General features: G+C 41.8%; 1 protein-coding gene across 2 annotated transcripts; it reads right to left on the bottom strand.

The window, feature by feature from the left end:
• Positions 1 to 27,505: 27,505 nt before the first annotated feature.
• On the bottom strand, positions 27,506 to 59,453 carry LOC309978883 (collectrin-like). Of its 2 annotated transcripts, none has more exons than XM_082865545.1 (6): positions 59,324 to 59,453; positions 56,896 to 56,954; positions 52,250 to 52,335; positions 41,569 to 41,682; positions 36,705 to 36,899; positions 27,506 to 27,881 (listed from the first exon to the last, which is right to left on the bottom strand). In XM_082865545.1, the coding sequence occupies exons 1-6, from the start codon at positions 59,325 to 59,327 to the stop codon at positions 27,851 to 27,853; spliced, it is 489 nt and encodes a 162-aa protein (XP_082721671.1). In that variant the 5' UTR covers positions 59,328 to 59,453; the 3' UTR covers positions 27,506 to 27,850. The 2 variants fall into 2 exon arrangements, with proteins under 2 accessions (XP_082721671.1, XP_082721670.1); XM_082865544.1 differs by lacking the exon at positions 59,324 to 59,453 and adding an exon at positions 57,271 to 57,388.
• Positions 59,454 to 72,089: the final 12,636 nt, after the last annotated feature.

Below are 72,089 nucleotides of genomic sequence, written 5' to 3'. Positions count from 1 at the left end.
AGAAAGGAGGGAGGGAGGAAGGAAGGAAGGAGAGAAAACAAGAAAAAAGACAGAAATAAAGAAAATACAGTAAAATAAAATAAAGTATAATAAATTTATTGAATTAAAAAATACTTATTTAGAAAAAAGAAAAAAAAAAGGGACGGATAGAACCTTAGGGCAAATGTTGGAAGCAAAGCTATACAGGAAAAATCTTACACAGAAGCATACACATACACCCTCACTAAAAGAGGTAAAGGAGAAAAAATCATAAATCTTGGTCTCAGAGACCACCTCCTCAATTTGGGATTATTCGTTGTCTAAAGGAGGGAAGGAAGGAAGGAAAGAAAGAAGAAAAGAAAGAAAGAAAGAAAGAGAGAGAAAGAAAGAAAGAGAGAAAGAAAGAAAGAAAGAAAGAAGGTTAAGCATAATAAATTTATTAAAATTAATTATTAAGAAAAAGAAATTTTTAAAAACCATGGACGGATAGAACGCTAGGACAAATGGTGGAAGCAAGACTGTACAGACAAGATCTCACACAGAAGCCTACACATACACATTCACAAAAAGAGGAAAAGGGGAAAAAAATCATGGATCTTGCTCCTAAAGTCCACCTCCTCAATTTCGGATCATTCCTTGTCTATTCAGGTATTCCACAGATGCAGGTACATCAAGTTGATTGTGGCGCTTTAATCCGCTGCTTCTGAGGCTGCTGGGAGAGATTTCCCTTTCTCTTCTTTGTTCTCACAGCTCCCGGGGGCTCAGCTTTGGATTTGGCCCTGCCTCTGCATGTAGGTCGCTGGAGGGCGTCTGTTTTTTGCTCAGACAGGACGGGATTAAAGGAGCCACTGATTGGGGGCTCTGGCGCACTCAGGCCCGGGGGCAGGGAGGGGCACTGCGTGCGGGTGGGCCTGCGGCGGCAGAGGCCGGCGTGAAGTTGCACCAGCCTGAGGCCTGCTGTGCATTCTCCTGGGGAAGTTGTCCCAGGATCCCGGGAACCTGGCAGTGGCGGGCTACACAGGCTCCCTGGAAGAGGGGTGTGGATAATGACCTGTGCTCGCACACAGGCCCCTTGGTGGTGGTAGCAGCAGCCTTAGCGTCTCCCACCCGTCTCTGTGGTCCGTGCTTTTAGCTGCGGCTCACGCCCGTCTCTGGGGTTCGCGCTTTTAGCCGCAGCTCGCGCCCATCTCTGGAGTTCATTTAAGCAGCGCTCTTAAATCCCTCTCCTCGCGCACCAGGAAACAAAGAGAGAAGAAAAGTCTCTTGCCTCTTCGACAGGTGCAGACTTTTCCCTGGACTCCCTCCTGGCTAGCCGTGGTGCACTAACCCCTTCAGGCTATGTTCAAGCTGCCAACCCCAGTCCTTTCCCTGCGCTCCGTCCAAAACCGAAAGCCGAGCCTCAGCTCGCAGCCCTGCCTGCCGCGGCGGGTGAGCAGACAAGCCTCTCGGGCTGGTGAGTGCCGGTCGGCACGGATCCTCTGTGCGGGAATCTGCCCGCTTTGCCCTCCGCACCCGTTGCTGTGCACTCCTCCGCGGCTCCGAACCTCCCCCCTCCGCCTCCCGCAGTCTCCGCCCGCGAAGGGGCTTCTAGTGTGTGGAAACTTTTCCTCCTTCACAGCTCCCTCCCACTGGTGCAGGTGCCGTCCCTATTCTTTTGTCTCTGTCTTTTCTTTTTTTCTTTTGCCCTACCCAGGTACGTGGGGAGTTTCTTGCCTTTTGGGAGGTCTGAGGTCTTCTGCCAGCCTTCAGTAGGTGTTCTGTAGGAGTTGATCTACGTGTAGATAGATGTATTTCTGCTGTATCTGTGGGGAGGAAGGTGATCTCTGCATCTTACTCTTCCGCCATCTTCAAGGTCCCTCCAACATTGTTTTAAGAGTGAAAAAAAAAGTTTCCTCTGATAAGGAACAAGACAGGGTTGACTGCTCTCACCACTATTTTTCAACATAGATTTGGAACTTTTAGACACAGCAATCAGAGAAGAAAAAGAAATTAAAGGAATCCCAATCAGAAAAGAAGAAATTAAAGAGTAACTCTTCGCAGATGATGTGATACTATATGTCGAAAATCCAAAAGGGGCTACTAGAAAACGACTAGAGCTAATCAATGAATTTTCTGAAGTTGCTGGATACATAATGAATGCACAGAAATCTCTTGCATTCCTATATATTAATGACGAATAATCTGACAGAGAAATTAAGGAAACACTCTCATTTACCTTTGCAACAAAATAATTAAATTCCTTAGAAGAAACCTACCTACAAACACCTGTATGCAGAAGACTATAAGACACTGAGGAAAGAAATTAAGGACCATACAGAGAAAGGATATATATATATATATATATATATATATATATATATATATATATATATATATAATGTTCTTGATTGGAAGAATCAACATTGTGAAAAGGACTATAAAACCCAAGGTCATCTATACTTTCAATGCAATCCTTATCAAACTAATAATGCAATTTTTCAGAGAACTAAAACAAATATGTCACAATTGGTATGCAAACGCAAGACCCCATATAGCAAGAACAAATATGAGAAAGAAAAACGGAGCTGGAGGAATCAGGCTCCCTGACTCCAGACTATACTCCAAAGTTACAATAATCAAGACAGTCTGGACTAGCACAAACAAAGAAATATAAGTAAAAGGAGCAGGAGAGAAAGTCCAGTGATAATCCCACACACACATGGTGCCCTTATCTTGGATAAAGGAGGCAAGAATATACAATGGAGAAAAGACTGCCTCTTCAACAAGCAGAGCCGGAAAACTGGACGTCTACATGTTAAAGAGTGACATTAGAACACTTCCTATCACTGTACACAAAAATAGACACAAAATATATTAAAGACATAAATGGAGGGCCAACATTTTAAAACTCTTAGAGGGAAACCTCGTCAGAAAACCCTATGTCAAAAATCACAGTAAGATCCTTTTGACCAACATCCCTGAGAAATGGAAATAAAAATAAAAATAAACAAATGGAACCTAATGAAACTTAAAAGCTTTTACCCATCAAAGGAAACCATAAAGAAGACAAAAAGAAAACCCGCAGAATGGGAGAAACCATTTGCAAAGCAAGCAACTGACAAAGGATTACTCTCCAAAATATACAAGCAGCACATGAAGCTCAGGATTCAGAAAAGCAGACAACCCAATCCAAATATGGGCAGAAGAACTAAATAGACATTTCTCCTAAAAGATATACAGATTGCAGATAAACACAGGAAAGGATACTAAACATCACGAATCATAAGAGAAATGCAAATCAAAAGTAAAATAAGGTATTACTGCACACTGCTCAGATTAACCATCATCAAAATATGTATAAATCATAAATGCTGGAGAGACTCTAAAGAAAAGGGAACCATCTTGCATTGTTGGTGGGAATGTAAATCAATACAACCACTATGGAGAACAGTATGGATTTTCCTTAAAAAAACAAAATTCACTACTACCATATGACCCAGCAGTCCCACTAGTGGGTGCATACCATGAGAAATCCATAATTCAAAAAGAGACAAGATATTGTGGAGGAGGAACAAAGATGGCGCAGTAGAAGGAAGTGCACTTACTCCCTCTTGCAAGAACACCAGAATCACAACTAGCTGCTGGACAACCATCGACAGGAAGACACTGGAACTCACCAAAAAAGATATCCCACATCCAAAGATAAAGGAGAAGCCACAATGAGATAGTAGGAGGGGCACAATCACAGTAAAATCAAATCCCATAACTGGCATGTGGGGGACTCACAGACTGGTGAACACTTATACCACAGAAGTACACCCACTGGAGTGAAGCTTCTGAGCCCCAAGTCAGGCTTCCCAACCTGGGGGGTTGGTAACGGGAGGAGGAATTCCTAGAGAATCAGACTTTGAAGCCTAGTGGGAATTGATTGCAGGACTTCAACAGGACTGGGGAAAACAGAGACTCCACTCTTGGAGGGCACACACAAAGTAGCGTGTGCATCGGGACCCAAGGGAAGGAGCAGATCTACCTGATAGTGTTGGAGGGTCTCCTGAAGATGTGGGGGGTGGCCCTGTTTCACTGTGGGGGCAAGGACACTGGTAGCAGAAGTTCTGGGAAGTACTCCTTGGGGTGGGCCAAACCAGAGTCTGTCATTAGCCCCACCAAAGAGCCCAGGTAGTCTTCAGTGTTGGATTGCCTCAGGCCAAACAACAAACAAGGAGGGAACACAGTTACACCCATCAACAGTCAAGTGGATTAAGGTTTTACTGAGCTCTGCCCACCACAGCAACAGTCAGTTCTACCCCCCACCAGTCCCTCCCATCAAGCCTCTTAGATAGCGTCATCCACCAGAGGGCAGACAGCAGAAGTAAGAACTACAATCCTGCAGCCTGTGGAACAAAAACCACATTCACAGAAAGATAGACAAGATGCAAAGACAGAGGGCTATATACCAGATGAAGGAACAAGATAAAACTCCAGAAAAACAACTAACTGAAGTGGAGATAGGCAACCTTCTGTAAAAAGAATTCAGAATAATGATAGTGAAGATGATCCAGGATTTCGGAAAAAGAATGGAGGCAAAGATTGAGAAGATGCAAGAAATGTTTAATGAAGACATAGAAGAATTAAAGAACAAACGAGATGAACAATACAATAACTGAAATGAAAACTACACTAGAAGGAATCAATAGCAGAATAAATGAGGCAAATTCATTGATTAGCTCTAGGAGTTTTCTGGTAGCATCTTTAGGATTCTCTTTGTATAGTATCATGTCATCTGCAAACAGTGACAGTTTTATTTCTTCTTTTCATATTTGGATTCCATTTATTACCTTTTATTCTCTGATTGCTCTGGCTGAAACTTCCAAAACTATGTTCAATAAGAGTGGTGAGAGTGGGCAACCTTCTCTTGTTACTGATTTTAGTGGAAATGGTTTCAGTTTTTCACCATTGAGGACAATGTTGGCTGTGGATTTGTCATATATGGCTTTTATTATGTTGAGGAAAGTTCCCTCTATGCCTACTTTCTGGAGGGTTTTTATCATAAATGGACGTTGAATTTTGTCAAAAGCTTTCTCTGCATCTATTCAGATGATCATATGGTTTTTCTACTTCAATTTGTTAATATGGTGTATCAAGTTGATTGATATGTATATATTGAAGAATTCTTGCATTCCTGGAAAAAACTCCACTTGATCATGGTGTATGATCCTTTTAATGTGCTGTTGGATTCTGTTTGCTAGTATTTTGTTGAGGATTTTTGTATCTATGCTCATCAGTGATATTGGCCTGTAGTTTTCTTTCTTTGTGACATCCTTGTCTGGTTTTGGTATTAGGGTGATGGTGGGCTCGTAGAATGAGTTTGGGAATGCTCCTCCCTCTGATATATTTTGGAAGAGTTTTAGAAGGATAGGTGTTAGCTTTTCTCTAAAGCTTTGACAGAATTCACCTGTGAAGCCATCTGGTCCTGGGATTTTGTTTGTTGGAAGAGTTTAAATCACAGTTTCAATTTCAGTGCTTGTGATTGGTCTGTTCATATTTTCTATTTCTTCCTGATTCAGTCTTGGCAGGTTGTGCATTTCTAAGAATTTGCCCACTTCCTCCAGATTGTCCATTTTATTGGCATAGAGTTGCTTGTAGCAATCTCTCATGATCTTTTGTATTTCTCCAGTGTCAGTTGTTACTTCTCCTTCTTCATTTCCAATTCTATTGATTTGAGTCTTCTCCCTTTTTTTCTTGATGAGTCTGGCTAATGGTTTATCAATTTTGTTTAACTTCTCAAAGAACCAGCTTTTAGTTTAATTGATCTTTGTTATCATTGCCTTCATTTCTTTCTCATGTATTTCTGATCTGATCTTTATGATTTCTTTCCTTCTGCTAACTTTGGGGTTTTTTTTGTTTTTCTTTCCCTAATTGCTTTAGGTGCAAGGTTAGGTTGTTTATTCGAGATGTTTTCTGTTTCTTAAGGTGGGCTTGTATTGCTATAAAGTTCCCTCTTAGAACAGCTTTTGCTGCTTCCCATAAGTTTTGGTTCGTCGTGTCTCCATTGTCATTTGTTTCTAGGTATCTTTTGATTTCCTCTTTGATTTTTTCAGTGATCACATCGTTATTAAGTAGTGTATTGTTTTGTCTCCATGTGTTTGCAGTTTTTACAGATCTTTACCTGAAATTGATATCTAGTCTCATAGTGTTGTGGTCGAAAAAGATACTTAATACAATTTCAATTTTCTTAAATTAAGCAAGACTTGATTTGTGACCCAATATATGATCTATCCTGGAGAATGTTCCATGATAACTTGAGAAAAATATGTATTCTGTTGCTTTTGGATGGAATGTCCTACAAATATCAATTAAGTCCATCTTCTTTAATGTATCACTTAAAGCATGTGTTTCCTTATTTATTTTCATTTTGGATGATCTGTCCATTGATGAAAGTGCAGTGTTAAAGTCCCATACTGTGAATGTGTTAAAGTAGCAGGACACAAAATTAATGCACTGAAATCTCTGGCATTCCTACACACTAATGATGAAAAATCTGAAAGTAAATTAAGAAAACACTCTCTTTTACCAATGCAACAAAAAGAATAAGATATCTAGGAATAAACTTACCTAAGGAGACAAAAGACATGTATGGAGAAAATTATAAGACATTGATGAAAGAAATTAAAGATGATACAAATAGATGGAGGGATATACCATGTTCTTGGATTGGAAGAATCAATATTGTGAAAATGACTCTGCTACCCAAAGCAACCTACAGATTCAATGCAATCCCTATCAGACTACCACTGACATTTTTCACAGAACTAGAACAAAAATATTCACAATTTGTATGGAAACTCAAAAACTCCGAATAGTCAAAGCAATATTGAGAACGAAAAATGGAGCTGGAGGAATCAGGCTCCCTGATTTCACACTATACCACAAAGCTACAGTAATCAAAACAGTATGGTGCTGGCACAAAAACAGAAATACAGATCGATGGAACAGGATAGAAAGCCCAGAGATAAACCGACGCACATACGGTCAACTTATATTTGATAAAAGAGGCAGGAATGTACAGTGGAGAAAGGACAGCCTCTTCAATAAGTGGTGCTGGGAAAACTGGACAGGTACATGTAAAAGTATGAGATTAGAACACTCCTTAACACCATACACAAAAATAAGCTCAAAATGGATTAAAGACCTAAATGTAAGGCCAGAAACTATCAAAGTCTTAAAGGAAAACATAGGCAGAACATTCTATGACATACACCACAGCAAGAATCTTTTTGACCCACTTCCTAGAGAAATGGAAATAAAACCAAACATAAACAAAAGAGACCTAATGAAACTTAAAAGCATTTGCACAGCAACAGAAACCATAAGCAAGACCAAAAGAAAACCCTCAGAATGTGAGAAAATATTTGCAAATGAAGCAACTGACAAAGGATTAATCCCCAAAATTTACAAGCAGCTCATGCAGCTCAATAACAAAAAAACAAACAAACAAATCTAGAAATGGGCAGAAGACCTAAATAGACATTTCTCCAAAGAAGATATACAGGTTGCCAACAAAGACATGAAAGAATGCTGAACATCGTTAAGCATTAGAGAAATGTAAAGAAAACTATAATGAGATATCATGTCACACCGGTCAGAATGGCCATCATCAAAAAATTTAGAAACAATAAATGCTGGAAAGGGTGTGGAGAAAAGGGAACAATCTTGCACTGCTGGTGGGAATGTGAATTGGTACAGCCACTATGGAGAACTGTATGGAGGTTCCTTAAAAATCTGCAAATAGGACTACCATATGACCCAGCAATCCCACTACTGGGCATATAACCTCATAAAACCATAATTCAAAAAGAGTCATGTACCAAAATGTTCATTGCAGCTCCATTTACAATAGCCAGGAGATAGAAGCAACTACGTGTCCATCGTCGGATGAATGAATAAAGAAGGTGTGGCACATATATACAATGGAATATTACTCAGCCATAAAAATAAACGCAATTGTGTTATTTGTAGTGAGGTGGAGGGACCTAGAGTCTGTCATACAGAGTGAAGTAAGTCAGAAAGAGAAACACAAATATCATATGCTAACATGTGTATATGGAATCTAAAAAAAATTGTCATGAAGAACCTAAGGGTAAGATGGGAATAAAGACACAGACCTCCTAGAGAATGGAGTTGAGGATATGGGGAGGGGGAAGGATAAGCTGTGACAAAGTGAGAGAGTGGCATGGACATATATGCACTATAAAACGTAAAATAGATAGCTAGTGGGAAGCAGCCACATAAAAGAGGGAGATCAGCTCGGTGCTTTGTGACCACCTAGGGGGGTGGGATAGGGAGGGTGGGAGAGAGGGAGATGAAAGAGGGAAGAGATATGGGAACATATGTATCTGAATAACTGATTCACTTTGTATAAAGCAGAAACTAACACACCATTGTAAAGCAATTGTACTCCAAAAAATATGTAAAAAAAATATATATATATATATATAAAAGAATAACAGGCAGAAGATCAGAAAAGTGATCTGGAAGACAGAATGATGGAATTCACTGCTGCAGAACAGACTAAAGAAAGAAGAATGAAAATAAATGAAGACTGCTCTAAAAACCTCTGGGACAACATTAAATGCAACAATATTTGCACTATAGGGGTCCCAGTAGGAGAAGAGAGAGAGAAAGAACCAGAGAAAATATTCGAAGAGATTATAGTTGAAAACTTCCATAACATGGGAAAGGAAATAGCCACCCAAGTCCAGGCAGTGCAGCAAGTCCCATACAGGATAAACCCAAGGAGAAACACAGTGAGACACAGTAAAAAGAATGACAAAAATTAAAGACAAAGAAAAATTATTGAAAGCAGCAAGGGAAAAATGGCAAATAACATACAAGGGAACTCCCAATAAGGTTAACAGCTGATTTCTCAGCAGAGACTCTACCATCGAGAAGGGAATGGCATGACATATTTACAGTGATGAAAGGGAAGATCCTACAACCAAGATTACTCTACCTGTCAAGGATCTAATTCAGATTCAATGGAGATATCAAAAGCTTTACAGACAAGCAAAAGCTAAGAGAATTCAGTATCACCAAAGCAGCTCTACAACAAATGCTAAAGGAACTTCTCTAAGTGGGAAACACAAGAAAAGAAAAGGACCTACAAAAACAAACCCAAAACAATTAAGAAAATGGTCACAGGACATACATATAGATAATTACCTTAAATGTGAATGGATTAAAGTCTCCAACCAAAAGACACAGGCTTGCTGAATAGATATAAAAACAAGACCCATATATGTGCTGTTGACAAGAGACCCATTTCCGACCTAGCGACACATACAGACTGAAAGTGAGGGGATGGAAAAAGATATAACATGCAAATGGAAATCAAAAGAAAGCTATACTCAGATAAAATAGACTTTAAAATAAAAAATGTGGGCTTCCCTGGTGGCGCAGTGGTTTAGAGTCTGCCTGCTAATACAGAGGACATGGGTTCGTGTCCTGGTCAGGGAAGATCCCACATGCCGTGGAGAGGCTGGGCCCATGAGACATGGCCACTGAGCCTGCGCGTCCAGAGACTGTGCTCCACAATGGAGAGGCCACAACAGTGAGAGGCCCACATACCACAAAAAAAAATAAATAAAAAATGTTACAAGAGACAAGGAAGGAAACTACATTATGATAAAGGGATCAATCCAAGAAGAAAATATAGCAATTATAAATATATATGCACCCAACATAGTAGCACCTCAGTACATAAGGCAACTGCTAATGTCTATAAAAGAGGAAATTGACAGTAAAACAATAAGAGTGGGGACTTTAACACCTCACTTACACCAATTGACAGATCATCCAAAATAAAAATGAATAAGGAAACAGAAGCTTTAAATGACACAATAGACCAGATAGATTTAATTAATATTTATAGAACATTCCATCCAAAAATAGCAGATTACACTTTCTTGTCAAGTGTGCATGGAACATTCTCCAGGATAGATCACATCTTGGGTCACAAATCAAGCCTCAGTAAATTTAAGAAAATTGAAATCATATCAAGCATGTTTTCTGACCACAATGCTATGAGATTAGAAATCAATTACAGGGAAACAAACATAAAAAACACAAACACATGGAAGCTCAACAATACATTACTAAATAACGAAGAAATCAAAGAGGAAATCAAAAAATACCTAGAGACAAATGACAATGAAAACACGATGATCCAAAACCTATGGGATGAAGCAAAAGCATCTCTAAGAGGGAAGATTATCGCTATACAAGCCTACCTCAAGAAACAAGAAACATCTCAAATAAACAATCTAACTTTACACTTAAAGGAACCCGAGAAAGAAGAACAAACAAAACGCAAAGTTAGCAGAAGGAAAGAAATCATAAAGATCAGAGCAGAAATAGACAAAATAGAAACAAAGAAAATAATAGCAAAGATCAATAAAACTAAAAGCTGGTTCTCTGAGAAGATAAACAAAATTGATAAACCATTAGCCAGACTTGTTAAGAAAAAGAGGGAGAGGACTCAAATCGAAAAAAAATAAAGGAGTCAAATACCACAATATGCTTTGGAGCAATGATTACCATAGCCAGAACATGGAAACAACTTAACTGTCCATTGACAGAGGAATGGGTATAGAAGATGTGGCACATATATACACTGGAATGTTACTCAGCGATAATAGGAAACGAACTTGAGATATCTGTAGTAAGGTGGATGGACCTCGAGTCTGTCATACACAGTGAGTTAAATTAGAAAAAGAAAAACAAATACCATAGGCTAACACATATATATAGAATCTAAAACAACTACCAGAAAAAAGGTGGCAATGAACCTAGAGCCAGGACCGGAATACAGATGCAGATGTAGGGAATGGACTTGAGGACACTAAGTGAAAGAGTAACATTGACATATGTACAATACCCAATGTAAATATATGGCTTGTGGGAAGCAGCTGCATAGATCAGGAAGATCAGCTAGGTACTTTGTTACCATCCAGAGGGCTGACATAGAGCAAGTGAGAGTGAGAGGAAAAGGGGGGTGGGATATGGGGATATAGTTATACATGTAGCTGATTCCCTTTGTTATACAGCAGAAATTAGCACAGCACTGTAAAGCAACTCCAATAAAGTTGTTCATATAATAATCATGCCAGACAAGAATTAAAGTGAAACTAAGAAAACAATAGCAAAGATCAATGAAAGGAAAACCTGGTTGTTTTAAAATTAGCAAAAACGATAAATGGCCAGACTCATCAAGAAGAAAAGGAAGTGGACTCATATCAGTAAAATTATAAATTAAAAAATGAGAAATTTTAATGGACAATGCAGAATTTTAAAGGATCATAAGAGACTACATGAAACAGCTATATGTCAATACATTGGACAATCTGGAAGAAATGGACAAATTCTCTGGATGATGCCACCTTCTTGGACTGAACCAGAGAGAAATAGGAAAGATAAACCGACCAATTACAGGTAATGAAATTGAAAGCCTGACATAAAATCTTCCAAAATACAAAAGACCAGGTGGATGGTTTCACAGGAAAACGCTGTCCAGAATTAGTTATGAGCTAACACCCATTCTTGTCACTCTTCCCCAAAATTGCAGACTCTCCCTAATTCCGTCTATCAGGTGACCATCACCCTGTTACCAAAACCAGAAAAACATATCACAAAAAACATAATTAGAGACTATTATAACGAAGGAATATAGATGCAAAAATCCACATCAAAAGCTAGCAGAAATAATCCAAAAAAACCTTAGAAGATCATACACCTACATCAGTGAGATTTTTCTCAATGACAAAAGGATTCTCCAATAAACACACATCATTAAATGATACACCCTATTAACAAATTGAAGAATAAAAACCATATGATAATCTCAATAGATGCAGAAAAATATTTCAAAACACTTCAACACCACTTTATGATGAAAAAAATTAAACACTCCAGTAAGCAGACCTAGGGGAAACCTACTCAACATAATAAAGGTGATGTATGACAATCCAATGTCCAACGTTGTTCTCAAGGGTGAAATAATGAAACCACATCCTGTAAGACCAGGATCAAGACAAGGTTGCTCACTCTTACATCATTATTCAAGATAGATATGGAAGTTTTAGCCACAGCAATCACAGAAGGAAAAGAAATCCAAAACAGAAAATAAGTAAAATTATTATTATTTGCAGATGACATGATTCTATATGTAGAAAATCCAAATGGGGTTACCAGAAAACTACGGGAGCTAATTAATGAATTTTCAGAAGTAGAAGGATACAAAATGAATGCACAGATATATCTTGATTTTCTATACACTAACGATGAAAAATCTGACAGAGACATTAAGGAGAGACTCCCATTTACCACTGCAACCAAAAGAATAAAATTCCTTAGAAGAAATCAACCTATGGAGACAAATATGTATGCAGAAAACTATGAGACAGTTGAAAGAAATTAAAAATGATACAAACAGATGGAGTGATATGCCATGTTCTTGGATTGGAGAAATCAATGTGAAATGTGAAAATGACTATACTGGCCAAAGCAATCTACAGATTCAATGCAATCCCTATCAAACTACCAAAGGTATTTTTCACAGAACTGGAACAAAAATTTCACGATTTGTACAGAAACACAAAATACACCAAATAGCAAGACCAAACTTGAGAAAAAAAAAAAAACGGAGCTGGAGGCATTGGGCTCCCTGACTCTACACTATACTCCCAAGTTACAGGAATCAAGAAAGTATGGTACTGTTACAAACACAGAAATATAGACGAATGGAACAGGAGAGAAAACATAGAGATAAGCCCACTTATATATGCTGACCATAATTTCGATAAAGAAGGCAAGAATATATAATGGAGAAAAGACAGCCCTTTCAGTAAGTGGTGCAGGGAACACTGGACAGCCACATGTTAAAGAGTGAAATTAGAATATTTCTGGACACCATATACAAATATAGACTCAAAAGGGATTAAAGACATAAATGGCCGGCCAGACACTTTAAATCTCTTAGAGTAAATCATAGGCAGAACATTATGTGACATAAATCACAGCAAGATACTTATGACCAACCTCGTAGAGAAATGGAAATGAAAACAAAAATAAACAAATGCAACCTAATGAAACTTAAAAGTTTGGGCCCAGCAAAAGAAACCATAAAGAAGACATGAAGAAAGCCCTCAGAATGGGAGAAAATACTTTCAAAAGAAGCAACTGACAAAGGATTATTCTCCAATTATATAAGCAGCTAATGAAGCTCAGTATCGAAAAAAGCAAAATATCCAAACCAAAAAAGGGCAGAAGGGTAACATAGACAATTCTCGAAGAAGATGTAAAGATTACAAAGAAACACAGGAATTGTTGCTCAAAATCATGAATCAAAAGAGAAAGGGAAATTAGAATTGTAATGAGTTATCCCCTCACACCAGTCAATATGGCCATCATCAAAAACTCTGCAAACAAATGCTGGAGAGGGTGTGGAGATAAGGGAACTGTCTTGCACTGTTGGTGGGAATTTAAACTGATACAGTCACTATGGAGAACAGTATGGTGGTTAATTTAAAAACTAAAAATAGAATTACCATATGATCCAGCAATCCCACTACTGGGCATATACCCAGAGAAAACCACAGTTCAAAAAGACACATGCATCCCAATGTTCATTGCAGCACCATTTACAATAGCCAGGTCATGGAAGCAACCTAAATGCCCAGCAACAGATGAATGGATAAAGAAGATGTGGTACATATATACAATGGAATATTACTCAGCCATAAAAAGGAATGAAATTGGGTCATTTGTTGAGATGTGGATGGATCTAGAGACTGTCATACAGAGTGAAGTAAGTCAGAAAGAGAAAAACAAATATCATATATTAACGCAAATATGTGGAACATAGAAAAATGGTACAGATGAACCAGTTTGCAGGGCAGCAATTGAGACACAGATATAGAGAACAAACCTATGGATACCAAGCAGGGAAAGCTGCAGTGTGTTTGGGGGGGGTGAGGGTGGTGGTGTGATGAATTAGGTGATTGAGATTGACATGTATATACTGATGTGTATAAAATTGATGACTAATAAGAACCTGCTGTATAAAAAAAATAGAAAAAACCTATTTATTAAAGAAAAAAGAATTCAAAACCCTAGTAATAGAAATGATAACTGAATTTAGAAAATATAATTGATCTAAACACAGATCATTTTAACAAGAAACTAGACAATATAAATAACCCAATCACAAGTAGATAATTCAAAACTTTAGATAAAAAATGCTCTAGAAGCACTGAAGAACACATAAGTGATCTGGCAGATGAACTAATGGAAATCATACAATCAGGAGAGCAGACAGAAAGACAAATGGAAAAAATAAAAGAAAGAAAGAAAAGAAAGAAAGCAACATACAAGATCTGTACTATAACTTTAAACATGAACATTCTCACTATAGAATTTCCAGAGGAGAAGACAGAGAGAAATGTATCAAATATTTTCTAAAATTATCCCTGAAAATTTCCCAAACCTAATGAAGGAAACAGATATCCAAATACAGGAAGCACAGAGGGTCCAAACAAGATGACCCCAAACATACCCACATCAAAATATGTCATACTTGGGCTTCCCTGGTGGCGCAGTGGTTGAGAATCTGCCTGCTAATGCAGGGGACACGGGTTCGAGCCCTGGTCTGGGAGGATCCCACATGCCACAGAGCAACTAGGTCCGTGAGCCACAACTACTGAGCCTGCGCGTCTGGAGCCTGTGCTCCGCAACAAGAGAGGCCGCCATAGTGAGAGGCCCGTGTGCTGCGATGAAGAGTGGCCCCTGCTTGCCACAACTAGAGAAAGCCCTCGCACAGAGATGAAGACCCAACACAGCCAAAAATAAATTAATTAATTAATAAACTCCTACCCTCAACATCTTCTTTAAAAAAAAAAAAAAGTCATACTTAAGGGCTTCCCTGGTGGCGAAGTGGTTGAGCGTTCGCCTGCCGGTGCAGAGGACGCAGGTTCGTGCCCCAGTCCAGGAGGATCTCGCATGCCACGGAGTGGCTGGGCCTGTGGGCCGTGGCCGGGCCTGTGGGCCATGGCCGCTGGGCCTATGTTTTCAGAGCCTGTGCTCCGTGGCGGGAGAGGCCACAGCAGTGAGAGGCCTGCACACCGCAAAAAAAAAAAAAAAGTCATACTTAAAATGGCAAAAGCTAAAGAGAAAATTCTAAGTGCACCAAGAGAAAAAGACAGTGACACAGAAGGGATTCCCATAAGGCTGTCAGCTGATTTGTCAGCATAAATTTTGCAGGCCAGAAGGAAGTGGCAAGATATATTCAAAGTGCTCAAAGGGAAAACTGCAGCCTAGAATACTCTACCCAGCAAGGTTATCATTTACAGTACAAGGAACTATATTTTATGTAACACATATAATTTTAGATAATATAAACAACTTCTCAAACAAGAAAAAAGCGAGAAGATTTCAGCAATACTAAACCTGCCCTTAAATATTGAAGTGTCATCACTCAATGCAAGAAGGTGAGAATCTACAGGAAAAGGAAAATGCCACTAAAAAGACAAGTATATAGTAGGACTGAGGATCACTTAAATAATACAAGATATAGATTAAAGGAAATAATTGTGGGAAAAAAAGTGATAACTGCAATAAATAGAAAACCGTTAAGCCTGAAGATGTAAAATATGATATCAAAAATACAAAAGGTGGGGAGGGGGATAAAAATGTAGATCTCTAGAACATGTTTGGACTTAAATGACTATTCGTTTAAATCAAGTAGATATAATTGATGATCAACATATATGAACACACGGTAATCACAAATCAATAACATAACTCTGATATGCAAAATAACAAAAAGAAACAGAGGCATACTACTAATGAAAATCATCACATCGAGTACAAGCAAAAAAAGAAAAAGAAAAGAAAAAATGACCATAAAAGAACTCAAAAACCACCATAAAACAGTGACAAAATGATAATACATACATACCTAATCATTAATTACTTTAAAAGTCAGTGGAGGAAATACTATGATTGAAAGACTTAGCATAGCTGATTAGATAAAAAACCCAAGCCCTTTCAATACATTTCCTACAGAGACTCACTTTAGAGCAAAAGACTTATAGATTGAAACTGAGAGTATGGAAAAAAAGTATTTCATGCAAACAGGAATAACAAGAAAGTAGGGGTAGCAGTACTCATATCAGACAAAATAGACTTAAAAGAAGTTATAACAAGAGACAAATAAAAACATTATATAATGATAAAGGGATCAATAAAAGGGGATGTTACATTGGTTAGCATATACACACCCAACAGGGGTGTACCTAAATATATAAAGTAAACTCTAATCCATGTAAAGGGAGAAATTGACAACTATACAATAAAAGTACAAAGTTTAACACCCCACTGACATCAATGGACAGATAATCTAGACAGAAAACTCAGTAAGGCAACAGTGGTCTTCAATAACACAATAGACTAGTTGTATTGTACTTAATACAAATCTACAGGACATTATGTCTGACAGCAGCAGAATACACATTTTTGTCACATGCACATGGAACTGTCTCCAGGATATGCCACATAAAAGCTGACCAAACAAGCCTCAACAAAGTTAAGATAGAAATTATATCAATAATTTTTACGAACCACAGCGGCGTGAAACTAGAATTCAACAACAGAAAAAAAAAAAAAGTGGGAAAATAACAAACGTGGAGACTAGAAACATGCTACTTAAATACCAATGGGTCAATGAGGAATCAAAAATACCTTAAAACAGATGGAAAAAGAAACACAACCTTCAAAAATCTATGGGATGCAGCAAAAACTGTTCTAAAAGGGAAGTTTATAGTGATAGAGAAACAATAATAATCTCAAAAACAACAACAACCACCTAAATTGCAACATAAAGGATTGAGAAAAAGATCAAACAAAATCTAAAGTCAACAGAGGGAATGACATAATAAAGATCAGAAAGCAAATTAATAAAATAGAGAATGAAAGACAACAGAAAATATCAATTAAATTAAAAGGTGGTTTTTTGGAAAAAAAAAATGATAAACTTTAGTTAGATTCAACAACAAGAAGAGAGGACCCAAACAAATAAAATAAGAAATGGAAGAGGACAAATGACAACTGATTCAACAGAGGAAAAAAAGAAGAAAAAAAAAAGGAATACTATGAACAATTATACGCCAACAAACTAAGACAATCTAGAAAAAATGGACAAATTTCTAGAAACGTGCCAAGACTAAACTAAGAAGAAACAATCTGAACAAACCAATCACTAGAAGTAAATATGAATTTGTCATTTAAATGCTCCCAGCAAACAAAAGTCCAGGATCAGATGTCTTCACAGGGGAATTCCACCAGACATAAAAGGAAAACTAATATCTTCTCAAACGATTCCAAAATATTGATGAGGAAGGAACACTCCCAAATTCATTCCATGAAGCCACCACCACCCTGATACCAAAACCAGACAAAGACACCACACAAAAAAAGGAAATTACAGACCAATATCTGTGATCAGCCTCAACAGCATATTAGTAAACTTAATCCAACAATATATAAAAAGCATCATACATCATAACAAAGAGGTTTTATTCCAAGGTCACACAGATGGTTCAACATTCACAAACCAGTAAATGTGATACACCACTTTAACAACAAAGAGAAAGGATAAGAATCACACAATAACCTCAATAAATGAGGAAAAGAATTTCACAAAATTCAACATTCATTCATGATAAAAATATCTCATTAAGGTGGGAACATGTCTCAACATAATAAAGGTATTTAATAAATATATACAGCCAACAACATGCTAAAGGCAAAAAGCTGAAAACCTTCCTGCTAAATTCAGGAGCAAGAAAAGGATGCCCACTCTCACCTTTTCTATTTAACTCAGTAAAGGAAGTCTTAGCCACACCAATCAGAAAAGAAAAATATATAAAATGTATCCAGATTGGAAGGGAAGTGGAAAAACTCACTATTTGCAGATGATGTGACACTTTATAAAGAGAACCTGAAAGTCTTCACCACAAAATTATTAGAACTAATAAATTAAGTTCAGTTAGGTTGTGGCAGAATAGACAATTAAGGTACAGAATTGTGTTGTATATCTATATATTATTAATGAAATATCAGAAAGAGAAAACAATTTTTAAATCCCATTTTAAATCACATCAAAAAGAATAAAATACCTAAGGAAAAAGTCAAACCTTTACCTATACTCTGAAAACTATAAAACACTAACAAAGGAAACTGAAGATGATACAAAAAAATGGAAAGATATTCCATGTTCCTGGATTGAAAGAATTAATATTGTAAACAAGGTCATACTACCCAAAACAATCTACAGATTCAATGCAATCCCTATCAAAACACAAATGACATTTTTCACTAACTAAACCGAATTATCCTAGTATTAATATGGAATCACAAAAGGCTATCAATTCCCATAGCAATCTTGAGAAAAGAGAACAAAGTTGGTGGTATAACCCTCCTGGACTTCAGATTACAGTACAAAGCTATACAATTCAAAACATCATAGTACTGGTGCAGACACAGATGCATAGATCAATGGAATAAAATAGAAAGCCCAGAAGTAAACTCACACACCTATGGTCAATTCATCCACAACAAAGGAGTGAAGAATATACAATGGAGAAAAGATAGTCCCTTCAATAGTGGTGCTGGGAAAACTGGACAGCTACATGTAAAACAATGAGGTTAGAACATTCCCTCACACCACATACAAAAATAAACTCAAAATAGTTTAATGACTAAATGTAAGACCTGACACCATAAAGCTCAAGAACATAAGCATAATGATCCTTGACATAAATCATAGCAATACTTCTTGATTCAGTGTCCTAGAGCAAAAGAAATAAAGCAAATGGGTCCTAATTAAACGTAAATCTTTTGTGCAACAAAGAAAACGACTGACAAAACTAAAAATCTATTGAACGCAAGAAAACATTTGCAAATGATGTGCCCAACAAAGGGTTAATATCCCCAAACACAAAACAGCTCATACAACTCAATATCAAAAAACCACAAAGAACCCAATCAAAAATGGTTAGAAGACCTGAACAGACACCTTTCCAGCGAAGACACACAGATGGCAAACAGGCATATGAAAAATGCTCAACATCACTAATTATTAGCCAAATACAAATCAAAACTACAAAGAGGTAACACTTCACACGTGCTAGAATGCAATCATGGAAAAGTCTAAAATAACAAATTTAGGAGAGTATGTGGAGAAAGGGAACTCTTTTACACAGTTGGTGAGAATGTAAATTGGTGCAGCTATGGTGGAAAAAAGTATTAAGGGTCCTAAAATACTGAAGTAGAACTATTTTGGCGTTCCACACCTGGGTATGTATCCAAAAAAAAATTAAAACACTGATTTAAAAACTACACACACCCCTATGTTATTGCAGCACTATATATCACACACTGATAGCCAAGACATGGAAGCAACCTAAGGGTCCATCAACAGATGACTAGATTAAGACGATTTGATGTGTGTAAATATATGTAATATACACACACACATACACACAGTGAAATATTAGCCATAAAAAGAATGAAATTCTGCCATTTGCAGCCATATGGATGAAACTATGATAGAAACTATCATATATAGTGAATAAGTCAGAGAAAGAAAGACAAATACTGTATGATGTCACGTATATGTAAAATCTAAAAAGTATACAACTTAATGGATATGCAAAGAAGAAACAGACTCACAGACACAGAAAAAAACTTGTGGTTACCCAAGGGGAGGGTGAAGGGAGAGGTACAAATTAGGGGAATGGGATTAACAGATATAAACTACAATGCATAAAAGAGATAAGGAACAAGGATATTCTGTACAGTACAGGTAATTATAGCCATTGTCTCATAGAAATCTATAATGGACTAAAATATGAAAAAATACTGAATCACTATGCTGTACAGCTAAAAGTAATATAACACTGTAAATTGACTCTTCTTCAATAAATAAAGTCAATGAAATACCTAACACCTCACAGCAACTAGGGTAGATATAATTTAGTAAATGGAGAATAATAATAATAACAATAAATGCTTGACAGAATAAGGAAAAACTGGAACCTCAAAAACTTAAAGAGATTACCACATGACCCACAATTCCACTACCAGGTTCCTAAACAACTGAAAAAAGAGAGTCATATATTTCTCAACAATATTCACAGAAGTATTATTCACAATAACTAATAAGTGAAAAAATCAAGTTTCCATTTTCAGACAGATAAAGACACTGTAGTATAAAATACAGTGTAATATTATTTAGTCACTTAATGAATGCTACAACATATATGAATCCTGAAAACATTATGCTTGGTGAAAGAAAACTGACACAAAAGGCAGCATGTTAGTTGGCCAACGGCTGAAGAATGATGGAATGGGGAGCAGGGATTTAACAGATACAATTTGGCTGATAAAAATGCTTGGATCTTGATAGAGATGCTGGTTAAAGAACATAATGAGTTGCACCTTTTTTAATGGTGGTAGAGATGCTGGTTAAAGAACATAATGAATTGCACCTTTTTAATGGTGGGTTTTATTTTATGTGAATAACATTACCTTAATAAAAAGGAGACAAGGGCTCTTTGAGGAAGACACAGTCATGGCTGCAGCAGAGCTCCGGGATTTTGCTGCATCCCATAGGTGTTTGGTCGGTATGTCTCCATTGTCATTTGTTTCTAGGTATTTTTTGATTTCCTCTTTGATTTCTTCTGTGATCACTTTGTTATTAAGTAGCATACTGTTTAGCCTCCATGTGTTTGTATATTTTACAGATATTTTCCTGTAATTGATATCTAGTCTCATAGCATTGTGCTCAGAAAAGATACTTGATACAATTTCAATTTTCTTAAATTTATCAAGGCTTTGTGATCCAAGATATGATCTATCTTGGAGAATGTTCCATGAGCACTTGAGAAAAATGTGTATTCTGTTGTTTCTGGATGGAATGTCCTATAAATATCAATTAAGTCCATCCGGTTTAATGTGTCATTTAAAGCTTGTGTTTCCTTATTTATTTCCAGTTTGGATGACCTGTTCATTGGTAAAAGTGTGGTGTTAAAGTCCCCTACTATTAATATATTACTGTCGATTTCCCCTTTTATGGCTATTAGTATTTGCCTTATGTATTGAGGTGCTCTTATCTTGGGTGCATAAATAGTTACTTGGATCGATCCCTTGATCAATAGTTACTTGGATCGATCCCTTGATCATTATGTAGTGTCCTTTGTCTCGTGTCATAGTCTTTATTTTAAAATCTATTTTGTCTGATATGAGAATTTCTACTACAGCTTTCTTTTGGTTTCCATTTGCATGGAATATCTTTTTCCATTCTCTCACTTTCAGTCTCTATGTGTCTCTAGATCTGAAGTGGGTCTCTCGTAGACAGCATACATATAGGTCTTGTTTTTGTATCCATTCAGCCAGTCTGTGTCTTTTGGTGGGAGCATTTAATCCATTTACATTTAATGTAATTATCGATATGTATGTTCCTATTCCCATTTTCTTAATTGTTTTGGGTTTGTTATTGCAGGTTTTCCCTTCTCTTGTGTTTCTCGCCTAGAGAAGTTCATTTAGATTTGTTGTAAAGGTGGTTGGGTGGTGCTGAAGTCTCTCAGCTTTTGCTTGTCTGTAAAGGTTATATTTCTCCATCAAATCTGAACGAGATCCTTGCTGGGTAGAGTAATCTTGGTTGTAAGTTTTTCTCCTCCATCACTTTAAATATGTCCTGCCACTCCCTTCTGGCTTGCAGATTTCTGCTGAAGGATCAGCTGTTAACCTTATGGGGATTCCCTTGTGTGTTATTTGTTGCTTTTCCTTGCTGCTTTTATTATTTTTCTTTGTACTTAATTTTTGATAGTTTAATATGTGTCTTGGCGTGTTTCTCCTTGGATTTATCCTGTATGGGACTCTCTGTGCTTCCTAGACTTGACTAATTATTTCTTTTCCCATATTAGGGAAGTTTTCAACTATAATCTCTTCAAATATTTTCTCAGTCCCTTTCTTTTTCTCTTCTTCTTCTGGGACCCCTATAATTCGAATATTGGGGCGTTTAATGTTGTCCCAGAAGTCTCTGAGACTGTCCTCAGTTCTTTTCATTCTTTTTTCTTTACTCTGCTCTGCAGTAGTTATTTCCACTATTTTACCTTCCAGGTCACTTATCCGTTCTTCTGCCTCAGTTATTCTGCTATTGATCTCTTCTAGAGTATTATTAATTTCATTTATTGTGTTGTTCATCATTGCTTGTTTCCTCTTTAGTTCTTCTAGGTCCTTGTTAAATGTTTTTGCATTTTCTCTATTCTATTTCCAAGATTTTGGATCATCTTTACTATCATTATTCTGAATTCTTTTTCAGGTAGACTGCCTATTTCCTCTTCATTTGTTAGGTCTGGTGGGTTTTATCTTGCTACTTCATCTTCTGTGTGTTTTTCGGTCTTCTCATTTTGCTTAACTTACTGTGTTTGGGGTCTTCTTTTTGCAGGCTGCAGGTTCGTAGTTCCCGTTGTTTTTGGTGTCTGTCCCCAGTGGTTAAATTTGGTTCAGTGGGTTGCGTAGGCTTCCTGGTGGGGGGAACTAGTGCCTGTGTTCTGGTGGATGAGGCTGGATCTTGTCTTTCTTGTGGGCAGGTCCACATCTGGTGGTGTGTTTTTGGGGTGTGTGTGGTCTTATTATGATTTTACGCAGCCTCTCTGCTAATGAATGGGGTTGTGTTCCTGTTTTGCTAGTTGTGTGGCATAGGGTGTCCAGCACTATAGCTTGCTGGTCGTTGAGTGAAGCTGGGTGTTGGTGTTGAGATGGAGATCTCTAGGAGATTTTTGTTGTTTGATATTACATGGAGCTGGGAGGTCTCTTGTGGACCAGTGTCCTGAAGTTGGCTCTCTCACCTCAGAGGCACAACACTGACTCCTGCCTGCAGCACCAAGAGCCTTTCATTCACATGGTTCAGAATAAAAGGGAGAAAAAGTAGAAAGAAAAACAGAAAGAAAAGAAAGAAAGAAAAGAAAAGAAAGAATGTAAAATAAAATAAAGATAAAATAAAGATATTAAAATAAAAAATAATTATTAAGAAAAAAAATTTTTTTAAGTAAAAACAAAAAACAACGGATGGACAGAACCCTAGGACAAATGGTGGAAGCAAAGCTATACAAACAAAATCTCACACAGAAGCATACAAATACAGACTCATAAAATGAGGAAAAGAGGAAAAAATAATATATCTTGCTCTCAAAGTCCATGTCCTCAATTTGGGGTGATTCATTGTCTATTCAGGTATTCCACAGATGCAGTGTACATCAAGTTGATTGTGGAGATTTAATCCGCTGCTTCTGAGGCTGCTGGGAGAGATTTCCCTTTCTCTTCTTTGTTCTCACAGCTCACAGGGGCTGTGAGATTTGGATTTGGATTTGGATTTGACCCCGCCTCTGCGTGTAGTTCGCAGGAGGGCGTCTGTTCTTCGCTCAGACAGGACGGGGTTAAAGGAGCAGCTGATTCAGGGCTCTGGCTCACTCAGGCCGGGGGGAGGGAGGGGTACGGATGCTCAAGGTGCCTGCGGCGTCAGAGGCCAGCGTGACATTGCACCAGCCTGAAGTACGCCATGTGTTCTCCTGGGGAAGTTGTCCCGTATCCCGGGGCCCTGGTGGCGGCGGGCTGCACAGGTTCCCCAGAAGAGCGGTGTGGATAGTGACCTATGCTCGCACACAGGCTTCTTGGTGGTGGCAGCAGCAGCCTTAGCATCTCATGCCTGTGTCTGGGGTCCCCGCTTCTAGCTGTGGCTCGTGCCTGTCTCTGGAGCTCCTTTAAGCAGCGCTCTTAATCCCCTCTCCTCGCGCACCAGGAAACAAAGAGGGAAGAAAAAGTCTCTTGCCTCTTCGGCAGGTCCAGACATTTCCCCAGACTCCCTCCCGGCTAGCTGTGGTGCACTAAGCCCCTGCAGGCTGTTTTCATGCCGCCAACCCCAGTCCTCTCCCTGCGCTCTGACCGAAGCCCAAGCCTCAGCTCCCAGACCCTCCCACCTGGGCTGGTGAGTGTCGGTCGGCACCGATCCTCTGTGTGGGAATCTCTCTGCTTTGCCCTCTGCACCCCTGTGGCTGCACTCTCCTCTGCGGCCTCAAAGCTCCCCCCCTCTGCCACCCGCAGTCTCCGCCCGTGAAAGGGCTTCTAGTGTGTGGGAACCTTTCCTCCTTCACAGCTCCCTCTCACTGGTGCAGGTCCCGTCCCTATTCTTTTGTCCCTGTTTATTCTTTTTTTTTTTTTTTTTTGCCCTACCCAGGTACATGGGGACTTTCTTGCCTTTTGGGAGGTCTGAGGTCTTCTGCCATCATTCAGTAGGTGTTCTGTAGGAGTCGTTCCACGTGTAGATGTATTTCTGGTGTATCTGTGGGGAGGAAGGTGATCTCCATGTCTTACTCTTCCACCATCTTCTTAGTTTTCTATTAATCCAGTTTTCTAAGTCTCTTCATTTCCTTTTGAAAGCTTTATGCTTTACTTTGCATTTTACACTCTGCTGTCTTTTTTCTTTTTGCCTTTATTCTTTCATGTGCTGTTACCATATTTTTACTTCCGTTTTCCAATTTGTTTCTGCTCAGTACTTAATAGACAGAAATAGACAGAAATTCCTGAAGAATTTTCAAAGGAATTCAAGACTACTTGCAGGGGCCTTTGCTAAGATCCAGTAAGACTCTGTTTGATTCTTAGAAGACTGTGTTGACCTTCTTAAAGGTGCAGTTTCATTTTCATACATTTCAAGCCCCCCAATTCACTCATAGCACTGCACTTTGCCTTTCACTTTACTGAGATAAATACAAGTCACTCTGCTATGCATAATTGGAGCTGTCCTCCTACCCATATTTTTCAATTTCACCGATCTACTCTTTCATCCTTTTCAAAGTAAGCTCTGTCTTCTTCTTCTGTATTTGACTGTAATGCTTCTCTTATCTTTAAGGTTTCTGTTTTGGTCACCTCCTTTCACCCACTGACTGGAGGGATTCTTGTCCTATGGTTATGAAGATACCTGAACACAAAACAATAGACAGATGAGAGTAACAGCATTTTACCAACTGCATACAGCTCAAGAGAGGAGGAACATCACATTACACAGTGACTGAGTACTGCACTCATGAAAAGAACAGGGATTGTTGGAAGTAGTTTTTGTAGTATCAATAAGATCGGGTGCCCCATGGTTCCCATGGGAGGATTTAATCTACTTGTTTGGATACTTCAAATCACTGGCAGAGAACTAAAACTTGTTACTCAGGGATAAACAGGAAATGTGCCTCGTCCTTTTGATAAAGAGTTGTCTAGCTAGAAGACCTTATCTACAGGAACACAGTGGAAAGAACATGAGATTAGACTATTTCTGGCCCTCCCATTTTCCTCTGATGTCAAGGCAAACTTCAAAGCTGGGTCTTAATTTTAGCCTTTTATTGTAACTGACCTCTTTATGCCTTTAAGCTTTGATGATGACTGACAAGTGCCTCCCTAGAACACAAAGTAGGCACCTGATCAGGAAAGAGGGCCACAAGGCAAGGTAGACATCAAAAACAAGATTGGTAGAGGTGTCCTCCTTTATGGCCAGTAATGGCAGCTGAGAGAACTGTATGATATTGGTAGATGGTGTATGTGTCTTCAGGGAGTGTGAACTTACATTAATCAAAGCCTGTGGCAATTGTGAATCTCAGCGAGAGAGCAGGTTGGGGGAAGAGGACAGAAGAGCAGAACTCAATTGCTATTGTTGCTTTGTAACTTAAATATGAGTTCTTTGAATATTCCATTATGCTCATTAGGAGAAATGGAAGTTCCAATGAGTATCTTCTTGAAAAATCTAGCATTTGTATTCTGAGAAATAAAACAAGTGTCTTGGTCAAAATCAGCAATGTCTGGATTCCAAAGGCAATAAGGAGTCTCCTGGTGAAGTCCTTATTATGTCTATAGAATATGGAGATACATCTTTTATTGTGATTTATATTTTGAGGCAACATACCCCCGGAGTTCTTTACCCAAAAGGGCTGACTTCTAGGCAATGGCCGAAGAGTTCACAAAAGCAGTAAGAGAAAAAGTAATGTAAGAAATATTTGAAAAAATTGAGGACTTCCCCAAATTAATGTCAGATACCAAACCACAGATCCAGAAAGCTCAGAAAACACCAGAGAGAATTAAAAACAAAAACTATAACTGAGCATGTCATTTCAAACTGCAGAATATCAAAGATAAAAGAAAAAAAATCCTTAAAAGAAGCCAGAAAAAAAATAGCTTACCACCTATAGAGGAGAAAAGGTAAGAATTATACCTTTATGTGGGATAAAGAAGGACATTACATAACATATTACATAATGATATCATATATATGATAAAGACATAACAATCCCCCACCCCCGCTTTTTTTTTGGTCTGCACTGCATGAGGTATGATGTTAGGCATGAGGCTCCCAGACTTGTCAAAGATTCTCTTGTCCCAGAAATCTGTAGAAACTTCAAAGAGGCAGACCTGAGTGGATCACATGGCTGGGATGGTGGACATTGCTGTGGTGACCAGGATGGACTTCCACCGGTATGGAAGTCCCTTAGAAACTTAGTGAATTTCTAGTGGGTGAGGAGGTTGGTGAAGATGCCCCAAAGATGATCAAGGTAGAGGTCCTTATTAGTCCTACATGAGAGCTCATTTCAAAGTGCTTTAAAGAATATGGTGGAGGAAGGCAGAGAAAAGAAAGAGCTCTTGTCTACAAAAGAATGACAACCAATATAGAAGGTGCAACAGAAACAGAAAATCACCAAATAATAATAATAATAATAATTGATTCTGTTGAGGCTCCTCAATGGATGACTAAGGAACAGCATACTCACAGGGTCTCAATGTAACACCCCTACAAGCAATGTACTAATTATAAAGAGACATTTGATTTTTGTAAAGGGAGAAATTTGGTGAATATCACCAACGAGACAAACTGACAAGTGCCTCTAGACGTGATGCACCGAGAAGATATATTTTTTAAAAATAAAATTCTCTGTTCTATGTTCCTGCCCTACTCCATCACCAAACTTTTCTGACCTGAATCTCTCAGGAGGAACTAATCAGTCAACTCCAAATTAAAAGATATTTTGTAAAACAGCTGACAGCATAGAGTAGGCACTCAACTAATGTGCTTAGCATTGGATAGACAGACACATGAGTAGCTGGCTAGCTAGTTAGATAAATGGATGGATGGATGATTGGACGGTAGTTGGGTGATGGAACAAACAACTAGATGGAAGAATGGATGGACTAATGCTGTAGGCAAAGTTACTCAGACAGCAGCCCAAGGTAGGTTTTGAATGAGATCTATCAGAAGAAAGAGGGAAGGAAGGGAAGAAGGAAGGAAGGGAATGTACACATGTGATATTTCTTGTATTTATTGAATAGTTATTTTTTCAAATGGATGGAGGAAAGTACTCATTTTCATACCTTAGGAATTAGGAGTACTGATTTTGCCAGGCTTCACCGATGGTTTATTAGATAATTTCAAATAGGTGGAGTTTATAAAGAAAAGTAAAGTAGCATTTCAATACTGTAGATCCCACTGTCATCACTTGGAAGTATTTTGCCATTGTGCATGCCACTTTCAAATGTCAAAATGTATCACTACAGGCCCAATGCTGAGAGTGGAAGTTGGTGGGTTGTAGTTCCAGTGACTTAGGTAAGGACAGGCTGCTGTGTTTTCCCTTCCTCAGGGTGAAGATACTGTCCATTCCAAGCATCAGTGGTCAATGATCAGTGCCAGTTGCAGTAGGCATACAATTTCTTGTGTTGAGAAGGTCCTCCAGCCAGGGGAAATCACCTATCAGAGGACTAGAATTCTTTGGCCCCTCCTCCTGTAGACAGGGGTATCTTGTCACTTTCCACGTCGTCCAGAAAGCAAAAGACAACTGACATTCTATAACCATCAAACACATCACTTCCATTCATAGTATCCAACATTCATTCAATAACTATGTTTTGAGTGTCTACTATGTGTTGGAAGAGACACAGTTCTTGTCCTAAAGTGAAAAGAAAGGGCTCAGTAAAAAAGGAAAACTCCAAATTTCACTCATCCTCCCTTCCTTTTCATGGATTATAAAAGAGTGATGGTTCAGTAAGAATGACACCCTAGCAACAAATGTATATTTATAAATTATCATCAAACATGCCTAGCTCATGCAATTTCTCCCCAAGTCACTCCTCATTGGGCTTGGAGTGAATAATAATTCTCCATAGAAATAAACAGGTTTCTAACAGTCAAGTTTTACCCTGAAATTTGTGTATGTAACTATGAAAGTCATATTACAAAAATCCTTGTGGATGGAGCTTTCTGAAGTAGGTGGCAATGCAACAGCAGTCTTAGAAATGATGGTTGCCAGTGTTCATTTGCCGGTTTCTTCAGTTTAAGAAAATGTTTTTACAGAGTTAGAAGAAGAATTGCAGAGAGCTGGACACTTGCAGATCATGGCAAGAAATCCTGCCTCCCCTTCCCCCACCAACCACAAAGGAAAAATAATCCACCAGGCATCACAAGGAATGGGGAAGAACAAAAAAGGAAGATGCAGATGGATGAAGACAAGTTTCTCTTCCTTAGAAGAAGGATCTCTTAATCAAAAAGATTCTGAGCAAAATCGCTGTGGAAATTTATCAAAACGTGAGCCATGTCCATGACAAATTAGGTACATATTATTCTTTTGTGACCTTAGACCTAGTTGTTCACAGTCTTGGCATTGCCAGGCTTCACAAACTGCAGTGTCAGTAACTTGCTGGCTGGCGGACATGATAAGAAGCTCGAAGGTTATCATCTAACAGTAATACAGCCCTTTGTCACATTTCATAGTGTGTCCTGTAATAAACTGAGTCACTGCCTGCACATTGCTCTAAGTATAATAAAACTTAACTATCTTTCTGGATCATTCTGATTTGATGTTCTGCTAAAAACATGAATTCTTTTTCCTGAAAAATAAAAATGAGTGTTAATGACTTTCCGCTGTTCCTGCATGTCAGGTGGTTCAGGAAGAGGATTAAACAAGCAAACAAACAAAAAGCATGACTAAAACACCTGAAAGTAGCTCTTAGAAGCCTTAGTGTGGCTATTTCTCATAAATCCACAGAGAAGATGGGCAAAAGAGGGGACCAAAAATGTACAGGCATACCTCAGAGATACAGCAGGTTTGGTTCAACTTCAATAAAGCGAGCAACACTACACTGTAGTCTATTAAATGTGCAATAGCATTATGTCTAAAAAAATCACAGTACATACTTTAATTTAAAAATATTTTAGAGATAAAAAATGCTAACCATCATCTGCGCCTTCAGCGAATTGTAACCTTTCTGTTAGTGGAGGGTCTTGCCTTGACGTCAACGGCTGCTGACTGATCAGGGTGGTGGCTGAAGGCTGGGTGGGTGTGGCAATTACTTAAAATTAGACAAAAGTGACGTTTGCTGCATCGACTGACTCCCTTTCATGAATGACTTCTCTGTATGTAACAGGCAATGCTGTTTGATAGCATTTTACCCATAGGAGAACTTCTTTCAAAACTGGAGTCAATCCTCTCAAACCCTGCCGCTGCTGTATCAACTAAATATTTTAAATCACTGGTTGTCATTTTGACCATCTTTGCAGCATCTTCACTAGGAGTAGATTCCATCTCAAGAAACCACTTTTTTGGCTCATCCATAAGAAGCAACTCATTTGTTAAGGTTTTGTCATGGGATTGCAACGATTCAGTCGCATCTTCAGGCTCCACTTCTAGTTCTAGTTCTCTTGCTTTTTCCACCACATCCGCAGCTGCTTCCTCCACTTAAGCCTTGAACCCCTCAGAGTCATCCGTGATGACTGGAATCAACTTCTTCCAAACTCCTGTGAATGCTGATATTTGCATCCCTTCCTATGAATCATGAATGTTCTTAATGGCACCTAGAATGGTGAATCCTTTCCAGGTTTTTGACTGACTGCCCAGATCCACCACAGGAATCACTATCTATGGTAGCTGTAGCTTTATGAAGTGTATTTCTTAAATAATATGACTTGAAAGTCTAAATTACTCCTTGATCCATGGGCTGAGGAATGGATGTTGTATTAGCAGGCATGAAAACAAATTAATCTTGTTATACATCTCCATCAGAGCTCTTGAGTGACTAGGTGCATTGTCAGTGGGCAGTAATATTTTATAAATTTATTTTGGCTGTGTTGGGTCTTCATTTCTGTGCGAGGGCTTTCTCTAGTTGCGGCGAGTGGGGTCCACTCTTCATGGCGGTGCATGGGCCTCTCACTGTCGCAGCCTCTCGTTGCGGAGCACAAGCTCCAGATGCGCAGGCTCAGTAGTTGTGGCTCACAGGCCTAGTTGTGGCTCACGGGCCACAACTAGTCTGCTGTGTAATACAGCCCTGCTGTGGGATCCTCCCAGACCAGTGCTCGAACCCACGTCCCCTGCATTGGCTGGCAGATTCTCAACCACTGCGTCACCAGGGAAGCCCCAGCAGTAAGGAATCTTTTTTTGAGCAGTAGGCCTCAACAGTGGGCTTAAAATGTCCAGTGAATCATGTTGTAAACAGATGTGCTGTCATCCAGGCTTTGTTATTCCATTATAGAGTGCATGTAGAGTAGATTTAGCGTAATTCCTAAGAGCCCTGGGATTTTCACAATGGTAAACGAGCACTGTCTTCAATTTTGAGTCACCAGCTGCATTAGCCGCTAACAAGAGAATCAGCCTGTGCTTTGAAGCTTTGAAGCCAGGCATTGACTTCTCCTCTCTAGCTATAGAAGTCCTAGGTGGCATCTTCTTCCAATATAAGGCTGTTTCATCTACATTGAAAATCTGTTATTTAGTGCAGCTACCATCATGAATTATCTCAGCTAGATCCTCTGGGTAACTTGCTGCAGCTTCTCCATCAGCACTTGCTGTGTCACCTGGCACTCTGACGTTATGGAGACGGCTTCTTTCCTCAAACCTCATGAACCAGCCTCTGCTGGCTTCAGACTTTTCTTCTGCAGCTTCTTCACCTTGCTCAGCTTTCATAACATTGAACAGAATCAGGGCTCTGCTTGGATTAGTCTTTGGTTTAAGGAAATGTTGTGGCTGGTTTGATATTCTATCCAGACCAGTGAAAATTTCTCCACATCAGCAATAAAGCTGTTTCACTTTCTTATCATTTGTGTGCTCACTGAATTAGCACTTTTTATTTCCTTCAAGAACTTTTCCCTTGCATTCACAACTTGGCTACCTGTTTGCTGTAAGAGACCTAGCTTTCAGCCTGTCTCAGCTTTCAACATGCCTTCCTCACTAAGCTTAATCATTTCTAGCTTTTGATTTAAAGTGAGAGACATGTGACTCTTCCTTCCACTTGAAAACTCAGAAGTCACTGTAGGGTTATTAACTGGCCTGATTTCAATACTGTTTTGTCTCAGGGAATAGGGAGGCTGGAGGAGAGGGAGAGAGATGGGGAACATCCTGTTGGTGGAGCAGTCAGAACACTCAATATTCATCATTAAGTTTGCCATCTTATGTGCGCGTGGTCTGTTGACCCCCGCCCCCCAATTTCAATAGTTACGTCAAAGATCACTGATCACAGATCACCATAACAAATATAATAATAATGAAAATGTTTGGAATATTGCAAGAATTACCAAAATGTGACGCAGAGACACAAAGTGAGCCAATGCTGTTGGAAAAATGGTGCTGACAGACTTGCTAACGCAGGGTTGCCACAAGCTTCAATTTGTAAAAAACACAGTATCTGCGAAGCACAATAAAGTGAAGCACACTAAAGTGAGGTCTGCCTGTATCGGGTGGCCCACGTATCTAGGGGGTGTTGAGGATCAGGGTTTGCTCAAGATAAAGTAGTGGCAGCTAGAAGCAGAAACAGTATTTTTGTCTTCAAACAAGATAGGGCTGAAAACCCAAGGCCCAAGAACAGACAAACAACAAAGGACAGACAAATATGATTTCAAAACAGGACAGAGTTAATTATTGGGGAACTGGGATTGTGGTCATCATCAGTATGGATGAGTCCTGGGGAAATAGCAGCACTGCTGGAATGATTTTAGTGGGCGTTGCAGCACAGTGAGACTGGTGATGTGATGGCAAAAACAATAAGAATTAGTATCTATTACACGGCAGACTAAGTGCTTTGTACACATCATCTCACCTAATTCCTACTGCAGTACTATGTAGTTTTTATTATTATCCCTGTTTTTCAAATGCAGGAGCTGAGACTCAAATATGTAGAGCAACTTGTCTTTCAGAATGGGATGAAACTGGTGAAAGGAGTAGACCTAGAACTCTATTTCATCTCCCCAGGCTTCGCTCAAAACACATATTTGATTTTGAGTGTGTACATTTAAGAACAGCAAAGTAAAACGATTATTAGCTCTAACATTTATGATTTCATTTCCATTTCTATTTTCAAGACAATTTATTCACTTAATTGAGACTGTAAGAATGTGAAGTTTCAGTATATGAAAATATAGGCTGAGCCCCAACCCCTCGTGTGAAAAAAATCATAGAAATCCAAATGCGCTTCCCTTTACTATTGACCTTAGGCGAAGAGAAATATAAACAGAAATAAACCAAGTGAATTTACTAGTGACTCTGCTCAACTGCTAGCACTAGCTAGGGTTCAGTGTCCTGAGTCCTTGACCTGGCTTTGTTACAACTACAAGATTATCATCACCTTATAGGCAAGGACCACCCATGTTATCTATGTATGTCTCTTCTATAATACATTCTAGAGCTCCTATCACATAATGGATGGTCAATAAAGGAATAAGATATTTTTACCTCTCTGGGCCTTGGCTTCTGGAGAGATGGATACAGATCATTGTTTAAGATTCCTTCCTAAGAAAATAACATTATCACAGTCTATTTATATGCAGGAGTCATGAATCAATTCTACTATATACATACAAGTCTGAAATTGTGCTCTCTGTGACTCTTCTGTTATAGCACAACGTGCCAGGTTACATAGAATTAGCACTTTGTAACTGCTTTTTGATGATGATGTTTCTTTACATTGATACAGCACTCCCCAGTGTATGAAGCACTTGTGTGTATTCTCCAATTTTGTCTTCCCATCATCGTAACTATTTAAGAAAATATTATCCTCATTTTCCATATATGACCTTGACTGGATCAAGGTCATTCAGCTAAAAAATGCCAGGGCATGAGACTGGAACCCGAACTAGGAGTACTGATCCAGTGCTCTTTCAACTAAAACACACATCACATCATCACCATCATCACCATTACTATAAAGCTGACCAGAAAGCTAAAATAGCCACTTCCAGGCTGGGGCTAGACACAGATCTAGTACAGACATCACTGTCAAGTATATGCAGTTAATCTTGGTTGTCTTCCCACATACCCAACTCCCTAGCTGTTCCCCAAAAGAAAAAAAAAATCACTTTTCCAACTTTTTTCCTTCAACAAATCTCTCAATTCTTCTAACTGCTGTTCTCAACTAGATGGTAATAGAGAAGCAACCTCCTCGAATTATTTCACGAAGAGGCGGCAGTTGTAATGGCGAGTTGAAACTGGTTGGTACAGGCTTGCTGGAGGTGACTCAAACATTCAGAAACTTCAGACTGGATAGGAAGTCAGCAAATGCTACAAATCAGGGTATCTTTTTCTTTTTTTAGAGAGCTGATTAGTCAGTCCACCACTATTATAGTAAACAGCAGGCCTAATAAGATCACTTGCCTTTTAAAATAGGTGTTCGTTAACTAATAAAATCTCAAGCAATAAGCCACTGAACTGGAAAATTTTCTGCAGTATGGTGGCAATATCTGGATGGAAAAGAGATCTTTTTCCAGCATCCCTTAATCACAGAAATGGGTTAAGCTCATCTTGGATAATAATAATTACCGTTTATTTAGTACATACTATAACCTAGGTACTTTATACACATTTTCTCACCCAATCCTCATGGAAGTCCTGTGAGACATTATCTCCCCATAACAGATGGAGAAACAGACCCACAGAAATTACATGACGCAACCAAGGTCACTCAGCTAAAGGGTATAACTAGTATTTGAGTTCACCTAGTTTGGGCCACCAGTGACTGCATACTTTCCACCCAGCGGTTCTGAACAGTCAGTGGAATGCTGTTATTGACACAGCTACCAGAATAGTTAAAGCTTTACTTGAGAAATTTCTTCAGTAGTAAGTATAAAGATGCACATGTCTTAGAGGACACTGGCACTCTTCTCTGCAGAAGCAGAATGGTGATTCAGATGACCCTGTGGTCCCTCCTCGTCTTCTAGGTTTAAGATTTTGTACTACACAAACTATGTTCATTATTATCTAATGTATGAATTGGATTCTTGAACAAATCTTTGTCTTCCTCACCACTAAAGACTTTCAAGGGCAACTCCCATTTTTTTCCACAATTAGAAAACGCTTTCATCACAATGATCAGGGCTCTCCCCACTTCGAACTGCACCCTCTCCCCACCTTTGAAGCAATACTTTGCCCAAGAAAAACCCACCAAATTTTTTCCGTATCAAATGGAAAACCCAACAAATCAATTTCTCTTCAGAAGATTGTCATAACTGTCCTGAGTCTATTTGCTAGTTATTGATGCTCTCCAGGTTGACACAGGAGAATTGTCCATCTGTTTCCTGGTTTGAACATGAACTAAATTTGTGAAGGCAAGGTTGTGACAACAGCCTCCCTTCTCCCGGGCAACAGATTATGATGCTACACACTCAGTTATTATACTACTGCAGAATCTGCTCAGAAGGAGGAAATAGCTGATCCCAGACTAACGAACGAGCTGAAAGAACAGCAACTGGCAGGATAATAAAATAACAGTAACAGCTAACAGCAGTAGTGCCAGGCACTACTTCAAGAACTCTATTAACACTTTTGATCTCAGCAAATTAATTCTTTCTAACATACCTCACTGTCACTTGAGCAAAGTTATCTATGCACAGACAGTAAAGAAAAATTTAAACAACTTGACTCTAGCACCACAACCTTATATTCTTGAGCTTGCCTGACTGTATTGCCTGTATTGCCTGTATTTCCTGATATCCACACAGTTCATGGATTACATACAAGAGCAGAGTCTAGGCAATAAATACTTGGAATCCAAGCAGTCTATCTCCAGAGCCCATTCTTCTACCTCCTTCACCATAGTGTACTAGTGAGGAAATTGGGAACGAAGGAGATGGTGTAAATTCACAAAGGTTACAATTGTTGGAAACCATAGAATCATAGCATTTCAGGATTAAAATAAAACTTAAAACTATTAAACATAGTTATTCAAGTACTGCAAGAGAATATTTCTTAATATTCTGAAAAACAAAATAAAACAGATTAATAATTTATACCAAGCCTCTCAGCATTATGTGTCATGCCAAGAGCAAGAAAAGCAAGCAAGTACAACTTGATCTTAATCTTTGAGCTTAATTTGGGCACTACACGTAAATCACTTTTATTCCATAGCATTTCACTTACCATTTGTGAAAAAAATTATAAAGCCCCAAATTAAAATGATTACCTTCTGCTAATAACCAGGGTGAACCATATGGAAAGTAGAAAGTCTCAGGAGAAACATTTAGTCAAACACACACTTGGCCAAACACAACCTGCATGTCCCGTGTGGGCACCAACACTTTTGAAAACCAATGTGTGTGCCTGTGATTCCCACTTACCAAAATTCCTCTTCCTTGGTATCAGAAGGGAAGGTTTAGGCACATCAGAGTGTCTACAGAAGAGTTGAGGACTCTCTCCACTGCCCCTCTGGATCAGAGGTGCTTGTAAACAAAATTATTTTCTCCTTTCATTGTGCTAAGAAATCTTGTCTCCTCTCTACCTAAATAACTCTCCCACTGGTCTGAAACTCTCTAATACCAATAATTTATAGACATCAAAGTTTGCATGTGCCCCAGAATCCAGCTAAATGAACTCCAGGAGTGGGAATCTAAATGTAAGTACTTAAATTGGAAGCTGTGAAACTAGGTGAATTAGAATAGCCTAGATATTCATTAAAACATATTTTCTTCAATTGTACATCAACAAACTTCAATTAAAAGAATGCACCTCCTTCAGAGAATCGACTTTAGTGGGTCTGTGGTAGGGCAAAGGAACCTATATTTTAAACAAGTGTTCCAGGCAATTTTGATGCAGGAAGTTGATTCAAAGGCCACTGTGAAGAACACGGGTCTATATAAAATCATAGGCACTAGAGGGAGAGCATCCATCAAAGGGAGGGAATATAAAACACTGCAAAAGTGTGTAGAACAAGATGGCAGCTGCAGGCACTGGAAGAGGCAGGCCAAGGTGAGGAGGCATGAAAAGGACTACGGAACTACTAGTCTTTGGAGGTGGATGACTAGCAAAGATTAACTCTGCCTACCCAAAAAGTCCGCTTAGCTCTGTATATCCAGCTTACAAAATCATAACCCAGATATTAAAACCAATTCTAGATATAAAACATTCACATGGTATAGAATAGAAAGAAAGATAGTAATGGAAGGACTCATAGTTAACCTAGGGACACAGACTCCAAAAAGTCTCCAAAAACATAAGTGATATTTTGAAAAATCACCAATTTTTTCAATTTCAGATATAACACATTTTCTTCAGCTAGGGGAAAATCCTCTCCTTGTTTTTCCAAGTCATGAGTAAACAAGAAAATGTTCTTTAAATCACTCCCTTTAAATATCTTACCTTCTATGTTGCCGGATTCCTGACAAAATCAATAGCATGGTTGCCACTATGATGATGCAAAACATCACACCAAATATAATAATCCAGACGGGCACAGATGGGCCAGTAGGTGGTGCAAGAGTGGAAGGAATTCTTAAAAATTCCAGAGTCTGGTCATTCAAAAAGAAGGCATTGTTGATCCGGTTCCTAATCATTCTAAAATACAATGATGATTAAAAACAAATGAAACAAGACAGAAGAAACATTAGAAACAGAAGGTATAACCCTATCTCCCCATGATTATAACTATCCATGATTATAACTATCTCTATAAACAGAGCATCCCCCTAGCAGGAGACTTCAGGTTGAACAGACAGTGTGATGAGGACCATCATGCTGTGGTTTTCTGTCTATAAGTGGCAGTGCTTGTTGCCAGAAAGATGCTTCTTTATGTACTACTGCCCTCCACTGTTGATAATGTCCTAGAAGTAACTGGAAGTCTTGAGCTTTGAGCTCTGCCCACCATGTTTTATTTCCTGAGAGGCAGCATCTAGATTAAAATGACAGAACTCTATTTAAGGTGCCTTACAAAAATACCAACAGCCTGAAAAGATAAAATAATATGCAAAAAGTGGGTGATAAATATGAGAAGAAAAAACAAAACCAGCAGGAGAAAAGAGAACACGAAGCCAGGAGCAGCTGCAAATCCATCAATTTGATCTTTTTTTTTTTTTTTCATTCAATTCAACAAACATTTGCTGGAAATTTACTAAGTACCAGATCCTGTGCTAGGTACTGGAGATACAAAATGAAATAAAAATACCCAAGAAGCTTACAGTCTAGAAGAGTGGCCCATCAGTCCCTCCACAATCACAGTGCAATCACAGTGCAAGGGGTAAATATGGGCACAGTGGGAGCACAGCAGAGGGGTAAGTACACAATAGTAAAATGTCAGAGCTGCTTTCCTAAGAAGGCAACTTTTGAGCTGTGCTTTGAGGGACAAGTAGGAGTTCTTTAGACCAAAGTGTGCAGTGAGCATAGGAATTGGAGACATGGTATGTAGTATGATTTGTTGCATCAGCTGCAAGTAGTTCCATATGACTAAAGTAAATGGTGCTTTAGGAGTCCAAAAGTCTAGAAAAATATGAAGGTAAATGCATTACTTTTCCCAGGGAAAATCTGTATTTTTGGTGGTAGTGGCACTTGGGAGGGGGAGGGGTTGGTGGCAGTTAGGGAGGGGTTGGTAGCAAAAACTTATTTGACTGAAACTATATTTCTAACTGGAATTTGCAAATTAGATGAGGAGATTTCTTGGACATACTGTGTGGCCTTTATTGAATTCACACTAGGCAAGCTGACTTCAACAACCTCTAGAGCAGCACTGAAACCAGAATATAATGTGAACCTTACGTGTGATGTCACATTTTCTAGGAGCTGCGTTTAAAAAAAAAGTAAATAGTAACAGGGAAAATTAATTTTAATAACATATATTTTGGGACTTCCCCGGTGGTCCAGTGGTTACGACTCTGAGCTTCCAATGTAGGGGACCCAGGTTCGATCCCTGGTCAGGGCACTGGATCCCACATGCCGCAACTAAAGATCCCACATGCTGCAACTAAAGCTCCCCTGTGCCGCAACTAAGACCCAGTACAGCCAAATAAATAAATACTTAAAAAGATATATATATATTTTGCCCACTATATCCAAGAAAATATAATTTCAACATGTAATATCAATTTTAAGTTGGTTCACATTTTATTTTGTGCTAAGTCGTTGAAACTTGGTGTGTACTTTACACTTAGAGCATATCTAATCTTGGACTAACTACATTTCAAGTGCTTGAGAGCCACATGTGGCTGGTGACTACTGATCCTGAACCTGAGAGTAAAAGCTGGAGAATCTCTGCAGACCAGCACCGGGGTATCAGGAAAGACCTCCTTTAGCAAATGAAATCCTATGGGGAGGCCTGATTATTCATAAATGGGAAGGAGAATCCCAGCCAGGGAATCTGCAGCAGGGGATAATTTCCATGCAATTTTAATCAAACTACGGAATGTCTTCTTTTTTCGTAACCTAATTTTGCTAACACAGTAACACAAACCTTCCCACAAAATAACGAACCCCACTACCAAGGTATAACAGAGTAAAGTGAAAAGTTGCTCTGCATTCTCATTCTGTCTACCTGGTTGGTTAGCACTCAGGCTGATAAGAGGTTCTAGTTTAGTACAAACTATATCTCCACCTACCACTGAAATCCCCAAGAGGCGTCAATCACCATGGATATCTTCTAGCCAAGATTGGCCTTGAATAAGGCCAGGCCCTCAAAACAGATCAAAAGCAGGCATCTTAGAACTGGTCTGTCATCCCCTCACCTAATTCCATAGGTGTGGATACTCTAGCAGACCGGGAGGAAAAAAAAAAAAAATCACTGCATGTGCTGGCGGCATGCCTGCGTTCAAGTTGTCACTCTTTATTTTTCTAGGTGACCTGAGCAAATCAATTAATCTCCCTGAGCCTCAATTTCCTCATTTATAAAGCAGGGATAATAATAACAGCTCACAAATGATTGGTGCTGATACTAAATGCCACAGATGCATCAGAACATGCCTTGTGAACCAGAAAATATTATGCAAGCATTAGGCGGAACTAGCATTATTTTGCCCAACCACATAGGCTCTTCAGCCTTGAAATTCCTACTACCTGCCTTCTAGGTACCATCTCCTTTGTTTTCACTCTATCCTTCCCTCTTGGTACTGTTTCCTTTATTTTCATACAATCCTGATGAGCCCTATCCATTCCCGGACATAAATTCCCATTCTATTGGCCATTCTCACCCCCTCAATAGCCCTTCCTACTAGGGCCTTTGAAACAGACATTGTGTTGTAAACATATTCATCTAGATTTTCGACCTTCACCGTAAACACTCCTCCTCCTCACATTAACTGAAGCCTGCTTTAACCACAGTGCCTTCATTTTCCTTGTAGCCCTCCCTCATCACAGGGCTTGAATAAAAATCCCTTTTCTCATGAAATACAATATTCCTAATTCTTACTCCCTAAGTAGTGGCTCTTAGCAGTATTCTTACTGGCAAAAGCACAGAAACAATTTAGCTCAAACCTTGTTAGGGCTTCCCTGGTGGCACAGTGGTTAAGAATCTGCCTGCCAATGCAGGGGACACGGGTTCAAGCCCTGGTCTGGGAAGATCCCACATGTCGCGGAGCAACTAAGTCCGTGTGCCACAGCTACTGAGCCTGCGCTCTACAGCCCGCGAGCCACAACTACTGAAGCCTGTGCGCCTACAGCCCGTGCTCCCCAACAAGAGAAGCCACCGCAATGAGAAGCCCGCGTACCGCAACGAAGAGCAGCCCCCGTTCGCCGCAACTAGAGAAAGCCTGCGCACAGCAACGAAGACCCAACGCAGCCAAAATAAATTTATTTATTTATTAAAAAAACAAAACAAAGAAACTCTTGTTAAATCATTCCCCATGGGTATAGAGCCTCAATGCCTTTGCTTCAGCAAGGGAAACAGATGATTATTCACACAAAAACATTTGGCATTTGATTATACACTCATTATCTTAAACACTGATATTTTACAAAGAGCAGATGAGTTCTTTCACTAGCTATTTCTCTTTGGTAACGAGAAAAAATATGCTTTTCAGTAACTTGTAAATAAATCCTTTGTAAGAAGAGTGAACTTTGTTTCATTCTTTTTCAGGAAATAGTTTAATTTGTGAACTCATTCTTCCAATACACCTTTGCCCAACACCAATCATGTGTGGGATATGATGTTTTGACACACATAAAGTGCATATTAATTGAAATAAAAACAAACTGCTTCCTCTGCTTCTGGGCAGAAAAGAATACATTTCACTTCTGAAAGTTTGTTATAATCCCAAGGAGAGGAGATGGGGAACTGTCAGGAAAAAATGGGTAAAACTTCAAATGGGCAAAAAATATGACTGAGAGTCCTGCAAATCTACCTTTCTGGACAGTTTCCACCTTTTATTGTTTTTGAGTTATTTTGCATATGTGTAAGTTGGAGAAAACTGATACAATGTAAATGATTCTTGTCCACAGAAAATCAAGGTGAATTGTGTCTGGTGGAGCACTGTCAATGGATAGACTGGTGTATCTTTTAATAAATAAACATGACCATTCTTCAATTCCTGCATTTGCATGCTGCCTTGAAGTCTCCTTTAAACTGGTTTTAACATCTTACTAGTTCCCTCATTAACTAATAAGATAATAAAATCTTTGATAGCATTCATTTTTAATTTGTATGAAAGTCATGCTTTTACCTTTTTTTCAAAAAATTATCTTTTAAAGGTAAAGACTTTCACTTTGCTGTACAGCAGAAACTAACACAACATTGTAAAGCAACTATACTCCCCTAAAACAAAACCCAAAAAACACATAAGCATTTGGGCTCGAGAAGGCACATGATGAACCATCACACAATAGTGCCGTATAAGGTCTTCTCGCCAAAAGAAGACAGTACTAAACCTTCTTAGCTAATGTATAAACCAGGGCTTCTCAGCCACAGCACAATGGATATTTGGGGTTGAATAGTTCTTTGTTGTGAAGTGCTATCCTGAGCACAGGAGGATGTTAACTGGCGTCCCTAACTTCTGCCTACTCCATCACCAGCACTGTACAACAACGTCTCCAGACATTGCCTAATGTTTCCTGGAGGCAAAACTGCGCCTGGATGAGAACCACTGATCTATACTAATCTCTATTCCAAGAACACAAAATGAAACCTTTGGCATCTTAATAAATAAATCACTTGGAACCAGAGAGAGAAGTCTTCAAAATCTATGAAAACAGCTGAATTAATCAATAACTTGATTCACCAGTGGAAGGCGTATTTAGCGGTGATTACCTTATGGCTGGCTGTACCTCAACAGCAGGAAGGGTGTGATTCCTTGAAGGACTGGTAACCACAAACCAGAATGACACCCACTGGGTTACACTGCAAAGTAGGACGTGGGAAATTCTGCAGATGATGAGAAGAAAAAAAGTACATTATGCGTGAATAATACCAAATTGCATTAGACATTCCACTCTGGTGTTATTACCATCTTAAGAGGTGAAGAAATGTCCTACTAAGAAGAAAATAATATAGGAAATTTCCTTTATTTCAAAATCATAGACTTGGGGATCATTCCTAAAACAAGGAATCTACCAAAAAAGAAACAAAGGGAATGGCTCAGTAGAGGGCATTAGGTATCTCATTCTTCGTCACCTGTTAGCTGACAGCATCCCTGTTTCTTCAACTCTTGGCCTCTCTCTCTGACACAAAATGCTTTTGTGTTTCCTCATCAGGATCTTCTCAGTGTCCTCTTCATTCAGCCTTCCACCTCTCAGAACCAGACAAATCTGTTGATCGAGGACTTGCTTCCTCTGTTGGCCACTGTTTCCACCCCTCTCCTACTCCAGTAACAGGGGTTGGCCCAACAACAGACCTCCAGACTGAAGTGCTGTAACATTTACCAGCAGGCTTTGGACACTGTTTTTGCGGGTACCTGCTCCCAACTATAAGTTGGAAATGGGCCTCACTCTAGTCTGTATACCTGGATCACCAGTAGAAGTGACAAGAAAGAAATGGCAATAGTGTTCAGTTAGACAGTCTATATATGAATGTATGAAATGTATGAACGTAGAAAAATAAGAGAAGAACCCAAAACAAACCAACGTTGTCGGAGCTAAAACATAAATCCTGAATGGCTTTCACCATATCCTTATAAGCAAAATTGCAAAAACTGACATTAGCAACCATTCTAGAAGAAACACACAGCCTCTGTAAAAATACAAGTAAATTCGCTCTTTTTCCTTAAAGGAGCATTCATTCAAGTGCATTTTGTTCATTTTTACAATAATGAAAGAGAGTGCCCCTCAGTCAATTTTCTGTAATTTTCAGGACCTGGTACAAATTATTATATTTCCTCCCTTTAAATGTCAAGGGCAAAAAGTGGAGGGCTCCCCCGCCACCCAGAGCCAAGCGCCTGGGCCAGCAGTGGGAGCTGAAGGATCCCCTATGCTCAGAACACAGGGGCGCCCCGCGACGCCCCGAGTGGCTCCGCGAGGCCCCGAGTGAGTCCGAGAGGCCCCGAGTGAGTCCGCGAGGCCCCGAGTGAGTCCGAGAGGGCCCGAGTGAGTCCGAGAGGCCCCGAGTGAGTCCGAGAGGCCCCGGCCTGGCGCGCGCAGGACCTCGTGCCCAGAGGTTCCAACGCCCCGCGAACCATCCCCCACCCCGATGCCAATGGTCGCCTCAGCGTCGTAAGCTTGACGTCTACAGACTTCGGGGCCGCCCAGAAGCCAAAGCCCGTCGAAGGTCCGACCCCACTGACCCGCGAGCATGGGCAGCTACCTGAGCAGGTACCTGGGCACGGCCAAGGCCACGCAGCCAGCCCACGCCCGGAAGCGCCGGGCCCCACGGTTCCCATGGACCGGGCCCGCCCGCGGCACCTGCCTCCCGATGGGCCGGGCCGGGTGCCAAATCCTGTGCCACCGCCGCCGCCGCCGCCACCGCCGGGATCGCGGGCTCTCGTTCCGCAGCAGGCCGCTCCCCGCCATCCTGCGCAGCTGGAAGTACTACCCGGTCCGCGGGTCCTTGGTGCTCCAGGCCTGGAGGCGCCTTCCCAGAGGGCCGCCCCTCCGCACCTTCTCGAGGCTGGGGTTTTCCGGCCGTGGCAACGGTTTCACGATGAGGTCCCGGTGGAACGCCCGCCTCTCCTGCCACACGCAGAGCCTGGTGGGCGTCCGTACCGCCCCCGTTGAAAGCCTAAGCAGCTTGTCCACGTGTCCGCCCAGCCAGGAGTCCCCGGAACCCTGTGCCAAGGAGACCGCGCTGAGGGCCCTCAGCCGACGCGAGCAAGGACAAAGGCGGCTCGACGGGCCTCTGAGGTCTGACAGCCCCGAGCCCAGGCTGTCGGCCTTCCGGCCCGTGTTGAGGAATGGAGTGGTCCCTGCCTTTGTGCCCAGGCCGAGGCCCCTGAGAAGAAGCATCTGCTCCCGGTGCAACCGCCTCCGAGAAGAGGACACTGAGCCCCGGCCTGACAGCAGCCCTGCCTGACGCCCACCCTGCTGTGAGGCCCGTCCCCCACCCCCCCACCCGCACCCCCCCACCCCCCCACCCTCATCCCCACCCCCACCCCCAACCCCACCGCCACCCCCACCACCGGCCCAGGGCACAGTCACAGAGCCTCGCTGCAGAGATGGGAGCGGATCACCGCTCCCGGGCCTGGGCCTCCTGCAGCCTGACGTCCCCCTTGAGTCCTGAGAGCCAAAGCCACCTCCTCCTGACACTCAAACCCACATTTCTTTTACCCAGCTGACCCCTGCCCTACCCCTGCCTGAGTCACTGGCACGGACCGCCAGGCCAGCTCCCTCCACTCCAGCCAGGAGCTGCCAAGCCCCAGAGCCACCTCTCCTACCTGCAGAGCCCGCCCCGAGGAAGCACCGCTGACGTCCAGGCCTGCACTCCCTCCTGCCCACCCACCCTTGCTGCCTTTGCCCCTGAGAAGACCCTTCTCAGGAAGGCGTGCGTCTCCCCTACTGCCCACTTCATACGGTTTAAAGGTGGTTCTTATTTTAAATAATACTAAAATAGCTTCATTATCCTAGAGATTGTCATGGTCTTTCTTTCAAAGATTCAAACATTAGGATTTCATCCACATGATGGTTTCTCCACCCTGGCTCTGTTGGGGCCAGACAAGTCTTTGTGGGGTGCAGACCTCTGCATTGTAGGGTTTTAGGAAAATCCCTGGTCTCTGTCCTCTAGGTGCCAGTAGATAATCCATATTGTAAACATACAACGCGTCTCCAGGCCCTGCCAGATGTTTGGGGGGCGAGGGGCGGGGCGCGCGGTGCACAATGACACTGGTGGAGAGCCACTGAGGGACAGTGCCCTCTACTGGCAGAAACATCACGCCCGGTCTCCCAAAATGTGCCTTTTTCAAAGACACAGAGAGGAACAAAATGAAGTGGTGTGTGCTTGGCAAAAAAATATCCCCCACTTTGCAGAATGCTGTGGGGTGCGAATGACTCATGTTTTGGGCCTTATTAACAATCAGACAATGCGGTATTTTAAAATGAGCTACTCATTTATCATCTTCAGTTTCGCAAAAATTGAAAAGTTAAAAAATATCAAATGCTGGAAATGATGCAGAGAACTGGAATCCCAGGCAGTGCTGTGGGTGTTGATAGGTCCAGCCCTTCTGAAGCGGCATTTGGAAGTGTTTCCTAGAACACAGTGCAGCCACCAGAAACACTCTTACACACACACACACACACACACACACACACACACTGGTGAGGATGTTCTTCGCAGCCCCCTTTGTCAGAGCAGAGCATTGGAAGAACCTAAATGTCCACCAACAGGGGAAGGGATAAAGTAAATATGGTATTGCTATCAAGGGACTACTATTCCACAGATTAAAGGAAAGAAAGAGCCCAGGGTTTCTGCACTGTTCGGTCTGGGCCAGATAATTCTATGATGTGGATGCCCTGTGCGTTGCGGGATGTTTAGAAGCAAACCTGGCCTCTGTGGACTCGATATCATCAGGACCTCCTCCAGTAAAAACAATCACACATGTCTCCAGCCACTGCCAAACACTCGCTGAAGGACAAAAATCACCCCCAGTTGGGAACTACCAATCTAGAGTTACGCATTTTTTTTAAACAGGTATATCTCAAAAATACACTGTCAAATGAAAAAGATGGGAAGTGGCATATTATGGGTAGCACATGCCGTTTATATAAATCAAAAAATATATATATACAAAGTAATATTGCTAGCATAATACAGGGGGCCGGAAACCAAGTAAATGGTCATTTGGACACTTTGCCTGTATTGTTCTTTCCATCTAAAGCCTCTTCAAATACTGTTCAAACATGAATTTCAAGGTTTCCCCTTTAGAGGGTCAGAGAATAAGCTGTAAACATAGCAAAGCCCCTTCTCCCTCCCATGGAGCACGCTTTCTAAGGGGGCAGAGACAGAAGGTAAACATTTAAATGAATGTACACACACTGACAGGTGGGGAGATGTGCTGTGAAGAAACCAAGGCAGGAGGAGGGATGCACACAAGCTGCATCGACACACTGTGGCCCAAGCGCTTCCTCTGTCCCCATCACCATGGAACCCGCTATCCCTTACTATGAATTCAAGTCCTTCATTCCGTGTTTCCACTGGGTGGCAACTCAGGCTTTAACACAGCACCTCAGCAAATAACAGGAAAATATGTTATCTACTTAGAAATAAAGATGTCCAAAACATTAAAATTGCTGGCTGAAAATATTAAACTCAACATTTTCAATGGAGACAGTTACTGTTACATACAAAACAACCTGGGCTGAAACTCTATAAATCAAGCTTTTATTCTGAAGTTTACTCCCTGCCATTTGCTAGACATGAGACAAGGCACTGCACTCTGCGTGAGTTACCAGAAAGGGCTTGAGACCTTCGTGTGTCAGTGAGGGTACGGTTAACTGCTTAGGGTCTTCCTCAGTAGAAGAGCAGTAAGTATCCCTCCTACATGATGGTTTAGCCAGGAAAAGTAAGTCAAAGGTTTTAAGCACACAAAACAGTAAGCTTCTGCTCTACAAATATCAACTACAGAAACAGAACTACAGAGATGTGTTTACATTTTGTTCCGATCCAGGCAGTTGAACTGGTAATGAGTAAACCCACTTCCCAAAGTAGCGAGCTTGTGGGGAAAGGGCCAGGGGAAAGCACAGCCCTGCTTCTGGAGCCAGCTGCAAGGCAGAGGCTGCAGAGGACGATGGAGACACCCCCGTGGGCTGGGGCTTCCTCCTTGTCTGGATGACCCTTTGGGAAATTAACGGATGTCCTGGCTACCTCAAGAGTAAGACACTGAGGTCCAACAAGAGATAAAATGCAGGCGGCCGGGAGCTCCTTCTACTGTGGCCATTCCCGCCACCTTCACCGTGGGAGTATCCGCCCAGGGGACTCAGGTGCAACACGAGGGAGAAATGGTGGGTGGGACACCGTCTGCTTGTGCCCACTGCAGCCCAGTAGACGGGACCCTGGTTTAAGAGCCAGGACGTCAAGCATTCACTCACAGATGTTTACCGAGAGCTAACAAGGATTAGCCACTATGGTTAGGGAGGGTTAGGAAAAGCGTTCTACTGCAGGGGCATTTAGATTGCACGACCCTGCCCATAAGTGCCGGGTCTAGGAGTTTAGTGCTATTAAGACGCTTGAAGATCAAGGTCACAGTGTGAGCTCACCAGAAGATTAAAACCAAAGTGGGAGCCAAAACTCCCGAGATGCCCGGATCTGCCCACGAGGCTCCATGCTCCGTCGGAGAACAGACCCAGGACAGAGGGGAGGGCACAGGGCTTCTGGATTCCACGTGGTTTGTCCACAGTCTTTGTCAGGAGGGGCTCTAATTTCTACCCACAGTAGAGCTTCATAGTCTCCAAGCTTTGAGCACCGTTTTCAATTTTATCAGCTGAGCGTTCCCTGGGAGCCTATCAAACACTCTGTCCATCTGCAACACAAGACTTCTCTGGGCCCTGGGCCACGAGGCCAAGGCCCAAGTCCACCCTGCCCTGTGCGGCCCTGTATTCCTGAAGTGTGGCCCGTGTGGGCGCTCAGTGACTGTGATGTGAATAGGTGGATGAATGAACTAACAGAACGGAGTAATGAGCTCCACTGTTTTTACTCACTGTTTCTACATTACTCCAAGAGAGAGTAATTGAGAAAGTAAATTGGGCCAGCACGGCAATAACAGAAAAGGGAGGAAGGAAAGGAGGGAGATTACTTCCCTAAAACTTTGTTTCCCCAATCACAAATATTCAGACAACATAACACAGACAACTCTCTAGTGTAAGAAGACTCCTGAATATAGTGCAGATAGAGGTAGCCAAGAGGAAGTGTACATGTAAGGAAAGTGGGTGCTAAAGGGAGTACCACGAAGAGTGATTTTACGGGTTTCGGTAGATAATTTACTTGGCGACCAAAAGACGCAGATTCCTTCCAGTGATAGATTATGTCCAACCAGCGTGACTTCTTCCACGCCCTTTCTTCTAAATGTGACCACACTGAATGTCCTCTAAGATTTGCACAAAATGAAACATTAATCAGCCGACAGCACTTACTGAACTAAACGTGTCTTTTAAAGTATGTTTTGATGTAATGAATAAACTGAAATGCCTAAATCTTACAAAGTTCTCAGCACAAGAAAAAAGATTACATCACGATGCACGGTGACGGATGTTAACTAGACTTACTGAGGTGATCATTTCACAATACACACAAATATCAAATCATTGTGCCGTATACCCGCAACTAATACAACGGGATCTGTCCATTATACCTCAATAAAAATAATAAATAAATAAATGACTGAAATGGCATCAGCACAGCTAAACAGCAAACCTACACTTTCAAGATCTGTAAATATAGATGGGTCTGATGGAACTCTTTGTATTCGCTGGAATAATAATTTTGTCCGACTGCTTCGCAAAGCTGTAGTATTTACACATATACAGTCGCTCCTGTCAGCAAATCACTAAAAGGGTAGAAGGGTCCACTCCCATCCCTCAAGTGTGGGGAGCCCTGGTCTGAAGGTAACTGTCTCAGAACTGGCTCCACTGCCACTCCTCATCAGTGGCGCCAGACAGGGCCAACTAGGGTGGGAAGAATCGGGCTCTTGTTTCTGGAAATCAAAGGACTAAACAGGAGCTGGGCTGCTGTTTAACAGGCACGAGACCGTTAATCCCCTTACCGTGGATACAAGAGCATGTCGTTCGTTCTTAGATCACAAGGCTTATCATTGAATAATTAGGCAGAGGAAGAAATCCAGTCCGTGCCCTACATCATGTTACTCAGAAAGGGAACGCTAGGCCTGAGTTAGACTTCTGCGTCTCCTGCTAAAAATGATAAATTATTCTAAACAACCAATATTGGAGTAAACCAGGCAACTAGATTTCTCAGTTTTCCTGGAAAATAGACTAAAGTTTAAACTCAATCATATTTTCCTGAGATAATACTTTCAACATTTAAAAATTCCTATGAAACTATTTTAGAAAACCTGGCCTAAACCTTATTATAAAAACTTGAAAACACCTGTTTACCATCTTCAATCAAAGTCCCAAGAAACCTTCAAGTAATCTGATCCAATGAAACCAGAACTTTCTACTTTCAGACAACATAAACTTGTCCTTCCCTCTTCCGTTCTACTTTTAAGAAAATCCAGGGAAGAGCAAGAAAACCACTGGATATCAAGATTTGTAAGTAATGCTTTCAAAGGAACTGTCTTGTTTCTGTCACATTTCGTCTGTCTTCCATGACTCCCAGGGCCGGCTTCTTGGGTGTGGGCCTGTGCTGTGTGCGACCTGGATTTACCCATCATTTACATCTCAGGGCCTACCTAGCAGCCTACACAGCAGGCTTCCAACAGAGGTTACTTAATTCTCTGGCCCCCCATCCAGCAGTGTAGGGCACAGGCGGCCTCAGGGGAGCGCCGTGAAGAAGAGGCTTCTGCTTCTCACGCCACTGCCTTGGGCGCTCTGTCAGCCCTTTCTCTCCCTCACTCCCCGACAGCATCTCGAGGAGGCGCGATGGAGCTTGCCTGTCACTTCTGGCCCTTAAAGAGCTCAGGCCGGTCTGGTCTGATCAAAACCTAGACGAACTGTCTTCCCGCCCCTAACACAGGGCTTCCCTCGCCCCCGGTCGTGCTGGCCTCAGAGGCCTGCTCTGTTCTTTTACTCTCCTGGCTCTACCCCTCCTGTGCTTCGCCCCTTACCTCCCCGCAGTCCCGCTCACCAGGGGATGGAAAAGGGAGGTGGGAGAGCGCGGGGATCCGACAGGAGAGAAAAAGGCAAGCTTCTTTTTCCCTAGCCAGGCTCCTTGTGCTGCCCTCTGGCCGCTGGTGGACCCTGCCGGGGCAGGTCCTAGCGTTCTCCACCCAGAGTGCACCCGGGGGGCCTCAGGAGACCGTCTGGGGACCTGTGCACTGCCCTTCCCCTGACAAGGACGACGCACTCTGGCCAGGGCCGAAGGCTTCCATCTCGCCCCTCCCTGCCCACTCTGCCGCCTTCCCTTTGCCCTGCACTTGGATCTCGGGCCCCACAGGCAGCGACTCGTGCAGCTCCCTCCGAAGGCCTCTGCTTGGCCCCGGGCCAGGCGGGCAGCCGTCCCAGTGCAGGCAGCCGTCCCAGTGCAGGCTGTTGGCAAAGCCGCCCTCTCTCACCCAGCCATGGAGGCTCAAGCCAGCCTTTGCCTTCAGACTTCTCCAGCTAAGAGGCAGGCGCCGGTTTCTGTTCCACCCACGGGACAGTGGCAGTGGCTGGGGACACCATCACGGTGGCTCGCGCTCCAGGTGCTGCTACTCCGGTGGCAGTTGGAAGTGGCCCTGGGAACGTCTGCGAGCTGGGGAGGGATGTGCCCCTCTCTCCTCTTGCAGACGACTCCTCTCTCTGCTAGCAGCTCTGCCTGACCTGAGGTGGGCAGGGGAACGTGCAAGGGGGCCACTAGTGTGGCCTGGGCGCTAGTGGGCGCCCATCACATGGACCCAGCTGTCAGCTCCCAGCGGGCTGCGTGGTGCACCCGCACCGGGACCCATCCCCGCCCCTGTCCTGCGGGGAAGGCCGTGGACACGCCGCACCTGCTCTGCAGGGCCTCGCCCTCTGCCTCTCAGAACCTCGACCTTCTCTTCCACTGCCCGCTTGGGGTCATGGTGACTGGACCCGTTCAGCTCTCCTGCAAGTCCTTCATGGATGTGGCCAGGACCTCGCTTTAGGAAGAACACCCTCTGGCAGAGTCAATCCAGCTTATACTGGGTCAAGGGTAGGCTGGCGGTACGTTCCCAAATATGCAGAGGAGACACTGAGCCCTGTGTCACTGGAGGTGATCGCGCTTGATATGAGATACCGTAGTTAGGACTGAGTGAAAGGTGGGACGAAGAGTCTTCATTACTCTGTGCATTATTTGACTATCTTTAGTGAGTTACTCTTTACATCTTCCACCCAGTGCATCTCAGTAGCTCTAAGTTTTCTGCACTATCCATAGAAATAAGCAGTGACAGGACAGGAAAAAAACGATTTAAAAAACCGGCCAATGTTCAAGATTTGAATCCCTAAAGCCATCCTAACAGGCATACTTCCCACCCTCTAGAATCCACTCTGCCTCACACTGGCACCAAAAGACCTCGGAAAAGCACATTTAAAATCGGATCCATTTGCCAAGCTAGTGGTGCCTTTCTATTACCCACCACACTCGGGAGAGGCAGTCTGTCTGGGAAGTTGTTTTCAATTCATCTTGCATTGTGTGGTGCCCTTTCCCATAGAGGAAACCTGCTCATGTAAAGAAGCAGCCACCATTAGGCGGCAGCACTTGTACTGCATCTTAAACACATCCCGATTCGTGAGGCAGCCCTCATCGCTCAGCCGCCTGAGAGCAGTACTGCTGGGACTCAAGCTGCCTGAGCATTTACAGGAAAACAATTTGTTGACCCCAATCTAGGTTTGCGCTTTTCAATTTTTCAACTGACATTGGACAGCACGGACAGCCGCGTGGATGTGTAAGCTTGCCCAGGCAGGGCCTGATTCTGTACTTAGTGTGGGGGGCAGCGCAGAAAAATGCGTGCTGAGGGCAGGCCGGCTCCTCAAGAGAAGCAAACCCATGCCCAGTTTATCCTTCCAGCCCACCAATCAAATCAGTCATTTCACCTCTCAAAGGAAGAGTGAAGTAAGGGAGTAGAGAGAAACCAGGAGTGTTACCCTAATCACAAATGGAGATGGAAGGAAACACCACAAATAGGGAAGAATCCTTCGGAAGAACAGATTCAAATGTAAAACTATTAAAAGTTGTACTAAGGCTTTGAAGAAAATAAACAAGGTGCTACGATAGAGACCAACGGTGCGATGAACCTATACATATGTAAGTTATTTTCAAAATGAGTGCTATGCACTTATCCCCTTGCCCCCACCAAGTTCATATGTTCAAGTCCTAACCCCTAATGTGAATGTATTAATATTTGCAGATAGGGCCTATAAGGAGATAATTACAGTTAAATGAGGTCATATGGTGGAGCCCTGATAGAGAGGATTAGCGCCCTCATCCAAAAAGGCACCAGAATGCTCACTCTCCCCGCTGCCACTTCCCGCTCAACAAAGAAGAGGTCATGTGAGCCTACAAAGATTTGGTGTTGCCTACAAGCTGAAAGAAGAGGCCTCAGAATGAAACCTACCTTGTCAGCATCTTAATCTTCAACTTATATGACTTCAACTTGTAATATTATATATATATATATAGAGAGAGAGAGAGAGAGAGAGAAATGTACATAGCTTATGACATGTAACTACAAAGTTTTATATTTATCTTCATAGTGCCTATTGAATGAAGAGCATTGTTAGAACATGATATGAACTATAAGCTGAGCTAGATTATAAAGGTTCTTTTTAATGCTGAATTAAAACGTGGGTCCCTTAAAAATTAGATGTATACCTTATTTTCAAGATTGAGTTTTTAATTAATGTCCTGTCTCAAATAATACTTGCAAACAATCAATTTAGACTTTTCATTGCTTACTTACTCAGTTGCTTCTCTGTTGGGAACTCTTCTCACGGAGAAAGCCACCATCGCTTTGAAGAGATAGTCTTCATTTGTATCCCAGGCGTACTGAAAGAGAAGTAAAACCGAAGGTCAAGTGAAGAGGCATGGGGTAAAAATTGGTCCACTGGGTTCTAACTGTGGCCACACTGGTGTTGGTGTCTGTGTGTGTGTCTGTCTGTCTGCGTCTCTCTCTCATCTTCCTCATACAATAAAGACTGGAGACCATGATAAATCATGTCACCATAACGTTCAGGATAGAGTTTCCCAGCTATTCTATCACTGTAAGTGTGGTGTGTTTCCCATTGCATTATCTTCTTCCAAATCTGCAGTACTAGTAGCCAGTCAACAAACAGGTAATCTGCACATCTCATCCCGGACATAAACAGTTGATTCCCTTCTTCCCTTTCACCTTTCCCTCATAAACTGACTCCCCTTCTCAGCTTCCTTCCCTTTATTAACTCCGGTACAATTTTACTTTTTATATTCTTAGCTGAAAACTTGAGTGTATGTGTGTATTATGGGCTGAATTGTACCCCCCTACAAAGAAATTCATATGTTAAATTCCTAACCCCCCAGTACCTCAGAATGGAACCAATATATATGGAGATAGTGTCTTTACAGAGGTGATCAGGTTACAATCAGATCACTAGGGTGGGCCCTAATCCAATATGACGGGTGTCCTTGAAAGAACAGGAAATTTGTCACAGACACATACAGAGGGAAGACGTGTAGACACAGGGAGAACACAGCCATCTAGAAGCCAAGGGGAGAGGCCTGGAACACATCCCTCCCTCACAGAACTCAGAAGGAACCGACCCCGCTGACACCTTGATCTTGGACTTCCAGCCTCCAGAACGAGAGAAAACAAATTTCTGTCGTTTAAGCCACTCAATCTGTGGTACTGTGTTTCAGCAGCCCTAGCAAACTGAAGTGGCTGACCCCACATTTTAGGTGGTAATCAAGTGTAACTGGAGAAAATCACAAAACAGGTTCTGTGGCTTAACTCTAAACTCACGATGACCTACTCCCAGATTGCCCGGGATCCCCTTAGGATTCTCCGTCAGTTTTCTCTCTCTCGTGGTTCACAATGACTATTTCAAAGCTCCTTCAGGCCTCCCCAAATCTCAGTGCTTCCCTCAAACCTCACTCTCACTAGGCGCTCTTGTTTTATAAGTTACTGATACATCTCGAGTTATCCACTTACACTCCCCCGCCCTCCTGACACCAAGTACAAAACTTCCCCCATAGGCACATGTCTTATCCACATCCTCCCCCAAAGGGCCAGATGCGGTGTTTCTCCTCCTGTCAACGGCTGTTCTGTCCACCTCTATTAGGAACGCTTCCATTCTGCCCTTCCCAGGATCTAAACAATACAGTTTTCCCCTCTCTTCTGTGCATTCAGTGCTGACTGGAGGCTGTCCATTGACTCTGAACCATGCGCAACTCTTTCTGATTAAAACAACAGCAAAACGAAATCACTTTATTCAGTCCTCCTTCTTCTACCCATTGCTGTCTCTCTCCTGCCCTTCAGAGCCAAAATTCCCAAAGGAGTTGTCCATCCTTCTGTCTTTACACGGTCACTGCCCACTTACTCTTTTCTTTTAATATAAATTTATTTATTTTATTTATTTGTGGCTGTGTTGGGTCTTCGTTGTTGTGCGTGGGCTTTTCTCTAGTTGCGGCGAGCAGGGGCTACTCTTCGTTGCGGTGAGCGGGCCTCTCATTGCGGTGGCTTCTCTTGTTGTGGAGCACGGGCTCTAGGCACGCGGGCTCAGTAGTTGTGGCACATGGGCTTCAGTAGTTGTGGCTCACGGGCTCTAGAGCGCAGGCTCAGTAGTTGTGGCACACGGGCTTAGCTGCTCCGCAGCATGTGGGATCTTCCCGGACCAGGGCTTAAACCAGTGTGCCCTGCATCGGCAGGCAGATTCTTAACCACTGCGCCACCAGGGAAGCCCCACTGCCCACTTACTCTTAATCTCCTCCACCATCTGCCTTCCAATCCCTCCACTCCACAAAGCGGCTCTCTCACGTTACCGATGACCCAATGAGCGGTTTTCAGTCACGCCTCGCTTGGCCTCTCAACAGCACATTTGATGCTCTTGAACAGTCCCTTCATCCGAAAGCACTCTCTTCCCTTTCGTGATACAGCATCGTCCTGGTTGTCCTCCTGCCCCTCTGCCTCCTTTGCAGGTTCACCCTCCTCTACAAGGGCCTTAAGCTTTCGAGAATCGCTAAGCTCAAGGCTAGCCCCTATCCTCTTGCCACCCTCCGCTTTCTCCCTCAGCACTGTCATTACCACCTCAGTGCAGGTGACGCAGGAATGTGTATCTCAAGCCAGCTCTGTCCTTGCCTGTTTGTCAATAATACCTCAAACTCAGTAAGTCCAAAATTATAGCCATGGTTTTCTTGTTGGTTCTTGGTTCCCTGACTCATAAATGGGCCATCATGCATCCAGTTGCATAATTAGAAACAAAAGCTTATCCTTGACCCATTGTCCTCTCTTCCTTGTCATCCCATCCCGGTGGCTCTGAAATCACTTCACTGCCCCCTCTCTCCACCAACACATCATACTCCAACTAGCCATCATCTCCCACCTGCACTACTCCACCTGCCTCCCAACTGGCTCCTCCTCTCTACTCCAGGCGCCTGGACTCTGTCTTCCACACTGTGGCCAAAGTGTCTTGTAAACACAAATTCTGTCATGATGCCCCTTCCACGAAACTCCTCGTCACTTTAAAGATAATATCAAGGACTTCCCTGATGGTGCAGTGGTTAGCAGTCCGCCTGGCAATGCAGGGGACATGGGTTCGAGCCCTGGTCCGGGAAGACCCCACAGGCCGTGGAACAACTAAGCCCGTTTGCCACAACTACTGAGTCTGCGCTCTAGAGCCCATGAGCCGCAACTACTGAGCCCGCATGCCACAACTACTGAGCCTACGTTCTAGAGCCCGCGTGCCACAACTACGGAAGCCAGCATGCCTAGAGCCCGTGTTCTGCAACGAGAAGCCACCGCAACGAGAAGCCCGTGTGCAGCAACAGAGAGCAGCCCCCGCTCACTGCAACTAGAGAAAAGCCCGTGCACAGCAATGAAGACCCAATGCAGCCAAAAATAAATAAATAGATAGATACATTAATTTAAAAAATATATATATATATATAAAAACATCAGAACTCCTCAACACAGCCCACACATTCTTTGGCCTGACCCTTCCTTCCGCCCGAAGCTCATCAGGCACCAGAGTCCTCCCCACTGCTCCACTTCCAGGCACCTTGCCCTCCTTCCACCCTTCACTCTCCCCAAGTTCTTTCCTATAATAAGCCTTTGCATGTGCTGGTCCCTCCACCCTCTTTCCTTTCATCCCCTGGTTCACTTTTACTCCTGCTTTAGACCTCACACAAATGCCAGTTCCTGCGGCCCCTCGTGAGAACAAAGCCCCTACGTACTTCTCCTCCCTGTAATGCTTGTCAAGATTACACACTTGCATTTGGTTCATTAATATGCAACCAATTCCACTACTATAAGCTCCCCAAGGGCAAGGATAAGCCTGGTTTTAGCTGCACTGCATCCCCAGCACCCAGCACGGGGCCTGCCCTCAGAGGATCCTGGGATAAGCAACCCTACGCACTGGCAGAGATGGTGGATTCTGCAGTCAGACTGCCTGGGTTCAAACCCGACCCCTGCCCCTTGCTGACTTGACATCTTGAGTAGGCCACGTAATGTCTCTGCGCCTCAGTTTTCTCATCCACCTCATGAGAATGGGAATACCCATGCCACCTTCCTCAAAGGGTTGTTGTGAGGGCTAAATGAGCTGATGTGAGCAAAGTGATTAAGAGGGTCCCAGCTTGAAAAGTAAACTAAGTTCTCAAGGAATGCTGCCGGTTAGAATGATTATTACTCACGGAGCGAGCAAACAAAACGGTGGATTGCCCTGCCAACTGAATACTTCCAAGTATCTTTAGCACTCTTTTATCATCTCTAGCCTGAGGCGTCTTACTATCACCTTCTATTCGGGAAAATGGTCACAGACCATGCCCGAAAACCGAAACTAGAATGACATAACTCCATCTTATTATTTCAACAGTCTTTACTGTTCCTATAGCTACCGGAGCCCCATGAGTATTTTTTTAACTTTAATTTCATAAGCATATATTTCATGCTATTACTTTGATATCTGAGAAGAATTGAAGAAACCTCACCTGAGAATTGCAACATTTTGTGCTATGAAAGATCTCATGCTGGTGAAACGTGCCCTCCTTTCAATGATGAGAAAAGTCACTGACAAAGTTCAAATGACCACAATGGTGAGGAGCAGAGCCCAGCCCACACCTGAGAGCCTGACTCAGGCCCCTCTGCTCCACTCTGCTAGGCTGAAACGTGCAGGCTTGCAAAATTGTTTGGGGCAGCACAGAACTTCACATATTTTCCAGCACACACTGCAGATTAAATACTTCAGGCAAAATCACTTTACTAACAATTTCTATTTCACTACAATCTTTTTTGCTTTAAGAAAATATCAGATTTCAGGTCTTTAGAAGCAATCTATACAAGTTTAAGATAACTATGAAGAGAAAGCAGTGTTATCAGCAAACAAAATTTTAAAGGAACATACAAGTTTCTTCACTTACTGCTTTATCTCCCAGAGCTGTTCTGAGACTAAGTCTCACTTTAAAAGCATTTTTTGCATCTGTCAGGGAGAGAAAAGAGAGAGAGAACTATATGATGATAAAATCTGCCAAAATGGAACCTGATAGATGCTAATATTTAATGCAACTCGAATCAACAGAATTGCAAGTAAACTGCCCCAGATACTTCCGGAAGTTTAACTTCAATCATCTTAAATGGCTGAAATTTTAATTTCAAACTCATAAAACATTCACAGGCTCAACTTTCAAGCCATGACACGACGGCAGATTTAGAAAAATAAAGAAGTCTTTCAGGCAGAGACTTGTCAATCATTTAGAAAACTGTTCATCTATTTTGAAGTGTCAAGGCTTACGTACCTGGCTGACAGAGTTCGGCATGAATAGCACTCACTAGAAAAAAGAGCAGCCGCAACATTCTTTCAAACTGGAAAACACAAGACAAACGGAGGGAAAAAAAATCCACCCTTCGCTTAAAGCTGCCTTAGCCACTCTGTGACCCGGATTAGAATATCAGACAAACAAGCAAGCCACCAACTAAAAGGTTTAATGATTAACCCCCATCATCTGGGTTAATACTTTTGAGAGAAGCAGCCCATCTCCTGTCAGTTATTTACGAAAATCTGTTTGGAAAACAGATTAGCTGTCCTTTCCAAATTCTACCTCTAAAGAATGTTTTCTCTGCTGACCCAAAAGTCGGAATCCTCCCCCCACCTTTCTTCTGTTGTTGTCTGGTTACATGCACGGTGGAAAGCATTAGTCCTTTCTGGAGGTTTACCGTGGCATGAACTTCCCATCTTTTCAGGGCTGAAATATCTCTGGCGTATAGATAGACTCTCTTAATTTAGGAAACAAACATCACTCCTTTCTATCTCTGGTGAACAAAGGACACCCTTCCAAGACTGGCCTCATTAGACTCTCACCTCCACAGGTAAACATTCAGGAGAGTTTCCAACTCAAAGAGAATGGTTTTGCTCAGCGCTAAGCTCTGGCAGTTGTGTAAAATCAAAAGTTAATGGTGTGGTGCGATCCAATGGAACATTCTGTGATGATGGAAATGTTCTAGATCTGCACTATAAACTATGTATACAATACCGACGCCACTAGGCGTAGGTGGCTGTTGAGCACTTGAAATGGGGCTAGTGCTGCTGAGAAAATGAACTTTTATTAAGTTAATTTAAGTAGAAACATGTGGCTAAGCAACTACATTGCTCAGTGCAGCTACACAACAGTAATTAGGAGCTACCGACCATGAACTAGCTTTGCTGAATTATTTCTCTAATCCTCAAAACAGCAGCCCACAGTTGCTGTGGTATAATCATCTTACATATGAGGAAACCGAGGATCCAGTATTTAAGGCATTGCTGGCAACAGGGAGTGGAATGGGTGTCACTTTACCAGCCTGGATGACTTACACTTGAACCGTATCTCCACCACACTGAACCCGACTGTGTCTCAGGGTCATCACTGATCAAAACTGAAATTGTAAAGAAACCTCAGAGATGCTCTGAGGACTACGGCAGTGAGTGGAGAAGAATCTTTCCCCTAGTGGGCATTCTACAGGTGCTGATCAAGCCCCCCAGCAGGTCAGTGTCAGGACTTTCCTCTCTACCACGCCGCCTCTCCATGTGTTCAGTCCCCACATTCCACCTCATTGCTTGAAAACCATGAATGGAAAAAGTAGATCGGGTGACCCTGCTGTTAAACGGACAATCTGGATTTTTAAAGCAGCAACAAGAAAAATACCAACAGCTACACTTCTCATTTCCCCTTCCTGGTTAGGGTGATAGCTTATCATAGATGACCCACTGCTGTTGGCTAACTCCACTTAAGGAGATTTTCCTCATCTCCTTCACCTTGGTTGCCAGGGCACAGAGTCAGGAAAAGTTGTACTAGAGAGAGAATTGGCCAAAAGTTAGCTTAGTAGTCATTCCAGAAATTTCACTATTAGATGAAATGGAAATTTCCTATAAGGGCCCGCATAACTGACCCCTGAAAATAAAGTCAGACTAGATGAAGTTATCTTAGGAAATGTTATACTAGATAAAGGCATCCTGGGGGCGGGGAGGGAATAGACAGAGACGTAACAAAGCTGATTATTTGCATCAAGGAACAAAGCTGTGTTAGCGAGACAGAAATCTGATTCAGCCTTCTTTTCGCCTTAAAACTTCATAAATATATCAAATGTCTCTCTTCTGCTTTTACTTAGTCACTTATGTGACGAGGCTTGAAGACAGTAAAATGCTGAGTTTTTGTCAGTGTAAGCCACTCATTTGAAAAGAGAAGAAAATCTCTTCTCTTCTGAATTATGATTTCTCAATGTTTGCTGTCTCATTTTTAAAAACAATAGAAAAAAGAATAGAAGTTCTGTACAGAAAATACAGAGAGGCAAAACGAGAAAAGTACAAAATACCCATACTACTACCCGCATGGACGACCAATGTGAATCTATTTTAATAGTTGAAACACACCTTCCGTAGCCTTGGATCTTCTTGTGTGTTCTCGTGTGATGTTATTGTTGTTTTGTCTCACTGTAGTGGCCCTATGGGAACAGGGAAACATCACGGTGGCAATCACATGGGCTCTTGTCTTCTTCCTCACCCTGAAGGGATAGCTGCTCCCTTTCTGGTGAGTTGCTTTATTTTCATTCATTCATTTATTTATTTATGCATGCATGCATCCACGCATACCGGGCTGTCTGGCTTGCGGAATCTTACTTGCCCCACCAGGGATCGAACCGTGCCCTCGGCAATGAAAGCGTGGAGCCCTAACCACTGGATGGCCAGGGAATTCCCTGGTGAGTCACTTTAAAATTGATAGATCATGAGATATATCAAATTTATTTTATTCCTAGTTTACTGAAAATTCCCTTTATTGAATTGTATTCAATAACCTATATTGAATTGTATCACCTGCCTTTTCAGTATCTATTAATATGATCCGAGAATTTTTACCACTTGGTACATTATAGTTTAAAATTTCTTTACACTGATCCAACCCTTAGATAAGCTCAGTTTGACGATTTCTAACATGCTTCTGGACTTAGGTGCTGTGTTTTTCTTTCTTTAGGTTTTTAAATCCATTTTTGTAGAAGAAAATTTAGGTTCCTTTTCAACCGCTGATTCTTTTCTCCAGTCCTCGTATTACCATGTTGAAAATGGTACAGAAAGATTTCTAACATTGCCTATGTTTACAAATACTTGAAAATGTAGAAGAAATAAAATATTCAGAGTTGAAGATTCTGGACCATACATATTTCGGAGGAAGAGTTCTTTTAAAATTTTCTTATACTGTCAGTAATTTCAGGTTTCGTATTTCTTTCTGAGTCCCTTTTCGCTGTTTACAGTATCCAAGAAAAGCATTCATTTCATTAAGATGTTCCAGTTTTCTCATGGACTTTATACAATATTTCCCATAAAATACTCCATTCACTGTTACATTCCCTTTATATTTTCTAGTTATATGTTAATTTTTTTTCTCATTTCCCCTTTATTCTTTCCAGAAATTTACCTATTTTTTTGTTGTTTAATCAAACAACAACATCATGCATTTAATTTTTAATTCCTTTCTTTCTGCTTTCTGATTCATCCATCTTTACATTTATTAAGTCTTTACTCTTTCTGTCATACTGGTTTTCTTGTTCTTTTTATAACTCTTGAGTTGGCTAGTAGGCTTATTTATTTTTAATCTTTCTCAGTTAATGTGAAAATATCTGTGGCTACGAATTTTCCTCGGACTACTGTTCTGGCCACATGACATAAGAAGTACAGATGTACAGTGATCTCAGTCTGTTTTCTAAATAGTCTATAGTTACAGTTTTATTTTTCTATACCCCAGTATTTGCTTAGAAGAGTACTGTCATTAGCAAAAGAAACAGCAGCCAAAAATGAAATGATTTAAAATACTGACTTTTATAGGTCTGTCAAATGAATAGAGAGAGAAAACGTATAATGATAAAATAAGACACCGTCAATAACTTGACTTAAAATATGAAGAGTCTTATAAGGTCTGGATCACTTGGAACATGCTAAAAATGAGTTAACAACTAAAGAGCTTGAGAGTTCAATAAAAGACGTGGAACACAGAACTAGATGCTATTGTTCTTGCCTCTCAACATATTGGGTTTTTTTTCTTCCACTTTTCAAAATCCTGTACATACTTAGCCTTTATTTTCAGGCACAATTTTAAGTATTAAACCTCCAGAGAATTCATATCAAACTTGCTTCATACAATGCTCATTTCAGCAATTTCACAAATAGGAGCTTAATAATTTATCAGTAACAGTGGTAATGATGGCAAATAAAGCATTTTCAATCATTCTGAATATGGTCCTATTTACTGCCAATGTTTAGAGTTTAGGGAACGCAGATAAAAAGCTGAGACTACTGTAGCCATGAGCAATATGAAAGGCACTAAGTCTCCTGAGACAGGAAAGAGAAATTGATTTCTCTGTGCTTTTTCGTACCCCACAACACTACTGGAAAGCAGTTTCTTGGCACATAACTATTGATCTACTGCTCTGGAGGGTGAATTAAGTATGAGACCACACGAAAAGAAAACACGTGAATTGTTCTTTTGATTCACACAAGATGCCTTTTAAAGTACATCAGAGTTGTAAACACATGTGCGGGGTTATGTATGCTCCATTTACCTGCAATAAAACAAGATGTAGCAGGGAAAACCAATGTAGCTTTTAAATTTTGAAGCTGATTGTTCTGCTTCACTGTCACAAACAGGTATTTTGTAAACCTATACAACCTCGAACACTGTGAGCTTTCATTTTTTTATCTTTAAACATCTTAACCTCTATTACAGGTCTATCTCAACGATCAGCTCCTTCTAGAAATCTTTCTTTTCTTTTGTTTTTGTTACAGATTTTTAGCTGTTACTATTTGTTGCGGACTTGTCTAATCTACTAACTTTTTATTCTCTCTTTGTCCTGTGTTCCCATAGCATTTTGTTCACATTTGTACATCGGTCTATTGCCAGCATGATTTGCTTTTGGGTCCTACAAAGTTTAAGCTCCTAGAGGGCAGGGACTATATTTGGTTCCATTTGCATTTCTCACGGCCCATGAATATTTGGTAACTTCATAACACTGAATTGACTTATTTGAATCATAAATGGGCAGCTTAAGGAGCTCAAGACTGTGGAAATGAAGTATCACGAGGTACATTGCAATTTTTTTGACATTCCCAGCCAGAGGAAAACAACTCCCAGTATCTTTGATAAACAAAGAACCCTGGGCTTTGGAAAATTTTTGTCTCCACTCCTGTATCTTATGCCCTTTTCAAGATGAGAAAAAAAATCTGAAGCTATGATATTAGAAGGCTCATCAAATTTTGTAGGTTAATCAACAACTGTAACCATTATGAACCTTGAATTTTTTTCACACAGGGTAACAATTTTCTAGTTCAGAGAAAGTTAATCACTAATGTTTGGAAATAAAAATTAATTCAGACAAACTAAGTGAGTGTAATTCTGCCAACTTTATATTCCTAAGGTAGCAATTTAAAGGACAATTTCATAAACAGGATGCATATGCACCTGTCGGAGTGTCTCATCTGCATGAAGACCAATACATTAAAATAAGTCCTATGTAGAATGTAAATTGCTGCAGCTACTATGGAAAACAGTACGCAGGTTCCTTAAAAAACTAAAAATAGAGCTATCATAGGATCCAGCAATCCTTCTCCTGGCCATATATCTGAAAAAGATGAAAACTGTAACTTGAAAAGATAATGCACCCCAATGTTCACAGCAGCACTATTTACAATAGCCAAGAAGCAACCCAAGTGCCCATCAACAGACGATAGGCTTAAGAAGATGTGGTATAGATACACAATGGAATATTACTCAGCAATAAAAAAGAATGAAATATTGTCATTTGCAGCAATGTGGACGGACCTAGAAAATATCATATGAAGTGAAGCAAGGCAGACAGAGGAAAGCAAATGTTATATGATATCACTTATATGTGGAATCAAAAAAATAATACAAATGAATCTTTATACAAAACAGAGACTCACAGACATAGAAAAGAAACTTATGGTTACCAAAGGGGAAAGGTGGGGGATAAATCAGGAGTATGTGATTAACAGATACACACCACTATACATAAAATGGATAAGCAACAAGGATTTACTGTATACCACAGGGAACTATATCCAATATTTTATAATAAACTATAATGGAAAATACTCTGAAAAAATATATATAACTGAATCACTTTGCTGTACACCTGAAACTAACACACTGTAAACCAACTATGCTTCAATGAAAATAAATAAAAATTTTAAAAATAAAAATGAAAAAAAATAATTGCCATGTAGTAAAAACAGGACTTTACTGACATTTCTTCCTGAATGTTTCTTTCCAGCTTTGCTTGGGTGTTGTATTAAGAGTTTTCTCGGGACTTTCCTGGTGGCGCAGTGGTTAAGAATCCGCCTGCCAATGTAGGGGACACAGGTTTCAGCCCTATTCCAGGAAGATCCCACATGCAGTGGAGGGACTAAGCCCGTGCGCCACAACTACTGAGCCTGCGCTCCAGAGCATGCGAGCCACAACTATTGAGCCTGTGTGCCACAACTACTGAAGCCCATGTGCCTAGAGCCCGTGCTCCACAACAAGAGAAGCCACCACAATAAGAAGCCGGCACACCACAACAAAGAGTAGCGCCAGCTCACCGCAACCAGAGAAAGCCCGTGCCCAGCAACGGAAACCCAATGCAGCCAAAATAAATAAATTTAAAAAAAAAAGTTTTCTCACAGTTTTGACAAGTCATGATATTCTTTCTAGGCTAAAGATTATTGCAACCATGCTCTATAGAGTAGTATTTTCCATTCTTAATCTTATATCTGGCTGCCAGTTAGTGTCACCCAGTCACATTTAGCCCTGCCAATAGGTACCGCCTTTACCAACCTCTACGAAGAGGTAGAGGGACCATGTATCTTTCAGGTTAGATGCTCTCATTTTCATAACAGAATTTTAAGCTACCCGCATTCTGCTTGATATACAAAGTATATGAAGTAATCAACACATCAAAGTTTCTGCCCTTAAGTTTTGGCCAGTGACAGTGACCTTGATCTTTCTACTGTCTGAAAACATCAAAAACTTACAGTATGAAATGTTGTTTTTGAAGACCGCCTAAAAGACGTGCATGCAAGACGTCTATTACTACAAATCAGATGCCAGATAGGTTGTTGCAACCACTCATCCATCCTGGACCCACAACAGACATTGTGAATCTATTACAGAACATTTTCCTTCGGACCCTGGACTCAGCCACAAAACTTCCCAATGCAGTTATTCAGTCAGTCGACATGTGAACTAAAACTTACTTGCCATCGTGGGGAATTATGATCTAAATGCTGCCCTGGCTAAGCCATACCACCGAGGGCCTGTGATCTCAAATAAACAGGAAAGTCTGGGTGGTTCACAAAATTGATTTAGTTGTGCTTTGTGACTGTGGCAACAGTTTACATTGAGGGGATCTGTATGAAACTCTTTATGACACACTTCATGACACTTGTTTCCTACTTAGTTCATAGCATCATTATGATGAGGAATCAGGATTTCCGTTGGGACTAAAAATCAAGAAAAACTGTGCTTCTCGAAAACAAACAAATGAACATGCAAGGCATTATGCTAAGTGAAATAAGCCAGACAGAGAAAACAAATACCATATGATCTCACTTGTATGTGGAATCTAAAAAACACACATACAAACAAAAAACAAAACACCGAACTCACAGATACAGAGAACAGACTGCTGGTTGCCAGACGCAAGGGGTGGGGGTGGGTAAAATGGGTGAAAGTGGCGAAAAGCTACAAACTTCCAGTCATATTGATACAATAAATATGCCATGGGGATGCAATGTACAGAAAGGTGACTACAGTTAATAATACTGTGTTGCATATTTGAAAGTTGCAAAGAGAGTAAACCTTAAAAGGTCTCATCACAAGAAAAAAAATTTGTAGCTATGTGTGGATGTTAACTAGACTTATTGTGGTGATCATTTCACAATTATATAAATATTGAATTATGTGTACCCCTGAAACCAATAAAATGTAACATGTCAATTATCCCTCAATTTAAAAGAAAGAGACCAGCACTTACCAAGTCCTTTTCCACCTATAACCGACCCCCTTACCACATCTTCCCTAACTTTCTCATCACTTCTTGTCCCATCCAAACCCAAGCTGGGGAACTTCAGGCTATAAGCTCCTTGAAGTTTGTCTTCTCACTGGAACACAGTACTCCATAAATATGACTTCAATGAATGAATAACTGAATGGCTAATGGAAAGTGCCCTTCCCCTAGGAACGCCCACTCAGAGGTTTCTGGACAGGAAAAAAATAAATAAATAAAGCTGGTAATAACCTCTTCACTTTTCTCCTGTGGATCCAGAATTGTAAATGGAGAGAGTAAAGAAAATTAATCTCAAAGTAGGGGGCCAGAAGCAGAAATCTAAGTGTGGTGTTGTCTCCACAGGTCCTAGACAGCAGGAGGGCACGAGGTACCTAGAAAAGTCGTCTGAAGGAGACATCCATCAGGAAGTAGAGGAGTGTGCTTATTCCATGCAGCCCGCTAGCATTTAAAGTCGCCTGGGAAGCTGGTAGGAACACAGTTCCAGTTGGTCCTCAGTTACGTTTCCTATCCGGTTTCTGCTCTTGGACTTCTGGTGTTTGGAACTGGGAGAAATATGAAGAAAATCCATTTTTAGGCGAGGAGCAGAGATCTGTAGGCTCGTCTCACCCTATACACGCCACTAACATCTAGCTCCGAGACCCGGGCGACTTTCTCCTGAAATTCGTGAGCCCCGCCCGCTTCTCTGCGGCTTCCCAGGACCAGGCTCGGCCAGCAGAGGGAGAGCAGGAGGCGTAAACCAGGCCAGAGTCCAACCAGAAGGGGATGGCCTGGGAACCCAGGGAGTGGCCATGACTGAATGCGGAATGCAGGGAAATGCGCATGCGCGGAGTTAGCCCGATCAATGGGAACCTCAGGGTCGTACAGTGCGGCGTGGGCGGAGCGCCGGGATTGGCCAGGACAGAGGGGAGTGGACTATAGAGGGGATGGAACGTAACCCGGGCTTGAGGGGCGGGGTCTGGACACCGTGGGAAGGAGCGTCAGCTACGGCCACTTCGGGAAGAGCGTGGCCTAGGCGGAACACAGAGGCTTGATGTGAAAATGTGGGACTCAATCGGTGCGTAGCCGCTCGTAAAGGCAAGACAGGCTTGGTCGAGACTGCGGGAGAGGTGGACAGAAACGAGCGTGGCCCAGAAGATAAAAGGAATGTGAAAGGACTCGGATCAGGGGCGTGGACGCCGATGAAGAAGCGGGGCCACGGAGTAGCGTATGGGATGCAAGTGACGTAAGAGAAAGGAGGTCCCTGGTGTAGGTGCAGTGTAAGGACTTACCGTGAACGTGGGCGCGGCATGTCCGTGGGGGAGTGCCTTACAGTTCTACGGTGTACAACAACGATGGTCCGGCTCCAAGGAGGGGTCGGCCCACGGCGAGGCCAGGGGTGCGGCCAAGTTAGCGCGCCGGCGCGTGACCGCGGCCGGAGGCCAGGAACGATGGCAGCAGGGGCGTAGTCAGGACAGAGAGCAGGTGCAGAGCTGGGTGGAAAACAGGTTCGGGCTCCGACACAGTGAGCGTCGCCAGGGCGGGACTTTAAGCTTCGTCGGTACGTGGGCCGGTCGCGCGGAGACGTGACGTGAATAAGCGAAATGACGTGTCCCGGCGTGAGGGGAGCGGCTAGGCACAAGGGGGCGTGGCCAAGATGGCCGCGCGCATGAGCCTTTCACCCCGGTAGCGAACAAAGTGGTTCCCGCTCTGGGGAACGTTTGGGTAAAGTCCGGCGGCGATGTGGAGCGTGGGCAGCAGGGGAGCGTAGGCCTGCAGAGAAAACAGGGATCCTTTCATAGACACGATCACGCGCTGCAGTGGGCCCCGGAGCCGGGACAACTGTTGGCCTCGCTCGGATGGCCGCAGTCCCGGTCGGGCTTCTCTGTACGATGGTGGTATGGGAGGCAGGGAGTCGCTCCACCTCTACTCTAATCCTGTTCCTCCGTTCTGAGGGTCACCAGAAAACTACACCCCCTTACGGTTTTGTGCATTTAAAGGTAGAACAGCTGTCCCAGAGAGTCTGGGAAGTAAGGGGGTTGCAGTTTCAGAAACCGAGGCCTAGCAGACTGGATTCACTCATATCTGCGTTGTTGATTTTATTCCTGACTATACCAAGGGCTACGGACGGATTCACAACCACCCCCGGGGCAGGGGATCAGCAGCTATATCATGTGGACAAGTTTGAGTCTTCTCTACTTCTCAATTCTTTCTTCTTTTTTCTTTAGTGCCCCGTCCTGGAGCTAGAGGGGAGGAACCTACCAAATACGGACGCTGTTGGTGGCTGTAATTCTTTGTGGCGTGAGTTGAAAGCTACTGCTCAGAGGATGCTGGAAAGTCATTATTAGTGTAATTCTCTCTTGTTTATTTTTCCTGAGAAAGCTTGAGAAATATGGGGAGATAATGAAGGTGTGTACACCTTATGTCGAGTAGAGTTCATTCTCTGTCAACCACTGAAAACCACATTGCTTTCTGCTTCCCCTTTTTCCTTTGCTGACAGTGGTCATCTCCACTCTGCTGCTTAAAAGTCTTGCTGGGGTATGGAGAGAAGTTGGAAGTCTCTGGTGAAGAAAGCTTGTCCACACGCTACCCATAAGCTGCCCCTGCACATCCCTCAGAAGGGGTCTGTTCTCAGCCTGCACTGAAGTCCACAGTGAACCAATGTTCCCCAGCCCCATGCCCCCACTCTCCCTTCTGGGTCCTGATAAAGAGCTACACTGTTCTTGAGTATTTTGGAAATGAAAACCTTTCAACTTTCTAGGGCTTTCCTACTTCACTCAGAAATTGTAAACTCAGTACCAGGTCTAAAATGCACCTAAAGGCCGAAAGTAGCAAGGGCACCATTTCTGTGCCTGTGCACGCCTGCCCCGTTGTCCCTGGAGCCAGGCAAAAGGCTGCCACCACTCGTAGTTGGAATACAATGAGTTGAGTTCCTTTTGACTGAATACGAATATTGAGGAAATCTGATGGAAAGAGGGAAATGCATTTAATATCATTACACTGGAGCAATTAGTGTGCTGGAGCAATTGCAGCACACTAAGCAATTATAGAAATGTAACCTTTGGCAACCCTATATTGGGATCATAGAGAAGAAGTGGGTGAGAGGAGCAAGCTGAACTTTCTCAGTCAGATAAGGAAACATAACTTCTAATTTAAATTTCAGAGAATTGCTAAAACGCTGTCTTCCTTTCTAAATCAGAAGGCAAGAAAGTGAAGGGTCCATCTGATAAGAATCAAGGAATTTTTTTTCAATGCAATTGTAACCTTTAGTAGGTTTCTGTGCTTTGTTTTTTTTTTTTTTTTTTGGTGTTTTGCATAAGTACAAATGGCTTAACCAGGCAGAGTTGAAGAGCCAAGGCATTTAATAAATACACAATCTACAAGTGATTCTAAAAGGCTGTTAGAATCTGTTCATTCACACATTTCTGTCTGCAAAACAGCAGATAAGGACGGTGTAAGTAAAACCCAAGAGCATATATAATCAGTGATAGCAAAGGGCATGTAGCATAGAAAGCTTACCTTCCCTAGGGCCCATCCAGCTCATGGTCACACCTTTCCTGTGCCTGTACAACAAAATATAACTTATTGAGAAAATGTATTCTACATTTATATGTTCCAGGGTTCACCTGGGGCCTATTTAATAATGAGTATTAGTTTATTTGTAATGCTAAATTTTGCAGTTTATAGTCTAGGTGCAAATTCATAAACGTTTTTCTGATAAGCATCTTTTTTTCCGAAGCACATACCTGGACATTAATAATCTCACATATTGTTACACGTATTGTAGCCTAGCATTAGCTAAATTAAGTTTCTTTCTATTAGGATTTCCCTGGAACCCTCCTTGCCCCTGACCTTCCATGCTCCATTCCTTCCTTGGTTGCTTTTGACCATTCCTTCTCCATCTCTTGGCCTCCTTAATAACTCCATTTTGTTGGTCTCTATATACCTGTTAACCCTGGGGGGAGGGGATTTCCTTCTCTCTCTAGCCTCACAACCTCTCGAGCACCAGAGCTGCACTGCCAACTCTCCCTAGACCTTTCCTCTCGCCTGACCCCTTGCCACCTCAAACCCAATAGAATTAGTAGTAAGAGTGCCATCTTTCCTTCGCTGCCAGCTCCTGTGCCGGGTTCTGTTTCTTTGTTCAGGGGTTCATCCTCGTTCTACCATGAGGTAGAATATTCTACCATATTTCCTCACTTGAATTATTGGAATTTCATTTCAAACTCCACATGCCCAAATCTGAGCTGCTGATTTCCCAACCCAAAACCTTTTCCGTACACAGTCTTCCCATCTCAGTTCGTGGCAAGACCATCCTTGCAGTTGTTTAGGCCAAGCATCTGCCAGTCATCTCTGACTGCTTTCCTTCACATCTTATGGTCTGTATCCCCAAGATACATCCAGTACCCAGCCACTTGTCACCACATCCATTGTGACATCCTTAGTTCCAGCCCCTGGATTATCCTGAATGGGCTCCCTGCTTCTTTCTTCCATCCTGGTAAGTTTCCAGTAGGGCACTGTGAATGAGCTTTTAAAAATGTAAATCAATTCAAATTCCCACCAGCAGTGCAAGAGTGTTGCCTTTTCTCCACACCCTCTCCAGCATTTATTGCTTCTAGATTTTTTGATGATACAGCCACTATGGAGAACAGGTTCCTTAAAAAACTGCAAATAGAACTACCATATGACCCAGCAATCCCACTACTGGGCATATACCTGAGAAAACCATAATTCAAAAAGAGTCGTGTACCAAAATGTTCATTGCAGCTCTATTTACAATAGCCCGGAGATGGAAACAACCTAAGTGTCCATCATCGGATGAATGGATAAAGATGTGGCACATATATACAATGGAATATTAGTCAGCCATAAAAAGTAACGAAATTGAGCTATTTGTAATGAGGTGGATAGACCTAGAGTCTGTCATACAGAGTGAAGTAAGTCAGAGAAAGACAAATACTGTATGCTAATATATATATATATATATGGAATTTAAGAGGAAAAATAATGTCATGAAGAACCTAGGGCTAAGACAGGAATAAAGACACAGACCTACTAGAGAATGGACTTGAGGATATGGAGAGGGGGAAGGGTAAGCTGTGACAAAGCGAGAGAGAGGCATGGACATATATACACTACCAAACCTAAGGTAGATAGCTAGTGGGAAGCAGCCACATAGCACAGGGAGATCAGGTCGGTGCTTTGTGACCACCTGGAGGGGTGGGATTGGGAGGGTGGGAGGGAGGGAGATGCAAGAAGGAAGAGATATGGGAAGATATGTATATGTATAACTGATTCACTTTGTTATAAAGCAGAAACTAACACACCATTGTAAAGCAATTATACTCCAATAAAGATGTAAAAAAAAAAAAAATGTAAATCAGAGTATGTCCCTCGTCTACTCCGAAAACTCCATTGTGTTCCCATTTCTCTTAGAACAGTGATTCCCAATCAGAGGTGATTCCCCTTCTCCAAGGGACATCTGCAATGCCTGGAAACATTTTTGGTTGTCACAAATGGAAGGAAGGTACCACTGGTATCTAGTGGGTAGAGACCAAGTGTGCCGCTAAACATGCTACAGTGCAAAGACTAGTCCTTTACAACAGAGTTATCTGGTCAAAATGTCAACAATGCCGAAGCTGAGAAACCCTGAGTTAGAGAAAGAGCCTTTACAATGGCCTACATGTCTCCTTGATATGGCATCCACTACCTCTGGACCTCACCTCCTACCACCCTCTGCCTGGTTCACTCCACTCCTGCTGTATTTACCTCCCCCTCCCCCATACTAATAATCTGAATGATGTTTTCCACGTGATCGGCCACCTCTGTTGTTTAAGGCTTTTCCTCCTCTGTCCTCATTTTGCCTCTGGATTATTAGGTTCCTGCAAGTTACTTGGGAGCTGATCAAGACTTCAAGCTAAAGATGGTGATGATGAGTCGCCTGAGGGTCATTCTTCAAGCCTCTCCATGCAAGGCACAGTGGAGAAGGTTCCAGATTCCGAGGTCCATGCTAGCAAGGCCCTTCAGCCTCTACACCTGCACTTACAGAACCTGGAACCGAGCCTGTGAGTACATGGCTGCCTGGAGAGAGCAGAAGCCTGGTTGTTTCCTAACAGTCACATGTGTCTGCAGCTCTGACGTCAGTGGCATTCCAGACTGGGATTAGATGCCTTGAGAACTGAGAGCATAACCCATTATTTCTCTGTTTGTTCAAATATGGAAAGCCTTTTTCTCCCCTAGATTTATTGAGATATAACTGACCCAAGTCTAAGGTGTACATGATGATGATTTGATACACGTACATACTGTGAAATGATTACCGCAGTACTGTGTGGAAAGGTGTGTTCTTCATCGATTTTGACTTGTTAAAATGATGTCATGCAGAAATAGGTCAAAGAACTCCCAAGTTTCAAATACTTTGAACCTGTTCTTTATTGTTTTTTGTCAGCAACTGTCTTTTCACTAAAATTGATCCACGGACTGCGAATTATTTCTGTGAGTCTGAACATTCTGGAATTTTCATATTCATGTCTGCAAGCAGTTCAGTAGCTTCATACTCTGGAATATTCCATCCCTCGTTACAAATTGCAGAAGAGGTGCTTTCTAGCTGACCAGCTTGCCAGTGTGTGCTCCGCTGTGAACCCAGCAGATCAAGTGAGGCAGCAGATGGTCCTCCCTGACACCATGGTGCTACTGCCATGGGCGTCGGTCGTCCTGTGCTGTCGGGGTGGACTGTGCACTGCAGATGCTGCATGGCATCCCTAAGTGTCCCCTGTGGGGCCAAGTAACCTTGGTACAGAACTCCTGAGATGATCGGAGAGGATAATGTGTGTGTTGGTGGAGACATGAGTTTAATGAAATGGTTAAGCATATCTGCTAAGTAGTTATGTATTTTCCACCATTCACAGTGAATTCACACAGAGTTTTCCAGTGTTGGTTTGCTTACCGATTCTAGCTTTCTCAACTTTTCCTCCTTGGGTTTACTCTCTTTGACCCTATTTTGCACATTAAACAAGGAATTTATTAATAATGCTAATCTAGCTAAATCTGTTGC

The sequence above is a fragment of the Leucopleurus acutus genome, assembly GCF_964270905.1.
Source record: "Leucopleurus acutus genome assembly, chromosome: Y".
NCBI classification, from domain to species: domain Eukaryota; kingdom Metazoa; phylum Chordata; class Mammalia; order Artiodactyla; family Delphinidae; genus Leucopleurus; species Leucopleurus acutus.
This window is presented reverse-complemented; position numbering and strand designations above follow the sequence as displayed.

What these genes read in the sequence shown, in the direction of transcription:
- LOC309978883 (XM_082865544.1), bottom strand. Translation starts at nt 57,328, where the DNA reads ATGTTGCGGCTGCTCTTTTTTCTAGTGAGTGCTATTCATGCCGAACTC. An exon ending in CAGCTCTGGGAGATAAAGCA is followed by an intron (nt 52,336 to 56,895) that starts GTAAGTGAAGAA and finishes CTTCTCTTTCAG; the next exon opens with TACGCCTGGGATACAAATGA. An exon ending in GAGGTACAGCCAGCCATAAG is followed by an intron (nt 36,900 to 41,568) that starts GTAATCACCGCT and finishes ATTGTATTTTAG; the next exon opens with AATGATTAGGAACCGGATCA.